The sequence below is a fragment of the Pinus tabuliformis genome, chromosome J (genome assembly GCF_031772625.1).
Source record: "Pinus tabuliformis cultivar Carrire ecotype Pingquan chromosome J, CPIR1, whole genome shotgun sequence".
Classification (NCBI taxonomy): Eukaryota; Viridiplantae; Streptophyta; class Pinopsida; order Pinales; family Pinaceae; genus Pinus; species Pinus tabuliformis.
In genome coordinates this window covers 1,317,986,447-1,318,058,535 of record NC_142295.1, presented here as the reverse complement: position 1 = coordinate 1,318,058,535, position 72,089 = coordinate 1,317,986,447, and positions in this window count along the sequence as shown.

Sequence of the window (72,089 nt, the reverse complement as noted above, 5' to 3'; positions counted from 1 at the left end):
TGAGGTATGTGCCTTACCTCAAGGAGGAGAAGGACAAGATTCAGAGATTCATTAGTGGGTTTCCAATGGAATTCAAAGACAAGATTGAGTTTGATGAGCCTAGATCATTGGAGGAGGCCATCTGGAAGCTAAAGCATTGCTATGAGAAATCAAAGAGTAGATTTGAGATTAAGCCGAACTGGAAAGGTAATGCAAACAACAAAGGAAAATGGGACAAGAAGCGAGTAAGACCTCAGGGTACATGTAATAAAGATAATGCAACACCATCTAAGAAGTTCAATCCATCTGACAGAAGATAGGGACTTCGATCTGAGGAGAAAAATAAGGATGAAGGTTGGAAGCCTTTTCATTGTTGCGCTTGTGGAGGAGAGCATTGCGAGAGAGATTGTCCACAACATCAGGGTGGTAGACCACAGATCTACAGTGCTCATGCGACACAAAAAGTGGGAGATGTTGGACAAACTATTTCTAGGATCTATATAGTGTTGGATAATAGGCAAGAAAATCACCAAGTGTTTATTATCGATATGGACGGTAAGCTTTGTGATCAAGTTGTTTATATTTTTATTGACCCCAGATCTAGTTATAGTTATGTTAATACTGACCTGGTGGATAGGTGTGGTTTGAATAAAGAAGTACATGAAGAGTCTTGAATAGTGCAGTTGGCTACTATTCTAGTTCCGGTTTTGACATGCACTATGATCATCATCGTTATAATCCTTACAGGACGAGTGACAAGGGATATTTTCCAGATGAGTGTAAGAAAGAAAAGCCGCCTACATTTGATGGAGAGATGAAAAAGTCACAGGATGCAGAAGCATGGTTTCTTGGAATGAATAAGTTCTTCAGATTGCACAATTACTCAGAGAACATGAAGGCCAGGATAGCTATATTTAGTCTTAAAGGTAAAGAAGATATCTGGTGGGAAGATGTAAAGAACGTTAGAGATATTTATGAGGAGGAGTTGACTAGTGAATTCAAGAGATTATTCAGGAATAATTATTTATCAGAGAGGTAATATGATGACAGGGCAAAAGAGTTTTATGATCTAAAGATGGGATCTATGACCAATGAAGAGTACACTAGCAGAGTTATGGAGTTATTGAGGTATGTGCCTCACCTCAAGGAGGAGAAGGCCAAGATTCAGAGATTCATCAGTGGGTTTCTAATAGCATTCAAAGACGGGATTGAGTTTGATGAGCCTATATCATTGGAGGAGGCTATCTCGAAGCTTAAGCATTGCTATGAGAAATCAAAGAGTAGATATGAGACTAAGCTGAACTGGAAACATAGTTCAAAGAACAAAGGAAAATGGGACAAGAAGCGAGAAAGACCTTAGGGTACATGTAATAAAGAGAATGCAACACCATATAAGAAGTTAAATCCATGTGACAGAGGATAGGGACTTAGATATGAGGAGAAGAATAAGAATGAAGGTTAGAAGCCTTTGCAGTGTTGTACTTGTGGAGGAGAGAATCACAGGGGAGCTTTTCCACAACATCAAGGTGATAGACCGCAGATTACAGTGATAATGAGGCACAAAAAATGGGATATGTTGGACAAAGTATTTCTAGGATCTATACATTGCTGGATAACAAGCATGAAGATCGCCAAGCATGTATTATCAATATGGATGGTAAGCTTTGTGATCATGTTGTTTATATTTTTATTGACCCTAGATCTAATTATAGTTATGTTAATCCTGACCTGGTGGATAAGTGTGGTTTGAATAAAGAAGTACATGTAGAGTCTTGAATAGTGTAGTTGGCTACAGGTACAAAGAAGAGAGTTCATCATTGGGTGAGATCTTGTGCATTTGACTTGAATGGTATGCCTACCTCAACAAATTTGAATGTATTTTTGTTGGGATCATACAATATGTTGTTGGGTATGGACTGGTTATATCTTCACAGGACCAATGTGGATTGTTATGACAAGGCTATTGAGTGTCTGGATGACAATGGGGAACAAAGATTCTTGCAAGGTAACAAGAAATAAACATTAGTGAGAATGATGACAGCTATGTAGGCCAAGTGTAGTCACAGGAAAGGGTGTGTGTTATTTGCAGTGCATATTTCTAGTGACAAAGGTAAGGAAATTGAGGATGCAGATGTTTTGAGCAGGCACCTAGTTCTACAACAGTTTCAAGATGTATTTCCCATAAAGATTTTAGAGTTTCCACCTCACAGGGAAGTAGACTTTTCTATTGAGTTGGTACTAGGGGCAACACCAACATCTAAGGCACCTTATAGGATGAGCACATCGGAGTTGGTAGAGTTGAACCTGCAGTTGAAGGAAATTTTGGACAAGGGATACATTAGGCCAAGTGTATTATCTTGGGGTGCACTGATATTGTTTGTAAAGAAGAAGGATGGTACTCTTAGGTTATGCATTGATTACAAGTATTTGAACAAAGTGACCATCAAGAACAAGTACCCTTTGCCGAGGATTGATGACTTGTTCGATCAGTTGAAGGGAGCAACAGTGTTCTCCAAGATTGATCTGAGATTTGGATATCATCATATACACATTAAAGAGGAGGACATTTACAAAACTGCTTTCCAAACCAGGTATGGGAATTATGAGTTTGTTGTAGTTCCATTTGGTTTGACTAATGCTACAACTACTTTTATGTGCTTGATGAATGGTGTGTTGCATCCTTATTTGGACAAGTTTGTTATGGTGTTCATTGATGATATATTAGTACATTCTAAAACTGAAGAAGAGCATGCTGAACTCTTAGCAGTGGTATTGAGATTGTTGAGAGAGCATCAATTGTATGTTAAGCTCAGAAAGTGCAGTTTCTTTCAGACAAAGGTACATTACTTGGGACATGCGGTTTCCAAGGAGGCATAGCAGTAGATCTAGAGAAGATAAGGGCTATCATGGAGTGGGAAGCTCCTAGAAATGTAGATGAGGTAAGTTCATTTATGGGGTTAACAGGTTATTATAGGAGGTTCATTAGGAACTTCTCACAAATTTCATATCACATCACAACATTGCAACGAAAAGGTAAGACGTTTGAATGGACAGAGGAATGTGCAATAAGTTTTGAGCAGTTAAAGCAGTTTTTGACACATGCTCCATGTTAAATATCACAAATCCAGAAAAAGAGTATGTGGTATGTACAAATACTTGCAAGAGAGGGCTTGGCAGAGTCCTTATGTAGGAAGGATAGGTAGTGTGTTATGAGTCACAAAATCTAAATGAGCATGATCAAAATTATCTGACACATGATATTGAGTTGCCAATGATCATTCATGCATTGAAGACGTGGAGGCACTATATTCTTGGCAGACGATTTGTATTGATGAGTGATCACAGTGGATTGTGGTATCTATTTGACCAACCGAATATGAATGCCATGCAATCTAGATGGTATCAATGAGTTCGACTTTGAGATCTGGTATATTAAAGGTAAAGAGAAGAGGGTTGTAGATGCTCTTAGCAGGCGGATATAGGTGAACCACATAACAACTATGAGTTCTTATGCGACAAATTTACAGGCTCAGATCTTACAGGAAGGTCAATAGGATAACAAGTACATGAAGCTTAGGCATAGGTTACAACAGAGTATAGGTATATGTATAGGTAAATGTGCAGGTACATGTACAGGTGTTGTGGACTATTGTATCACGGCAGATGAATTTGTTAGGTTTAGAGACAAGATATATGTTCTAGACAATAGTGAGCTTAAGAAGGGGATCTTGAGGGATTTTCATGTGAAACCGTATTCAGGTCACCCAGGATATCATAAGACACTGAAGACGTGAAGAATTTTTACTGTTGGTTGAATTTGAAGAGAGACGTGGCATAATTCGTGGCTAGGTACTTGGATTGTTAGCAGGTGAAGGAAGAGTGTAAGCATCCAGATGGATTACTACAACTGATTTCGATTCCAGAGTGAAAATGGGAGGTCATTTCCATGGATTTTATCACAAGTTTTCTGAGGACATATAGGCAACATGATTCCATCATGGTTGTGGTGGACAGGTTGACGATGGTAGCACACTTCATTCCGGTGAAGTATACATACTCAGCGAATAATGTAGCATTGGTATTCATTAGAGATGTGGTGATATTATATGGTGTTCCGTAGAAAATTATTTTAAACAAGGATGTGAAGTTCACTTCCAAGTTTTGGAAGGAGTTCACAAACAGATGGACATATAGAGAGGGTCGACATGATATTGGAGGACATGTTGAAGATGTATGTGATGCATCAACAATGGAAGTGGGAAGATTATATTCCACTGGTTGAGTTCACTTACAACAATGGGTATCAGAATCCTTTGAGGATGTCCATTTGAGGCATTCTATGGGTGAAGTTGTAATACTCATATTAGTTGGAGTGATCTAGTTAACAAGGTGTTGATTCCAGGACCAGACATGTTGAAACAAATGGAACAATAAATGTAGGTAATCAAGAAGAATCTGAAAGAAACACAAGATAGACAAAATATCTATGAAAATCAGAAAATGTTGTTTAAGGAGTTTTAGGTTGGGGAGCAAGTGTACTTGCACATCATGTCGAAGAAGAGCTCCTTGTGGATTGTATCGTGTGCCAAACTGGCACCCTAGTTCTGTGGACCTTTCATGATTCTTGAGAGGATTGGGCCAGTAGCCTATCAACTTGCACTGTCTCCGACAGTGAAAGTTCATGATGTTTTCCATTTGTCATTTATTAAGAAGTATGTTAAAGATGTTGATCATGTGATTGAATGGTATGTGTTGCAGGTGGAGATAAAAGGAGAATTCCAACCAGAACCTCAGTGAATTTTGCAGAGAAAGATGCTCATACTCCATAACCGAGCAATTAAGCAGGTTAAAGTGTAGTGGAAGCACTTTGGGCCCAAGGAAGCTACATGGGATATGGAAGATCAGATGTGGGCTATGTATCCTTCTCTATTCGCTGGTTGAGCGAATGTTTTGGTATATGTATTTGGTATATGTTTCAGTATATGTTTTGGTATATGTGTATGGATGTAAATACCACCATGCGCTATGTTATAAAACTCCAATAAGCGGTATGGGTGTCATGTCATTATGGTTGTCATGTTGGTTTTCTTCTCAACGGGTTGATCATTGTAAATACTACAACAAGCTAAGTTATAAAGCTCCATGGATAGTATGTTTTTCTTTTAGCAATCTTGTGGTTGTAGGTGTCTTTGAACACCAAGGATGGTGTTCCCCCAAGGGGGAGGGTTCTGTAACAGCCTTGGTAAAAAATCCATGTAAAAATTAATAAAGGTAAAATAAGACCTTGGTCATGGGACACGTATTCCAAGCTGAATATTGGGAAAAAAACATAGTGATGGGGATCAATTTTGATTAATTAATGGCTAAGGAAATTGGAAAAGGAAATGGAAAAGGATTTGGAAAGGCATGAGGCATTTATTGGAATTTTATTTATGAAAATAGTGGAAAATAGGAGAAAATGGAGGTGAAAAGTCACAAGTTTCATGTGAGGAGGAAAATGAAGGAAAATAATGGAAAATGAAGAAAATAGAGTCCTCATTGACAAAAATTCTTATGAGGATCAGTTGGTACCTTTTGTCAGTTTAGTTTTGGAGCTCTCTCTCTATTCTCTCTCTCTCTCTCTCATACTCTTGGACACTTAGAGTTTTCTTGGAGCACTCTTGGAGGAGTGTCAAATACTTGGAGTTTGGAGCAAGAAGGCAAAGGAAGAGCAAGAAAGCACAAGAGGACATCATAATCAACAACTACAATGAGTTTTGTTTGTAGGTACTAAGTTGCATGTATGTTTTCCTCTCTAGATTTGGCATGCATGACATATCCATGTGGTTTTTTGGTTATGATCTCTCATTGGCATGGAGGATTGCCTGGATTGACAATGGATTTGTCTAGCCTCGCCATTTCTTGGATAACCATGGTGTTGTGGGTTTTATTTTTTATTTTTGGTTGGTTCTGATGTTCCTTTGGCTATGGGTTGAGTTACTAGTTCCTGGAAGCCTTGGTTGGAAAAACTCTCTGGAATCCCTGTAAAAACTTGGCTTGAGTTACTAGTCCTGGAAGCCTTGGTTAGACAAACTCTCTGGAAGCCCCTGGTGGGTTGAGTTACTGGTCTTGGAATCCCTGGTTGGAAAAATTCTCTGGAATCCTGGTAGCATCTGTGGGTTGAGTTACTAGTCCTAGAAGCCCTGGTTGGAACAAACACTCAGCAGCCCTAGACAACTTGGGTAGAGACTAATCTGGTGATGGTTAGTGATGTCCGACCATGAGGTTGAATCACTGGTTAAGGGTTGTGGTGGTTTGGTCTCTGCAAGCCCTAGATGGTGTCGAATGATTTTTTTTTATGAGATCCCACATTCATGCTTGGAATATGGAAAGATGGTGACTGGCTGAAAGAAAGATTTGGTTCAGCCTAGTCTAAGGTCAGGTGGTTCATGGAAGTCCCATACTTGGTCGTCTTATGAAATAATCAATAAGAGATCTCTTTATCCTTATTATTTTATAGGTAAATATACTTGTTTATATGTGGCTTATATGGTTGTTATATCCTTGATATTTATGTTGGTTATATGCTAGTTATGAATGTGTTTTATGACAGTGAAAATGTATGGCTCTCATCATGTTTTCATTAATCATTGAATGCACAATGAATATATGGCTTAATAGATGGTAATTCAGTTATTGTGATGAGGCATCAATGCTTCTTAGCGATTCTTAGATAAGTATGAGACCCCTATGCTTAGATATGTTGTTTAAACTTATAGAATGCATATTTGTGACATGTTTGAAAAATTGCTTGTCATGGCTAATAGGGGTCCATTCAAGTCCTTGTTCAAGTAATTGCATTTGTATCATTGTTTCGATGTTATATTTTATTTATGGAAGTTTCATGGACTTCTGGGTAGTGACTTGAGCCCTAACCTTGAAAGTGGCACAAAATTCAAAGTCGCAGGTACAAAACTACCTGGGAAAGTCTCCAGTTGCATGCAAGCCCATGCTGTGGGAGTGACAATAGAGTTTTAGTCAAACTCATAACCATGTTGTGGGAGTGATGAGGGTTTAATGCACTAAAAGGTCAGTTTGTCTCAAGGGCTAGTCACTTGGAAGTTTTGGATGGCTCTTGGGGGTTCCTGCAATATGTCTAGAAGGTCTGTGTAGTGTGTTCTATCGGTTCCACTTCCTTAAATGACACATGGGGGATTGAATCATATCATAGTAAATCTTCGTCACATGTTTATCTCAGTTGGACGTTTACTTAAGTAGATGTGGGAGGAGGGTGTTGCGCACTCACTTCCTCTTACTATGCTTGCCATGAAAGAAAAGTGGGTGAAATCTAACTCCAATTGAGATGTTAGAGCATCTCCTCCCGCTCTTGTTGTAGGTTCCTTGCTAGATTTATTGTGCAGAAACTTTGTTGCATAGTTTCCATATTCATGCTAGTGAAAACATTTTATTTTGTTGAGGTCCTTCTTCTTGCCATCGTTCTGGCTATATTCTACCATGCCGTAGGCCTTCATGCCTTTAACCTTCTTTCCCTTTCCAACTAGAGCACAATATTCTTCCTCATTTGTAATGGATGTGACACCATCTCTAGTGTTTCTTCTGATCTCCTCCTACACCAAATCAAACCAAAGTCTTTCCCAATCTGGTTTCTTGTCTCTTCCATTAACTGAACCTAATAGTTGTGCCAGGATTTCAAAAGGCCGAGGAGTGCTAAGCTCACAAGTTCAGACAATGGCACATTTTATACTACTCCTCCAAGTTCATCTTGAACTTGAGTGAATATGGAAAGGTATTGAGGAGTGGTTTCATTTTTCTGAATTCGAAAGCTCTTGAGTTTATCTCTCAATTCCAATTTCCTAACATCATTGCTACTCTGTAATAGATCTGTGAGAGTTTTCCAGATTGCAAAAGGAGTCCCCTTTCCATACAAGTTTGAAACCACATGATCTCTAACACCATCCAGAATAATCCTCTTGAATATTGTTGTCTTTCTTCCAGTGAGCAAGTTCTTGTGCATATGATGCTACAGGTTTTGGAATATCAGTTTGTGTATATTCCCATACTCCATTTTCATCCAAGAAAAATTCCATCCTATCTTTCCAAGCACAAAATTTTGAAATACCCTCCAATGCATATTCCAACCTCAATTTGTTGAAAGAAATTTTTCTTGCATTGAAGAGAATTTGCACCAAAAACTCTGCAAATTGAAATTTCTCTAAGAGAATATATAAAACAAGGTTTCTATTAGTCTTTCAGAGCTCTGATACCATGTAGAAATTGCAAGAAATTTTCTACTACTAATGAAATCGAACTGAAATCAAGAGACAAAAATTTCTTCTACTATTGTGTGGAAAGGAAAACATGCGATAGAACATATGAAATGACATGCAACCATCAAAATACAAGGAACACAATGATTTTACAAGGGAACACAACTGGGAAAAACCCCTCTGTTTCTTTGCATTGATTTAGATGAGAAAAGAATTAATTACAATGTTTTGCTTCAACTCTGAAGCACACTCTGCACTGTAAAATTTTTCTCCTGCTTCCTGACCTGCTCTTGCTAATACTTAGCTAATCAAGCCTTAACAAACCTCATATTTCCTTGCACAATATTGGAGGAAATTAGCTCCTAAATAATATGGAAATTATATATTTCCTTGCACAAATCCAAGGGAAATTGATCACTTGCTCAGTGCAAAAGAACTATATACTCAACAATGTACAATTATAAATACAAATGTTCCATTTCCATCCACTCAACTAGGAAACTTGAATTCCATTTATGACTGGGTCAATTTTTATATGGTTGACTAGTTAACTAAGATATCAATGAGTTAAAAACTGTTGTAACTACTCAATTGAACACCTATTGACTCCACTAAAGACTAGAGCTCAGTTAACTAAGTTCAATTAACGATAACTTAACTAGATTGTTAAATTTTAGCAATCAACTCATGCACAACTCTGCTTCTAGCCTACAAAATTGAATTTATTGATTTAACTAGGAGACAAAGCCATGTCACTCCAACTAACTGCAATCTAGGTCATCCTAATGATGTGGAAAATCGAATTTTCTCCATTTGACTAAGGCACTAGTCAAATGAAGCCTTTTCTTACTACAATTTCAACAGTGGAGAATAATAAGAGACTTGTTTTCTCAAATTCAATGTCTAACCATTCTTTATAGAAAATTCAACTTACTTTATAACACTATAAGTAACAACAATCTAAGCTTTAATTATATGGAATCTCTTTTCTCCATTATAAGTCTTTCCAAAATCTTACAATGTTGCTGACTTCTTGCTCCGTGCTTTTCACCGGAAGCCATTTATTGCACGTGGGAAGAAAAATTGCTTAACAACTCTGTGACTATATTGTCCATGTGCTAAATGCCGAAAAGCATGAAGGGGGATCTCAGCACATGTTATGATGTTTGTGGTTGCGACAAGATATTTGTTACATGGTTTACATATGTGGGAAGTGGATAAGGAGGAAGTTGAACGTACTATAAAGGCAATGCCAAAAGACAAAAGCCCAGGGCCGGATGGCTGGACTATCGAGCTCTTCTCTCATTTCTTTGATCTGATTGGTGATGAGCTTACTGAGGTGGTGGAGGAATCCAGAAAGAAAGGTGAAATATTTAGTTCATTCAACTCTACCTTTATAGCACTCATTCCAAAAACTGAGAATCCGGCCTCCTTTGAAGATTTCAGGCCTATCTCCCTGTGCAATACTATCTATAAGATTATAGCAAAGATCATTGCGGTACGACTGAAGCCTATTCTATCTGAGTGTATCTCAAACGAGCAGTTTGGGTTTCTGGATGGTCGGCAAATCCATGAAGCTATAGGTGTAGCCCAGGAAACCATCCACATCATCAGACAAGCAAAGAAGAAAGGGGTTGTTTTAAAAATTGATCTATCCAAAGCCTATGATAGGATCAGTTGGTCGTATCTTAGATTATTATTGACTCATCTTGGATTTAAAGTGGAGTTTATAAACTGGATAATGGGGTGCATTACTAATGTTAGTTTTGCTGTGCTGATAAATGGGGCTGCCTCTCAATTCTTCAAAGGCCAGCGAGGCCTGAGACAAGGATGTCCCCTTTCTCCGCTGCTTTTTCTTCTGGCAGCTGAGGGGCTCAGTAGACTGATCTTAAAAGCTAAGCATTCAGGCTTGTTTACAGGTTTGGAGGTTGCTGTAAACCTGTTCATTTCTCATCTTCTTTTTGTTGATGACATTTTGTTATTTTTGAATGGGAACTTAAACGAAGTCAAAGTTCTTAAAGATATCATTGACCTGTTTCTGAAAGCTACAGGCCTTCAAATTAATCCCAGAAAGTCACATTTTATTATGGAGGGCTTCACCAGGCAAGAGGAGACTGCAATTACATCAATCTTGCCTTTTGAAACCTGTTAGATGGACCTGCCTTTCAAGTACTTGGGGTTTTGGTTAAAGCCATCCTCATACCGAAAACAAGATTGGCACTGGTTAGTGGCAAAAATTGAACAGAGGATATCGCACTGGAGTTTCAAGTGGTTATCAAGAGCTGGTAGATTGACTTTGGTCAATTCAGTCCTCCAAGCCATTCCTGTCTTTTGGGCAGCACTGACTTGGATTCCCAAAGGGATTATTCATAAAATTAAGCAGATCTGTAGCAGATTCTTGTGGTCAGGCTCAAAGGAAAATTCAGTGCTTCCATGGGTTGCTTGGGACAAGATTGCTAGACCAAAAGAATGGGGAGGCTGGGGAGTGAAACAACTCGTGGACTTTTGCCAATCCTTGGTGGCAAAATCTGGCTGGCGAATTGTAGTAGCAGAGAACCTTTGGACCAGAGTTGTCAAAAGGAAATATATTGATCCAATTCCCCTTGAAGAATGGATCAGAAGTCCAAACAAAAAAGGGAGAAATTGCTCGGTCATCTGGAAGGCTACCACTGAAGCTTTTAAAATTATAGAACAAGGACTAGCATGGCAAGTGGGGAATGGTGAAAGTTTGCGGATTGGAAAGGACCCTTGGGTAGGGTGTAATGAGCGGTATGCTTTATCTCCTGGTCTGATTGAGCATCTTGAAACAAAGGGAATTAATTATCTCTATCAGATAGCAAACATGGGCTTGTCGTCCATTTGGGGGCAGGGCTGGAAATCAACAGAAGATTTGGACTTGGATCTCCTTTGGAGAGATGAATGGCATGGCTTCATACTGGAACTTAGTCGCTCAAATGTCAGGATAAAGGATTCTCCAGACTCGTTGGTTTGGGCACATGCAAAAACAGGTCGTTATTCCCCAAAGGCTGGCTATGACTTTCTGATGAAAAGAAAGGGGTGGGAACCCCCGGTTTGGTGGGCGAAGCCACTCTTCAAGTTAAAATGCCCCAAAAAAGCCAGAATATTTCTTTGGTGCGCTTTAAAAAACAAAATTCCCACGTGGGATATTCTTCAAGCTCGCTTCCAGCTGGGGCCGAGCAGATGCCCTCTCTGCAAAACTGACTCTGAATCTGTCTCGCACCTTTTTGTGAGCTGTCCTTTCACTAAATCAGTTTGGGAGGAAACAAAAAGACTCCTGAATTTCTCCGGGAATTGGGAAGGGGTGAATTTATCAGCTGCATGGGAATATTGGTGGACTCACTATCCTGAGAAAAACATGAGAAATCTTCCTCCTATTGTCTGTTGGGGTATCTGGATAGCCCGCAATGGTTGCATCTTTAATGAAAAGGTCACACCAGTGAATGTCATTGCTTTACAAGCCTCAGCCATATTAGCCAGCTTACCTGAACCGGAGGGCCCTCAATCTACAATCCAGCGAGCGGATGTCGTTATCAGAGAGGGAATCCCCTGGGCATTCTTTGACGGGGCAGCCCAAAACAATATCACCGGAGCCGGAATTATAATCCACCTAAGTCCCTCGCATTCTTTAAAAGCCTCAGTAGGTCTTGGGTCGGGTACAAATAATTTCGCTGAATTATCAGCTTTAAAGCTGCTCCTCTGCTGGCTCATCCATAGGAATATCCTCACAGTTCAGATTTTCGGAGACTCGGCAAATGTGGTTAACTGGGTCAATGAGAAATTTATTTGCAGAAATTATATGCTGTTGCCTCTGTTAGAAGAAGTCCAAAGACTAAAGTCACATTTTAATATCTTCTCCATTGCTCATATTTACAGGGAAAAAAATGAAGAAGCCGACCGGTATTCTAAAACAGGTTTACAGCAGACTCTGGGATCTTGGAGGATAACGGAGCAAGTTCAGGATCAGATCCGTGTGTCGGATCACCCCCCATACTCTTAGTCTCTACCTTTCTTTTTTCTACATCTGTATGAACTTGTTTGAATTATTTTGATCTATGTATTGGGCTGTTTTCCTGTTATAAAGGAGGCCCAGATACTATGGTGACAGGTTTTGAAACTTTCAAATTTTGATAGGACTGTTTCAGGCCGTGAACAGGAGAACTCCCAAAGTCTCTTGTTTAAAAAGTTAAGTTAAGACGAAAACATTGAGGAGATCTAAACATCTCTATGGCACAAGAAACTCAGCTGAATGTTTACACATTCATTTTTGTAGCTTTTTTATTTTTCGATTAATAGAAAAGCGTGGTATTTTTTCCTCGGAAAAAATATATATATCTATATATATATATATATATATATATATATATATATATATATATATATATATATATATATATGCTATATGCCCAACAAAGCTTCTAGGATTTAGTTTTTTATTTTTACTTGCATTGAGTTATGTGTGTAGTCTAAAGTGTAAGACAGACCACACTTTTGCATTGACTTTAACGGTCAGGTCTACGTATGCGTAGAAACTGGCTAGGGAACCACGCATGCAATCAAAAATAGGTTTTTGGACCTTGTAATCCAGAAATTTCATTCTCTTTGGGATTGTTTAGCTTCTAGCCTTGCAGAGGAATCACTTGAGACACTCATTAGATGGCAAGAGATTCGAATCAAAAGTCATGGTGACAAAATTAAGTGTAACACTTTCATCCATCATTGCCCTTGCTAATTGTTGCACTGATATGTTCTGTCATCTATTCCATTTTCTTGTGGAGTGTAAATAATGGTAAACTATATCCTTATACCATGTTCTACATAGATTTTGTTAAACTTATTTGAACTGAACTCTCCACCTTGATATGACCTTACACAATTAATTTTGTAACTTGTTTGATTTTCAGCCAGGGATTTAAAGATTTTAAACTTCTAGAATGCTTTAGATTTCTCCTATAGAAAGAATTCCCATGCAAGTTTGATATAATCATCAATTATCAAATTGAAGTATATCTCATTGCTTGGAGTCTCAATCCTAGTAGGTCCACATATGTTTGTGTGAACAAGTTGAAGTGGTATGGTAGACGAATTTTCTTTTGTCTTGAAAGGCAATTGTACTTTCTTTCCGATTTGACATGATTTAGGGCCTCAAAACGGCTCCGGAAGTTTAGGACCCGAAAAACTGCTAAAAATAGTAAACTGCACTATAATTAAGGAAAGTGAAAAACTGAAAGAGACAGTTGTGGGGGTCCAAATGGGATAGGTGGGTGGCCACCAACGTCCACCTGGATCATCCTCAGATTGATGTGGAGCATCCATATGCAGAGGTTCCGGGAGTGGATACATCCACTCAAGAAGAGTCTTTTAGAGATGGGAGAAAGTGCACCAGAGAGATTGATAGGTTATTACATGATGCATAGGAGAATGTGGGAGCACCTACATCTCAGCACAGACAGAGGAGGTCACCTGAGATGGACACTGGATACATGGCTCTTATGAGTGGATGTGTTGAGACAAAGCCATCTTCCTTTGAGGAAGTTGGGTTGATGCCATGGTGGAGGAGTATGACTCCATAGTTTATAACAGTGCTTGGGATGTGGTCCTGAGACCGGAGGACAAGTTAGTGGTGTGCTCCCGATGGCTTTACAAAGTAAAGAAAGCTGTAGATGGTATTGTGTAGAAGCATAAGGCTAGGTTTGTGGCCCGTGGCTTTTCACAAGTAGAGGGGATTGACTATGATGAGGCCTTTTCTCCTGTTTCAAGTTACTCATCGATTAGATCTATATTGACACTATCAGTGTAGATCGGTTGGAAGATACATCAGATGGATGTAAAGACAACCTTCCTTAATGGCATGATTGAGGAAGAGGTGTACATAGAGCACCCTGAAGGTTTTGAGACCTTATACCGTGGGTCACATGTGTGTCGACTCAAGAGAATGTTGTATGGGTTGAAGCAAGCACCCCATGCTTGGTACACTAGGATCGATAGCTACTTCATCGGGTTGGGCTTCACCAAGAGTGAAGTGGATGCAAACCTGTACCACATAGTGGTGGAAGGTAAATTGTTGATCATTGTGTTATATGTCGACGATTTGATTTTGACAGGTGATGATCCACTGATCAAGTCTTGCAAGGAGGATTTTGCAAGAGAGTTTGATATGAAGGACATGGGGTTCATGCATTACTTTCGGGGTATGGAAGTATGGCAGGGTGATGGGGAACTGTTTGTGTGTCAGGGAAAGTATACCAACAAGATACTCAGGAGGTTCCGCATGGAGAGAAACAAACCCATGGAGACTCCTCTAGCAGGTAACTGGAGGAAGGAGGATGCTACTTCAGGGAAAGTAGCAGATGCTACTATTTACAAGCAGCTTGTGGGTTCACTCATGTATTTGGTGAACACACGACTGGATATGTGCTATGCAGTTAACCAACTTAGTCAAGTTATGGTTAGGCTTACCAAGATGTATTGGAAGGTGGAAAATCATGTGTTGAGATACCTCAAGGGCACTACTCAATATGGATTATGGTGTAGACGGAAGGAGGGAGTGAAGCTTCAAGGATTCACTGATGCAAATTGGGTAGGGAGTCCATCCGATAGGAATATCACATCAGGAGGGATCTTCAGCATTGGGTCAACGAAAGTTTCTTGGTACAACAAGAAACAAAGATTGGTTGCACTCAGTTCGATAGAGGCAGAGTACATGGCTGCAATTTAGGAAACATGTGAGGCCATCTAGATGAGGAAGATTATGGTTGGTTTGTTTGGTCAGCAGATGGCTCCAACTATGATTTACTGCGATAATTAGATTTGTATAAAACTCTTTGAAAATCCAGTTTTTCAGGATCGGTCCAAGAATATAGATATCTGATATGACCATCTTCGAGATTGTGTATTGAGGCATATTATGTTGTTGTAGTACATTCCCATGGAGGAGAAAGATGCTGAAAATTTGACAAAGACATTGTCAAGATGTAAATTCGAGTTTCACAGAGACAGGATCGGGGTAGTTGATAATCCCTTTCTTTTTGAGAGGGAGTGTTGAGAAATGGAAACAAGAAATTCCAGTTTAATTTGTCCTTGAATTAAATTGAGAATTAAAGTCGAATTCTATTCTCATAGCAAATTGTAAATAGCTAATTAAGTTTAATTAACTTAATTATCTTAGGAATTCCGATTTGGAAGTCTTTCTGTAGTCGTGTATATGTTCTCCCTAAATTTTAGGGGTCTAGGATGAGTTTCTTTGAGTTGTAATTAGATAACTCAGTTTCACTGAGTTATAGACAATTAAACTAGTTCTAATTGTTTTTGGAACTAGTAGAGGATTAGTAGTGAGTTGGTGCACTAGTGCATCCTTAGGTGCTACTCCAGCTAACAAAAGATTCCCTCATGGAAAACTCATGCATGTTAGTTCAGAGAAAGATCCAGTTGATACTAGAGTGCAGGGGCAATGTACTATCAGTTCTAGAATGATCCGAGTTGTACACATCACACACGAAATCAGAATAGGACCTAGATTTGGATTGCATAGTTATGGAAGAAGTAATTCCCAATTAAATATGGGTTATTCCTCTCAGGAATTGTGCAAGGAAATAGGGGCTCAATAGGTGACATAAATTGGCTAACTGTTGGTCAGTGCATGCTTGTGAGGTAGAGAGTTGATCATACTTGTGCAGGAATTGTTATTGTGAGAAAAAGCTTTGTACTATCACTCAGATTTTTGATTAATGTAATAGATAATCGGGTTTTGAGTAGTGGCTTTCCCCAGAGAAACAATTTTGTTATGTGTCTTTGATTATCTTCCTCTTGTCGATTAGTGTCTTCATCGATCATTGGTTTCTTCTGTTTAAAAGAGTAGAGTAGATTCTTGTCTTGTGTTTTAGTACATTACATGAGCTGTGAATCTACAGGAAAATCTACACATCGCAAATAGAATTGATTAGGATCATGTGATGGAGGTCTCCAAAATCAACACGTGGGTATCCATATCCGTGCTCCTTGAAATTCTTGCCATTTATGTTTTGGAAATTGTTCTTCGACTATTTCCCTAGGTTACCATGATTTATGACTGCAAATTCTCCTTGCTTGGATGTCTGCTTAAGAGTCTCACTTGGGCCTTCCTCTATCTTTCATCCACACTAGAATTTGGGGAGGAAGACCTTGTTGTTTTCTCTAGATCGACTTCTGCTTCCCTAGAGGGTGCTCACCTCTTCTTTATTCGACATTTCCTTCGGCCATCAACATTTGAATGCATCTTCTCTACTTGTATTTTCCTCCCTCTAGTTGCGATGACTTTCTAACAAGCATGATGTTGGTATGGCAGATTAGGGAAAGGTAATTTAGGATGCTCTAAGGCCTGTTTTAGGGTTGAGGCTTCAATGCAAAATTATGAGACTTATATGCCTCAAGAAAGTAGAGGAGGAGGTCCAACATGAAAGATAGAGAATCTTGGACTTGGAATTGATGAATGGTCTTACATAATGGATCTTTGACACAAGAAATAATAGAGGCTACGAAAATCATTATTTTTACATAGTTGATTTATATTTGCATGTCAAGCTCCTCATGGGTAACATTTTATTTGACAAGAAAGAGTCCAGGGATAACATTATTTAGAAGCTAGATGAGCTGAAGAAGCTATTGTTGAACATTAAAGGAAGTTTGGTGTGCCTAGAATTAGGCTCACCTCTAGACCCGACAAAGCTAACCTCATTCATGCAAGCTTGTATACTTCACTATCTTCATGATTTTCATGTTCCTCTTTGCTAGTTTTGTTATGATGCTTAGAATTTCTATTTTTACAGTCACAATTGCTAGTATCATTTTAGTTGGTATTTCCATTATATGAGACAACTATTCTACTTTGTTCATATGACTATCATACTCTACTCAAGTTTTTAGACTCACAACTAGCTTTCCTACTTATGGGACAACTTCCATCTATTTTCATTAAACATTGTTACCTTTAAGATTGTTATGGACATTGATAGAGAAACAATTATTTTGTACGTATTCAAGTCCATAATAAGCTCAACCCTACATTAATCCCTTTGTTAATGATATAACTCCATTTGATCTTGTGATGGATATCAATTTCAAGATATGTGTAAGAAGTCGCTTCCTCCAAGTTGTTGTTGTTGCCATATACATAAGTATCATATATGATCTTTTTGGATTTAATTATCATGAATTTCATTATGTTAGCATTAACAATGGTACCCAACTTGAAACAAAAATCTTGGAGGATTCTTAGTTGCTTGCCAAGATGGTAAGGACTCCTTGCCAAAAGAGCAATATTGATAACATAAAGAAGAAGAGTGATGACTATGCCAGTGAGATTTGTGCTAATGCAACATGCTGCCTATAAACACTCTTTTAACCCATCAATGTGTATGCCAAAAAGTGTAGGGAACAAGGGACATCTTGGCTTGACTCCAATATTGAAATTAATTTATGTCGACCATACCACAATGGTCCTAAACTTGGAAGTAACATTCTCATACAAACCTCAACTCAAAATGAACCTTTATCTCTTCCAACCTTTTCCAAAGGTTTTCCTTGGGAATGATGCCAGAAGCTTTTCTAAAGTCAATGAAACAACATGGGAGATCAATTTGTCTATTGTGGCACTCCTCCACAATTATCCTAAGAACAACAAGGTGGTCCATAGTTGAATGATATCTCCTAAACCAGGATTGGTTGTTAGCTCTTTTTTTACCTGAATTTCTAGTCATAGGATAACTCTCTTTCTAAAATAATTCTATACAAATTGGATAAAATAGGGTTAATCATAATGGTCCTATAATTAGAGGGAATGATTTTATCCCCACTTTAAAATCAATATAATGAGGCTTTCTATTCATGGTTTAGGGAAGCCTTGCTTCATTGTGAAATTGAAGAGCTTGTGCATGTGAAAGATGAGGATAAGCCCTCTTATTTTAAGAATTTCAACTTGGTAGTCTTCAATGTCATTAACGTTTCCAGTTGCAAGTCTCTTAATCCCAATCTATATGTCTTCCAAGAGAAAATATTTCATGCTTTATAGGAACCTTTGTAATGGTGTCCATAGTGTTTGAGATTCCTAAATATTTTTAAGGTAGGAATTCCAGTCCTTCAAGGGAATCATATTATCTTCTTTAGTTTTACAAATTATAATTTTCCTCCAAAACTTCCTAGGATCTAATTAGAAAGGTGCAATAACTCTTACTTCCTATTTACAGATTATGTAAATTTGTTTTTTATCATCTAACAATATATTTAAAAATTTAAAAATAAGTTAATACAATAAAATATTATTACAAAAAACAAACTTGCTTGTAAAATTACATACATAATAATTATAAATATTACAAAAAAAATATAAGTTATTATTTTAATTAATGTTTGATTCCCCTACATTCCATATAACTATTTAAAATTTTAATTTAAGTTAAGTAAAATTAAATATAAAAGTATATGATTGTAGCAGATATATAGGAATAATGGTTAGAAATGTGTTTTTACTTGTAGGTTATAGGTTCAAATTGGAAGGGGAGTAGAGTATGTACATCTCCATAAACTAAGCAATCAAATCATTACATGGAGGAAATCCAAGTACCAAAAGCAAAAAAAGACCCAACAAAGCTACATTACATGACTCTACTAAACAATCCAAGATTTAACTTAATACAAACAAACCCCGACATATGGATTTGCCATTATAAAACATACAAAAGGACTATGATTCAAAGAAAACCTATAGGAGATGACACCTAAACCAAAAGTTTGAGTCTGAATACATTCCATATGACTTTACCTAAAAGATTAAGATTAACATTAATGCAACCAAAATCATACATATGGATATGTCATTGTAACACATAGATAATGATCACAAGCCAAAGAAGCCCGATACGACATGATATTGAAACCATGAGTTTGATTCTTAATTCATTTTGTATCACTCTACCTAAAAATATAATATTGACCTTGATGCAACTAAAAGCTAATGTAGGGATATGATATTATAACACATAGATAACCATCAAAAGCCATGACACCAAAACCAAAAATTTTATTCTGAATGCATTCCATGCAACTCTTGCTTAGTAATACAACCAAAGCTCAACATAGCAATATGTCGTTGTAGCACATAGAGAACATCTAAAAACCAAAGATGGCCCTCAATGCATGACATTGAAACCACAAGTTTGATTGTTAGCACATTTCATGTGACTATACCTAAACTTTGAGAATGATCTTAATGCAACCAAAACTCAATATAAAGATACATCACTATAACACATAAATAAAAACAAGAAGCTAAAGAAGATCCACAATGCATGTGATTGAAACTACAAGTCTAATTTCTAGCGCATTCCATTTGACTCTAAAAACACCAACATGGATCTTGGTGCAACCAAAACCCTACCTGAGGATGTGTTATTAGATATAACAACCATAAGCCAAAGAAGACAAATAAGGAATGACTCTAGAACCACAAGTTTGATTCTTAGTGCATTCCATGTGATTGTCCTTAAAAATATGAGATTCTTTTTAAATGAGGGAAAATGTGATTGTCCTTAAAAATATGAGATTCTTTTTAATAAGGGAAAATCCAAGATAAGGATATGGCATTGCAACTAAATAGTGTTGAAAATTGCATACATGACAATAAAAAACCATACAAGATTAAAAGAGCTAACACTTAAAGTGCAGGTAACATCATATTGATGATAATTACAAGTTAAAAAATACCAACAAAACATAAAACCAAAACCATTAGCAATTTTAACATATAATAAGGAAGGATGTTATCACATCAACTCAAAAATTTCTACCTAAAAAATAATTGATCTCATCTACATGTAAGATAAAATAATAACAACTTTGGAAAAGTGTTTAACATGTAAACATTTTATCCAACAAAATGAGCACCATGTTGAGATCTGCATAAGAAATGTGTCGGTCCCTTTTAGTTTACCTAATAATTGTAACGTGGAATCCAAACTCATGTAATTTTCACATAGGATATGGCCAAAATTCTGGGAGTATTAGAAATCTTAATGATGAATTTTAATAATCAAAACCAAAACCGTTTTTTAGTGGGTGGAAAAAGATGCGTAATTTGTATTCTTCAGAGAGGAAGAAAAAATATATTTTGTATATGCGCAAAGTGCATTTCAGGAAGCATTGCCAGAAAACAGTCGAGAAAGAGAACATTATGTTCAAACTGAAACCCAAGGGGATGAAAACCTGTAAACACGGGCTTGCAGGCCCTCCAACGAAAACATCAAACGGAACATCTGTAAAGCTTGAGAAATGGGCACGCAATCCCACCCATGAAAATCCCAGAGGGTAACCAAATCAATCCCACATAATAAGCCATGAAGCATTACAATGAAGCCTAAATACGGATAGAAAAAAAAAAGACAGGGCCGAAGAAGCCCAAAGAAAAAAATTGGTGGTGCTCCTTGAATCAGCGCCAGCGAACGAAGAAGGAAACAAGAAGAAACACCGGGTGATAAAAGACGGCAGAAAGCCCATGGAGAAATTACAATGCACCAAAGTGAAAGATGGTGAAAAATGAAGCATCGAAGCATTGCAACGGAAGATGGAAAAATACTGGACGACGATAAGTGACCCCAATAAGAGATTGATGCTGAGACAAAGGAGGCAACCTGTAGAGGCAAACTTGTGCAAACATACAATAAAAATTGTAGGAATGAGCACCCACAAGGGGTAGCGACACCGCAACTATAAAAAAAGGTTGTCAACGATGCCAAAGAAGACCGATGGAGGCACAAACCAGGGCCAAGGCGGCTAGGGTTGCAGTGACCTTGCCCCGCTCTCTCAACTCCTTATCATAACTAACTTGTCAAACCAATAGTAAGAATAATTATCACGGGCTACTTTCCACAAATATAGACTAGTACATCACCATTATTTAAGGAAAACTACATTATGGGAATAACCCATTAGTGATATGTAAGGGGTAGCTTTCACTCATGCTACAAATATTTGGCTATTAACCTATTTTCTTATATTAAAAAAAAAGCAAAATTATAACCAAGTAAAAATACTTGTATATCATATTTTAAAACAAGATTAATAGTTGCAAGGTAGCATAATCCCTGCCTCTACCATTAATTAATTGATTAAGGCCATACTTTCTCTGCATAAATTCCTTCGCACAACCTCCTATGCATAGATTCCTCCACATATGCTTCCTCCTCACAACCACCTATGTAGAGCTTCTCTTGCACACGCTTCTTCTGTACACACATCCTCTGCACAACTTCCTCCACACATGTGTTCTTCGCACAACTTCCTCCACACAACCATCTCCACACACCCTTCCTCTGTACAAATATCTTTGCACAATGAATCTAGTTGCCATGAGGTATTTGGTTTGGGTTGGGATTTTGTTGTTTATCTTGACCAATGGGGCGTGGATAATGTGGCGATGGATGTAGAAATTGCAAGAAATTTGCTACTGCTAATGTAATCGAACTAAAATCAAAAGATACAAATTTCTTCTACTATTCTGGTGAAAGGAAAACACATGCAATGACATGCAACCATAAAAACACAAGGAACACAATGATTTTACAAAATCCCTCCGCTGCTTTGCATTAATTTAGATGAGAAAGAGAATCAATTATAATGTCTTGCTTCAACTTTGAAGCACACCCTGCACTGTAAAATTGTTCTCCTGCTCCCTGAATTTCTCTAGCCAATACTTATCCAATTCAAGACGCAACCTACCTCCTATTTCCTTGCGTAATCTGGGTGGAAATTAGCTCCTAAATAATAGTGAAATTCCCTATTTCCTTGCACAAATCCAATGGGATTTGATCACCTGCTCAGTGCAAAAGCATTGTACACTCAACAATATACAATTATAAATACAAATGTTCCTTTTTCATCCACTCAACTAGGCGATTCAAATTCCATGCATGATTGGGTCTGTTTTTAGTTAATTGACTAGTTACCTGAGAGATCAATGAGTTAAAAATTGTTATAACTACACAATTGGACGCCTACTAACTCCACTAATGATCTGAAATGATCATAATTTAAAACTGATGTAGGATTGATTAGCCATTAATGAATTGAATGTTAGCTGAAAGTGCGGAAATCGAGGAAAAATTCTTGAGAAGAAGACTTTACGATCGCTAATTAAACATAAGAAAGATGCATAACAGAAGTGAAAACAGTAAAAACACAACGATATCAGACAACAAAGTTGATTACGGAGTTCATCCCTGATGGACTACGTCTCCGGGTCCGCTTTCAAGATGGGTGACCACTTTATTAGGATTGAAACCAAAGAGTTCGATTACACAGAGAATAGACTAGACTGAATGTGCATGCAGGCAATTCTGATCACTGTCAAAAGGAAGCTCTCTGAACCAGTTTTCCAACGCCTATCATGGTTCCCGATTTCGACTCTGGATGCTCCTGTTACATTGAAAACAAAACTGCCTATGACCTCCAGAATTTGCATACAAAAAACCAAAACCACTCTCTCTTGATCAATGAAGAAAAACTGCCTTTTAAAGGTCTACAGGGAGGTGAATTTGGTTTCTTCTGGATGAGTTTTGGAGCTCGGTCTAGTTGGAATTCGACACATAGGATTAAGTTACATGGTGGAGGAATTAAATAACCAAAACTTTTAATACAAAAACCCAAAAATAACCATATGATATAACTGAACCCGTTGGCGGTCAGGTTAACCGGGCGAAGGTTGGACAGCTCATGTGAGTAGGCGTTATCACCGCAGTTAACTCACCGACGATTTCGCTGATGGTGCTCCGAGACCTAGAGGTTACCACCCGACGGTCAACACATGACCTTGTCACATGACCGGTTCCACGGTTAGCTTTGGTGGTCATCTGTTAACTGTGCGGTGAAGTTTCAAACCCCGTTCACATGCTACCCTGTCATGGTTTAGAATTGACAGCTTATGACTGCGGTTTTGAACCTATTACGGTTAATCTTGTCTCTAGTCACATACACCATGATTCCGCTGCAGTCTAAGCATGCGGTTAGGGACTGTGTATTTTAATTTGTAATGTTTTATATTTAAACATTGGCTGAGAGTTTATATTGGTTAGGTTTTTATGTATTAACACATGGTTTTGGTAATGCGATAGCTATGGATTAGGACTTAGGGAGTGTATTGATATAGGTTTAGGTTTAGATGTATTGTTAATACATTTTTTGGAATGTTGCATTTAATTCTAGGTTTAGGGTTTTACAATACATTTGTCACAATGTGACATAAAACCAAAAGCACATCGCCGACACAAGCGACATTTGCGACGACAACCCTGACGATGAACCATATCGCACCCCTGCAACGGATGACACACCCATGTCGATGATCAACCTGCGAGTGGACGACAAAACCCAAATCCTGAGAAGGCGAATGACAAAACACATGTCGACGACCAAATCCTGGCGGAACTAACGACAGAGTCATGTTGACAACCAAGGTACAAACCCATGTCAACTGAACACCATGAAAAACCATAAACATTACCTGAAAAACCTTATCCATAACCAACACTGTCAAAACTGTCGAAACTGCACTAAATGTTGACGACGACATTGAACACTGACGATGACCTATGCAACTGATCTGATGAGATCCTTCTGGATCAACTAAAGACTAGAGCTTAGTTAACTAAGTTCAACTAACAATAACTCAACTAGATTGCTAGATCTTAGCAATCAACTCATGCACAACTCTACTTCTAGCCTACAAACTCGAATTTACTGATTTAACTAGGAGACAAAGACATGTCACTCCATCTAACTGCAATTTAAGTCGTCCCGCTGATATGGAAAATCAATTTTTCTCCATTTGACTAAGGCACTAGTCAAATGAAACCTTTTCTTACTAAAATTTAAACACTCCCTCTTATCAAGAAAAGGATTTTTCACAATCCCAATCCTTCTCCAGTGGAATGTATTGTAGCAAAAATAACAATACCTCTAACTGTTGCTATTTCTATTGCAACAACTGCAACTGAGAAGCATCTAAAATATTGAATCAACTGTGTATCTAAGCTGCAATTTTCCCCTGAGTCTCTTACTTCTACTAGCCTCTACAACTGTCTACTAGGAAATTTACACTGCTGCTAACTCCACTGTCAACACCACTATGTGCTCCTCAGTATCTCACTGCTCCAACTGACATTGATGCTCCTGCGATTGAATATTGTGGGCCCTTGTAGCAAGGGTAATGATCCATGAGACGAGCATACTGCAACTGTTACTCCTCTCTAATGGACCCTGCCCAAATCTTTGCAACTCTAGGACTAAGGCTCTATATCGCCCCACCTCACTCCGGGAGGTTTAGCTACATGCATGGTGAAATATACCTCTAGCTTGTAGAGATTTTTCACTCTAACTCCAATATTTTTCACTTCACTAGTAGAAACATGCTTCAGAAAATATTTTCCCTTACTGAACACCACATCATAACCTATGTCCTCCAATACAGCCAGAAAAATCAAAATTTTCTTCAGCTAAGGCACATACATTACATTTTTTCAGATGAAGAAGGGGGAATGACTCCCTCTTAAAGGTGACAATACCAATTCCTTTGGTATTATACCTCTCATCATCTCCAAATTCTATGTGCAATTGAAGATCTTTCTCCTTTAGGATATTGAAGAATTCCTTGTTTCTTGTCATATGATATGAGACACTAGAATCTAGGTACCACTCTCTAACAACCTTGGTAAAATATCCATATAAAAATTAATAAAGGTAAAACAAGACCTTGGTCATGGGACACGTATTCCAAGTTGAATGTTGGGCAAAAACATAGTGATGGGAATCACTTGTGATTAATTAATGGCTAAGGAAATTGGCAAAGGCAATGGAAAAGGCTTTGGAAAGGCACAAGGCATTTATTGGCATTTTATTTAGGAAAATAATGGAAATTAGGAGAAAAGGGAGGTGAAAGGTCACAGGTTGCATGTGAGGACGAAAATGAAGGAAAATAATGGAAAATGAAGAAAATAGAGGCCTCATTGATAAAAAGGCTTCTGAGGGTCAATTGGTACCTTTTGTCAGTTCAGTTTTGGAGATCTCTCTCTATTCTCTCTCTCTCATACTCTTGGACACTTAGAGTTTTCTTGGAGCACTCTTGGAGGAGTGTGGCATACGTGGAGTTTGGAGCAAGAAGGAAAATCAAGAGTAGGAAAGTGCAAGAGGAAGTCGTGATCATCAATGACAACATGTTCTTCTTGTAGGTACCGAGTTGCATGTATGTTTTCCTCTCTAGTTTTGGCATGCATGGCATATTCATGTGGTTTATTTGTTATGATCTATCATTGGCATGGAGGATTGCCTGGATTGACAATGGATTTTCCTAGCCTTTCCATTTCTTGGATAGCCATGGTGTTGTGGGTTTTTTTTTTTTTTTTTTTTTCCTGGTTGGTTCTCATGTTTCTTTAGTTGTGGGTTGAGTTACTAGTCCTAGAAACCTTGGTTAGACAAACACTTTAGAAGCCCTTGGTGGGTTGACTTACTTGTTCTGGAATCCCTAGTTGAAAAAGAAATATGGAAGCTCGACAATGGTTGTGGGTTGAGTTAGTAGTCCTGGAAACCCTGGTTGGAATAAACACTCTGGAGCCGTGGACATCTTGTGTAGAGACCAATCTGGTGATTGTTAGTGATGTTGGAACATGAGGTGAAATCATTGGTTGAGGGTTGTGGTGGTTTGTCCTTTGAAAGCCTTGTATGGTGTTGATTTATTTGTTTTATGAGATCCCACATTCATGCTTGGAATATGTCACGGGGGTGACTAGCTGAAAGTCTACGGTCAGGTGTTTCATGGAATTCCCATACATGGTGTTATGAAACCAGCTCACAAAAAGATAGAAAAGAGAGATCCACGCCTTAGAATTCAGCCTCTTCGAGGGGGCAACCTCCTTTACATTACATAAATGAACAATTCTTGGATGATACAAATGAAAATACCTCCTTTCTATATATAGGAGTCTAAGTGGTCCCAATACAATCAAAGCCTACATAACAATAATATTGTAGGGCACAACAGTAACAATAGTGGGCTTCTATGTGGTACAATAGTAACAATATGGGCACTACATGGGTACATCAATATAATAAGTGGGTTGTACTAATAACAATAAGGGGTTACACTAGTAGTATAGGGGCCTAACATGCCCCTCTCCTTCAAAAAGCGTTGTCCTCAACGCTTGAGTAGTTCTTGATGCTTCTGTATAAGATTCTTGTCCTCCCATGTGGAATATTCAGCGGGTAAGTTCTTCCACTTGATGAGATACTCTGAAATTGATCGATTTCGTAGCTGTCGGGTTCTTGTTTCTGTGACTGCTCCAGGTTCCAATATGATTTTTCCTTCCTCTTCAATTTCTGGCAATATTGCTTGAATTGGGATCTTTTGCAACTTTTGAATAAGTGGCCATACTTCTTCGTTCTTCTTCCATTCATCCGTTGCTTCGTTTATCCAATTTGGTTGGATAATATAAATAGCACAAAACAATGCTTCCACATCCTCATCCTTGAAGCGTCTTCCCATTCGGTAAGGTCGCCATTTTTTAAGTGCATGTAGTATTGCCAACATTTCCTTCTCATAAATAGCTTGCTTGAGATGTAGCAGTAAAAATACCCAATCACTCACATCAAAACATTTTTCACTACGATGTTGATCTACCTGTTGTTTCATTTGATTTTGCACCGAAGTGGCGTTATCCTTTAAAAGTTGGAGAACTTGCTGTTGATGCTCGATATGATCTTTCTCTACTTGAACCTTTTTCTTCTTGATATGTCCTTCTATCTTTTGAGGAGTGGTAATTTCTTCCAGTCCTTTACAAGATATGGTCGGATTCATTTCTTGATGCTCGATGTGATCTTTCACTTCTTGAACATTTTTCTTCTTGATGTGTCGTTCTATCTTGATAGTTTGAGGAGTGGTAATTCTTGCCAATGCTTTACAAGATATGGTCTGATTCATTTCTTCTTTCTCTGGGGTGGTGTCCTGACGTATATCCTCTTCTTTTGATGTTTCATGATCCTTTTCTTCCTCCTCTTCATATTCTATGTAAAATAATTTCTTCTCAGCACACCTATGACCTTTAGTGCATTTGCTATCACAATTGTAACAAAGCCCTTTTTCTCTTTTTTCTTCCAATTGTTGTGGTGTAACCCTTGTAGGTTGTGGAAGGCTGGGAGAAACAACACTTCCATCTTTATAGTTGTGAGGGGTATGCTTCCTGGTTTCCATAATTTTGCTTTCCATTATGTCACAAAGCCCTTTTACTCTTTCCAATTGTTGTGGTGTTGCTCTAAAGAAGGTGTTGCTCTTTATATCCTCATAATGTGTTATCATTTCCTCCGTGAAAATTGACCACGTAACAAGTTTTTTACGAGAACAAAGCCCTTTGTACCATAAAAATTGATCTGGTTCTAAATATGAAGATGCAATACATACCTTTTGTAACAGTTGTACACCATGTATATCAAAATATTGCTCCATCTGAAGTATCCAATTTACCGGATCCTTGCCATCAAACTTCCTCATCTTGCTTTTTCTTGATTTTAGGAGCTCTACCTTGAAATGACTGTAACTCTGTACTTTCGGATCTTTATGTTCTGAACTTGTGATCTGTAGTAGCCCTCTGTGTCCTCTTTCCAATTCCACAAGTCTGATCCAAATTGGATTCTCCAAGCAAAAGTTATGCACAATCTCCCGCAGTGACCTGATTATAGACTAGTTCAGTAGAGCGAACTTGTATGAAGTGCCACGTGTCACTGTTTCAACCTTTGACTCTGAAAAATATATAAACAGAAACTACAGTCCGTCCTCTTTCTGTACCTTCTTACGAAATTTCAATCCGATGCTCAGAAAGAAAGTTATTACGATTTTCCCCAGGTCACCTGTTTTGAGTGTAATTCAGGAGTCTGCAAAAAGACCAACTTCCGCAGATCATATCTCCGAAAATATCGCGCGAAAAGATCTGAAATTCGGACTCAAGGTTCAGCGCGATTTCTTCTCAAATGGGTTTTTTTTGCGACGTCTGAAACATCACAAAAAAAGTTATAGCGAAAATTCCACGATGACCTGTTTGGAGCAGCGAAACCCTAGAATCCAAAGCTCTGATACCAAATGTTATGAAACCAGCTCACAAAAAGATAGAAAAGAGAGATCCACGCCTTAGAATTCAGCCTCTTCGAGGGGGCAACCTCCTTTACATTACATAAATGAACAATTCTTGGATGATACAAATGAAAATACCTCCTTTCTATATATAGGAGTCTAAGTGGTCCCAATACAATCAAAGCCTACATAACAATAATATTGTAGGGCACAACAGTAACAATAGTGGGCTTCTATGTGGTACAATAGTAACAATATGGGCACTACATGGGTACATCAATATAATAAGTGGGTTGTACTAATAACAATAAGGGGTTACACTAGTAGTATAGGGGCCTAACACATGGTCAACTTATAAAATCATCAATAAGAGATATCTTTCTCCTTGGTATTTTATGGGCAAATATACTTGTTTATATGTGGCTTATATGGATGTTATATCCTTGATATTTTAATTGGTTATATGTTGGTTATGAATGAGTTTTATGACAGTGAAAATGTATGGCTCCATCATGTTTTGGTTAATCACTGAATGTACAATGAATATATGGCTTAATAGATGGTAATCTAGTTATTGCGATGAGGCATCAATGCTTCCTAGTGATTCTTAGATAATTTTGAGGCCCCTGTGCTCAGATTTGTTGTTTAAACTTGTAGAATGCATATTTGTGACATGTTTGACAAAATTCCTGTCATGGTTAGTAGGGATCTAGTCAAGTCTTTTTTCAAGTAATTTCATTTGTATCATTGTTATGATTTTATATTTTATTTTTGGAAGTTTCATGGAGTTCTGGGCAATGAACTGAGCCCTGGCTCTGAAAAGTGGCACAAAATTTGGAGTTGCAAGCACATAACTACCTGGGAAATTCCCATGTCGCATGCAAGCCCATGTTGTGTGAGCGAATATAGGGTTTCAGTCCAACTCATGACCATTTTATGGGAGTGACTGAGGGTTTAATGCAGTAAAACGTCACTTTGTCTCAGGGGCTAGTCACGTGGAAGGTTTGGATGGCACTTGAGGGTTTTGTAGTATGTATGGAAGGTCTGTGTAGTGTGTTCCATTGGTTCCATTTCCTTAACTGACACATGAGGAGTTGAATAATTTCATAGTAACTCTTCGCCACATGTTTACCCTGGTTGGTTGGTTACTTGGGTAGATGTGGGAGGAGGGTGATACAGAGTGGTATCAGAGCATGGTTCACCCCTCAGATTGGATGGGCGGTGTGTTGGTCATGCATTCATGTCGGTTGCATGTGTGTTACTCATACATGTGGTTTATGTGATTTTTGTATATGCATGGTGTTGATCATTGTTTTAGTGATGTCGCCATGTGAAGGTTGATGGTGTTGTCATGGAATGTGTCATCATGAGGGTATGTCGGTTATGCATTGGTTATGCATGTCAGTGCTTATATATCGTTATGCATACATTGATATGGAGGTTTTTGTCATACATGAGGTCATGATGTGTAGTTGATATGGTTATGCATTGATGACTGGACTATGGTTAGAATGATGTCTATATGTTGTTATGATTATGCTTATACATGTATCATGCTAAATTGGTTGATCTTGCAGATGAGATATCTTCCCTGAATTATGATATGGTACGTTAGTTTGTTTATGATTTGGTTTAGCTCACATAAGATGCCTTGTGGGAAAGAGATCAAGATGACTAGCAAGATGGTAGACTACAATTCACGAGATTCTCCTTATGGATCAGATGTGCAATGTGGTGTTGGGAATTCTTCTAATTTAGAAGACACATTGTGAATCTTGAAGGCAGAAATAAGGAGTTGTAAAGAAGACAATGACAGAATCATGCAGGCACAGGAGAAACAAGTAGAAGTCAATACTTTAATCCTTCAAAGTTTTTTAGAAATACAGAGACAGGGAATACTTCAGATCATCCATGGGAAGCAGGAAAGAACTAATGGGTCATATGCCAATAGATCTCATGTTGGGTACAAGTTGGATAGAGAGGACATGATTAGAAATGGCAAGTCCTTGGACACTTCGGATTGGAGAGGTGATAGACATAGGTACTATTCTAGTTTTGGTTGTGACATGCAATATGATCATCATCATTATCATCCTTACAACAAGAGTGACAAGGGATATTTTACAGATGAGTTTAAGAAAGAAAAGCCACCTACATTTAATGAAGAGATAAAGAAGTCACAAGATGCAGAAGCATGGTTGCTTGGAATGAATAAGTTCTTTAGATTGCACGATTACTCAGAGAACATGAAGGCCATAATAGCTATATTCAGTCTTAAAGGTAAAGCAGATATCCGGTGGGAAGATGTAAAGAACGTCATAGATATTTATGAGGAGGAGTTGACGTGGAGTGAAATCAAGAGATTATTCAGGAATATGTATCTATCAGAGAGGTAATATGACGACAGGAGAAAATATTTTTATGAGCTAAAGATGGGATCTATGACTGATGAAGAGTACACTAGCAGATTTATGGAGTTGTTGAGGTATGTGCCTCACCTTAAGGAGGAGAAAGACAAGATTCAAATATTCATCAATGGCTTTCCAATGGAATTCAAAGACAAGATTGAGTTTGATGAGCCTAGATCATTGGAGGAGGCCATTTGGAAGTTAAAGCACTGTTGTGAGGAATCAAAGAGTAGATCTGAGATTAAACCGAATTGGAAAGGTAATGCAAAGAACAAAGGAAAATGGGACAAGAAGCAAGCAAGACCTCAGGGTACATGTAATAAAGATAATGCAACACCATCTAAGAAGTTCAATCCATATGACAGAGGATAGGGACTTCGATCTAAGGAGAAAAATAAGGATGAAGGTTGGAAGCCTTTGCAGTGTTGCGCTTGTGGAGGAGAGCATTGCGAGAGAGATTGTCCACAACATTAGGGTGGTAGACCACAGATCTACAGTGCTCATGCGACACAAAAAGTGGGAGATGTTGGAAAAACTATTTCTAGGATCTATGTAGTGTTGTATAACAGGAAGGAAAATCACCAAGTGTTTATTATCGATATGGACGGTAAGCTTTGTGATCAAGTTGTTTATATTTTTATTGACCCTAGATATAATTATAGTTATGTTAATACTGACCCGGTGGATAAGTGTGGTTTGAATAAAGAAGTACATGTAGAGTCTTGAATAGTGTAGTTGGCTACTATTCTAGTTCCTGTTTTGACATGCACTATGATCATCATCGTTATAATCCTTACAGGAGGAGTGACAAGGGATATTTTCCAGATGAGTGTAAGAAAGAAAAGCCACCTACATTTGATGGAGAGATGAAGAAGTCACAGGATGCAGAAGCATGGTTTCTTGGAACGAATAAGTTCTTCAGATTGCACAATTACTCAGAGAACATGAAGGCCAAGATATCTATATTTAGTCTTAAAGGTAAAGAAGATATCTGATGGGAAGATGTAAAGAACGTTAGAGATATTTATGAGGAGGAGTTGACTTGGAGTGAGTTCGAGAGATTATTCAGGAATAATTATTTATCAGAGAGGTAATATGATGACAGGGAAAAATAGTTTTATGATCTAAAGATGGGATCTATGACCAATGAAGAGTACACTAGCAGAGTTATGGAGTTATTGAGGTATGTGCCTCACCTCAAGGAGGAGAAGGCCAAGATTCAGAGATTCATCAGTGGGTTTCCAATAGCATTCAAAGACAGGATTGAGTTTGATGAGCCTATATCATTGGAGGAGGCTATCCGGAAGCTAAAGCATTGCTATGAGAAATAAAAGAGTAGATATGAGACTAAGCCGAACTGGAAAGGTAATGCAAAGAACAAAGGAAAACGGGACAAGAAGCAAGAAAGACCTCAGGGTACATGTAATAAAGAGAATGCAACACCATCTAAGAAGTTCAATCCATATGACAGAGGATAGGGACTTCGATATGAGGAGAAGAATAAGGATGAAGGTTAGAAGCCTTTGCAATGTTGTACTTGTGGAGGAGAGAATCACAGGAGAGTTTGTCCACAACATCAGGGTGGTAGACCGCAGATCTACAGTTATAATGACGCACAAAAAGTGGGATATGTTGGACAAAGTATTTCTAGGATCTATGCAGTGCTGGATAACAAGCAGGAAGATCACCAAGTATGTATTATCAATATGGACGGTAAGCTTTGTGATCAAGTTGTTTCTATTTTTATTGACCCTAGATCTAATTATAGTTATGTTAATCCTGACCTAGTCGATAAGTGTGGTTTGAATAAAGAAGTACATGTAGAGTCTTGCATAGTGCAGTTGGCTACAGGTATAAAGAAGAGAGTTCATCATTGGGTGAGAGCTTGTGCGTTTGACTTGAATGGTATGCCTACCTCAACAAATTTGAATGTATTTCCATTGGGATCATACAATATGTTGTTGGGTATGGATTGGTTATATCTTCATAGGACCAATGTGGATTGTTATGACAAGGCTATTGAGTTTCTGGATGACAATGGGGAACAAAGATTCTTGCAAGGTAAAAAGAAAGAAACATTAGTGAGAATGGTGACAGCTATGTAGGCCAAGTGTAGTCACAGGAAAGGGTGTGTGTTATTTGCAGTGCATATTTCTAGTGACAAAGGTAAGGAAATTGAGGATGCAGATGTTTTGAGCAGGCTCCTAGTTCTACAACAGTTTCAAGATGTATTTCCCACAAATATTTTAGAGTTTCCACCTCACAGTGAAGTAGACTTTTCTATTGAGTTGGTACTAGGGGCAACACCAACATCTAAGGCACCTTACAGGATGAGCACATCGGAGTTGGTAGAGTTGAACCTGCAGTTGAAGGAAATGTTGGACAAGGGATACATTAGGCCAAGTGTATTGTCTTGGGGTGCACCGATATTGTTTGTAAAGAAGAAGGATGGTACTCTCAGGTTATGCATTGATTACAAGTATTTGAACAAAGTGACCATCAAGAACAAGTACCCGTTGCCGAGGATTGATGACTTGTTCGATCAGTTGAAGGGAGAAACAATTTTCTCCAAGATTGATATGAGATTCGGATATCATCAGGTACACATTAAAGAGGAGGACATCTACAAGACTGCTTTCCAAACCAAGTATGGGAATTATGAGTTTGTTGTAGTTCCATTTGGTTTGACTAATGCTACAACTACTTTTATGTGCTTGATGAATGGTGTGTTGCATCCTTATTTGGACAAGTTTGTATTGTGTTCATTGATGATATATTAGTATATTCTAAAACTGAAGAAGAGCATGCTGAACTCTTAGCAGTGGTATTGAGATTGTTGAGAGAGCATCAATTGTATGTTAAGCTCAGCAAGTGCAGTTTATTTTAGACAAAGGTACATTACTTGGGACATGCGGTTTTCAAGGAGGCATAACAGTAGATCTAGAGAAAATAAGGGATATCATGGAGTGGGAAGCTCCTAAAAATGTAGATGAGGTAAGTTCATTTATGGGGTTAATAGGTTATTATAGGAGGTTCATCAGGAACTTCTCACAGATTGCATATCCCATCACAACATTGCAACGAAAAGGTAAGACGTTTGAATGGACAGAGAAATGTGCAATAAGTTTTGAGCAGTTAAAGCAGTTGTTGACACATGCTCCAGTGTTAAATATCGCAGATCCAGACAAAGAGTATGTGGTATGTACAAATACTTGCAAGAGAGGGCTTGGCGGAGTCCTTATGTAGGAAGGACAGGTAGTGTGCTATGAGTCACAAAATCTAAATGAGCATGATCAAAATTATCTGACACATGATATTGAGTTGCCAATGATCATTCATGCATTGAAGATGTGGAGGCACTATATTCTTGGCAGACGATTTGTATTGATGAGTGATCACAGTGGATTGTGGTATCTATTTGACCAACCGAATATGAATGCCATGCAATCTAGATGGTATCAGTGAGTTCAACTTTGAGATCTGGTATATTAAAGGTAAAGAGAAGAGGGTTGCAGAGGCTCTTAGCAGGGGGATATAGGTGAACCACATAACAACTATGAGTTCTTATGGAACAAATTTACAGGCTCAGATCTTACAAGAAGGTCAACAGGATAACAAGTACATGAAGCTCAGGCATAGGTTACAACAGAGTATAGGTACATGTATAGGTAAAGGTGCAGGTACATGTACAGGTGCACATGATGTGGACTATTGTCTCACAATAGATGAATTTGTTAGGTTTAGAGACAAGATATATGTGCTAGATAATAGTGAGCTTAAGAAGGGGATCTTGAGGGATTTTCATGCGAAACTGTATTAAGGTCACTCGGGATATCAAAAGACACTGACGATGGTGAAGAAGTTTTACTATTGGTTGAATTTGAAGAGAGACGTGGCATAGTTCATGGCTAGGTACTTGGATTGTCAGTAGGTGAAGGAAGAGTGTAAGCATCCAGATGGACTACTACAACCGATTCCGATTCCAGAGTGAAAATGGGAGGTCATTTCCATGGATTTTATCACAATTTTTCTGAGGACATATAGGCAACATGATTCCATCATGGTTGTGGTGGACAGGTTGACGATGGTAGCACACTTCATTCCAGTAAAGTATACATACTCAGTGAATGATGTAGCATTGGTCTTCATCAGAGATGTGGTGATATTATATGGTGTTCCGTAGAAAATTATTTTAAACAAGGATGTGAAGTTCCTAGCCTTTTCTCCTGTTGCAAGTTACTCATCGATTAGATCTATATTGACACTATCAGTGTAGATCTGTTGGAAGATACATCAGATGGATGTAAAGACAACCTTCCTTAATGGCATGATTGAGGAAGACGTGTACATAGAGCACCCTGAAGGTTTTAAGACCTTATACCGTGAGTCACATGTGTGTCGACTCAAGAGAATGTTGTATGGGTTGAAGCAAGCACCCCATGCTTGGTACACTAGGATCGATAGCTACTTCATCGGGTTGGGCTTCACCAAGAGTGAAGTGGATGCGAACCTGTACCACATAGTGGTGGAAGGTAAATTGTTGATCATTGTGTTATATGTCGACGATTTGATTTTGACAGGTGATGATCAACTGATCAAGTCTTGCAAGGAGGATTTTGCAAGAGAGTTTGATATGAAGGACATGGGGTTCATGCATTACTTTCTGGGTATGGAAGTATGGCTGGGTGATGGGGAACTGTTTGTGTGTCAGGGAAAGTATACCAACAAGATTCTCAGGAGGTTCCGCATGGAGAGAAACAAACCCATGGAGACTCCACTAGTAGGTAACTGGAAAAAGGAGGATGCTACTTCAGGGAAAGTAGTGGAAGCTACTATTTACAAGCAGCTTGTGGGTTCACTCATGTATTTTGTGAACACACGACTGGATATGTGCTATGCAGTTAACCAACTTAGTCAAGTGATGGTTAGGCTTACCAAGATGTATTGGAAGGTGGAAAATCATGTGTTGAGATACCTCAAGGGCACTAAGTATGGATTATGGTGTAGACGGAAGGAGGGAGTGAAGCTTCAAGGATTCACTGATGAAGATTGGGTAGGGAGTCCATCCGATAGGAAGATCACATCAGGAGGGATCTTCAGTATTGGGTCAACGAAAGTTTCTTGGTACAACAAGAAACAAAGATTGGTTGCACTCAGTTCGATAGAGGCAGAGTACATGGCTGCAATTCAGGAGACATGTGAGGCCATCTAGATGAGGAAGATTATGGTTGGTTTGTTTGGTCAGCAGATGGCTCCAACTATGATTTACTGCGATAATTAGATTTGTATCAAACTCTTTGAAAATCCAGTTTTTCATGATCGGTCCAAGAATATAGATATCTGATATGACCATCTTCGAGATTGTGTATTGAGGCAGATTATGTTGTTGGAGTACATTCCCATGGAGGAGAAAGATGTTGAAAATTTGACCAAGGCATTGTCAAGATGTAAATTCGAGTTCCACAGAGACAGGATCGGGTAGCTGATAATCCCTTTCTTTTTGAGAGGGAGTGTTGAGAAATGGAAACAAGAAATTCCAGTTTAATTTGTCCTTGAATTAAATTGAGAATTAAAGTTGAATTCTATTCTCATAGCAAATTGTAAATAGCTAATTAAGTTTAACTAACTTAATTATCTTAGGAATTCTGATTTGGAAGTCTTTTTGTAGTCGTGTATATGTTCTCCCTAAATTTTAGGGGTCTAGGATGAGTTTCTTTGAGTTGTAATTAGATAACTCAGTCTCACTAAGTTATAGACAATTAAACTAGTTCTAATTGTTTGTGGAACTAGTAGAGGATTAGTAGTGAGTTGGTGCACTGGTGCATCCTTAGGTGCTACTCCAGCTAACAGAAGATTCCCTCATGGAAAAATCATGCATGTTAGTTCAGAGAAAGACCCAGTTGATACTAGAGTGCAGGGGCAATGTACTATCAGTTATAGAATGATCCGAGTTGTACATGTCACACACGAAATCAGAATAGGACCTAAATTTGGATTGCATAGTTATGGAAGAAGGAATTCCCAATTAAATATGGGTTATTCCTCTCAGGAATTGTGCAAGGAAATAGGGGCTCAATAGGTGACATAAATTGGCTAATTGCTGGTCAGTGCAGGCTTGTGAGGCAGAGAGTTGATCATACTTGTGCAGGAATTGTTATTGTGAGAAAAAGCTTTGTACTATCACTCAGCTTTCTGATTGATGTAATAGATAATCGGGTTTTGAGTAGTGGCTTTCCCCAGAGAAACAATTTTGTTATGTGTCTTTGATTATCTTCCTCTTGTCGATTAGTGTCTTCATCGATCATTGGTTTCTTCTGTTTAAAAGAGTAGAGTAGATTCTTGTCTTATGTTTTAGTACATTACATGAGCCGTGAATCTATAGGAAAATCTACACATCGCAACTAGAATTTATTACGATCATGTGATGGAGGTCTCAAAAATCAACACGTGGGTATCAATATCCGTGCTCCTTGAAATTCTTTCCATTTATGTTTTTGAAATTGTTCTTCGACTATTTCCCTAGGTTACCATGATTTATGGCTGCAAATTCTCCTTGCTTGGATGTTTGCTTAAGAGTCTCACTTGGGCCTTCCTCTACCTTTCATCCACACTAGAATTTGGGGAGGAAGACCTTGTTGTTTTCTCTAGATCGACTTCTGCTTCCCTAGAGGGTGCTCACCTCTTCTTTATTCGACATTTCCTTCGGCCATCAACATTTGAATGCATCTTCTTTGCTTGTCTTTTCCTCCCTCTAGTTACGATGACTTTCTAGCAAGCATGATGTTGGTATGGCAGATTAGGGAAAGGTAATTTAGGATGTTCTAAGGCCTGTTTTAGGGTTGAGGCTTCAATGCACAATTATGAGACTTATATGCCTCAAGAAAGTAGAGGAGGAGGTCCAACATGAAAGATAGAGAATCTTGGACTTGGAATTGATGAATGGTCTTACATAATGGATCTTTGACACAAGAAATAATAGAGGCTACCAAAATCATTATTTTTACATAGTTGATTTATATTTGCATGTCAAGCTCCTCATGGGTAACATTTTATTTGACAAGAAAGAGTCCAGGGATAACATTCTTTAGAAGCTAGATGAGCTGAAGAAGCTATTTTTGAACATTAAAGGAAGTTTGGTGTGCCTCGAATTAGGCTCACCTCTAGACCCGACAAAGCTAACCTCATTCATGCAAGCTTGTATACTTCACTATCTTCATGATTTTCATGTTCCTCTTTGCTAGTTTTGTTATGATGCTTAGAATTTCTATTTTTACAGTCACAATTGCTACTATCATTTTAGTTGGTGTTTCCATTACATGAGACAACTATTCTACTTTGTTCGTAAGGCTATCATACTCTACTCAAGTTTTTAGACTCACAACTAGCTTTCCTACTTATGGGACAGCTTCCATCTATTTTCATTAAACATTGTTACCTTTAAGATTGTTATGGACATTGATAGAGAAACAATTATTCTGTACGTATTCAAGTCCATAATAAGCCTTCAACCCTCCATTAATCCCTTTGTTAATGATATAACTCCATTTGATCTTGTGATGGATATCAATTTCAAGATATGTGTAAGAAGTCACCTCCTCCAAGTTGTTGTTGTTGCCATATACATAAGTATCATATATGATCTTTTTGGATTTAATTATCATGAATTTCATTATGTTAGCATTAACAATGGTACCCAACTTGAAACAAAAATCTTGGAGGATTCTTAGTTGCTTGCCAAGATGGTAAGGACTCCTTTCCAAAAGAGCAATATTGATAACATAAAGAAGAAGAGTGATGACTATGCCAGTGAGATTTGTGCTAGTGCAACATGCTGCCTATAAACACTCTTTTAACTCATCAATGTGTATGCCAAAAAGTTTAGCGAACAAGGGACATCTTGGCTTGACTCCAATATTGAAATTAATTTATGTCGACCATACCACAATGGTCCTAAACTTGGAAGTAACATTCTCATACAAACCTCAACTCAAAATGAACCTTTATCTCTTCCAACCTTTTCCAAAGGTTTTCCTTGGGAATGATGCCGGAAGCTTTTCTAAAGTCAATGAAACAACATGGGAGATCAATTTGTCTATTGTGGCACTCCTCCACAATTATCCTAAGAACAACAAGGTGTTCCATAGTTGAATGATATCTCCTAAACCGGGATTGGTTGTTAGCTCTTTTTTTTTCCTGAATTTCTAGTCATAGGATAATTCTCTTTCTAAAATAATTCTATGCAAATTGGATAAAATAGGGTTAATCATAATGGTCCTATAATTAGAGGGAATCATTTTATCCCCACTTTAAAATCAATATAATGAGGCTTTGTATTCATGGTTTAGGGAAGCCTTGCTTCATTGTGAAATTGAAGAGCTTGTGCATGTGAAAGATGAGGATAAGCCCTCTTATTTTAAAAATTTCAACTTGGTAGTCTTCAATGTCATTAACGTTTCCAATTACAAGTCTCTTAACCCCAATCTATATGTCCTCCAGAGAAAATATTTCATGCTTTCTAGGAACCTTTGAAATGATGTCCTTAGTGTTTGAGATTCCTAAATATTTTTAAGGTAGGAATTCCAGTCCTTCAAGGGAATCATATTATCTTCTTTAGTTTTACAAATTATAATTTTCCTCCAAAACTTCCTAGGATTTAATTAGAAAGGTGCAATAACTCTTACTTCCTATTTACAAATTATATAAATTTGTTTTTTATCATCTAACAATATATTTAAAAATTTAAAAATAAGTTAATACAATAAAATATTATTACAAAAAATAAAATTGCTTGTAAAATTACGTACATAATAATTATAAATATTACAAAAAAATATAAGTTATTATTTTAATTAATGTTTGATTCCCCTACATTCCATATAACTATTTAAATTTTTAATTTAAATTAAGTAAAATTGAATATAAAAGTATATGATTGTAGCAGATATATAGGAATAATGGTTAGAAATGTGTTTTTACTTGTAGGTTATAGGTTCAAATTGGAAGGGGAGTAGATACATCTCCATAAACTAAGCAATCAAATCATTACATGGAGGAAATCCAAGTACCAAAAGCAAAAAAAGACCCAACAAAGCTACATTACATGATTCTACTAAAAAATCCAAAATTTAACTTAATACAACCAAACCCTGACATATGGATTTGCCATTATAAAACATATAAAAGGACTATGATTCAAAGAAAACCTATAGGAGATGACACCTAAACCAAAAGTTTGAGTCTGAATACATTCCATATGACTTTACCTAAAAGATTAAGATTAACATTAATGCAACCAAAATCATACATATGGATATGTCATTGTAACACATAGATAATGATCACAAGCCAAAGAAGCCCCATACAACATGATATTGAAACCATGAGTTTGATTCTTAATTCATTTTGTATCACTCTACCTAAAAATATAATATTGACCTTGATGCAACTAAAAGCTAATGTAGGGATATGATATTATAACACATAGATAACCATCAAAAGCCATGACACCAAAACCAAAAATTTTATTCTCAATGCATTCCATGCAACTCTTGCTTAGTAATACAACCAAAGCTCAACATAGCAATATGTCGTTGTAGCACATAGAGAACATCTAAAAACCAAAGATGGCCCTCAATGCATGACATTGAAACCACAAGTTTGATTGTTAGCACATTTCATGTGACTATACCTAAACTTTGAGAATGATCTTAATGCAACCAAAACTCAATATAAGGATACATCACTATAACACATAAATTAAAACAACAAGCTAAAGAAGTTCCACAATGCATGTCATTGAAACTACAAGTCTAATTTCTAGTGCATTCCATTTGACTCTAAAAACACCAACATGGATCTTGGTGCAACCAAAACCCTACCTGAGGATGTGTTATTAGATATAACAACCATACGCCAAAGAAGACAAATAAGGAATGACTCTAGAACCACAAGTTTGATTCTTAGTGCATTCCATGTGATTGTCCTTAAAAATATGAGATTCTTTTTAATAAGGGAAAATCCAAGATAAGGATATGGCATTGCAACTAAATAGCATTGAACATTGCATACATGACAATAAAAAACCATACAAGATTAAAAGGGTTAACACTTAAAATGCACGTAACATCATATTGATGATAATTACAAGTTAAAGAATACCAACAAGCCATAAAACCAAAACCATTAGCAATTTTAATATATAATAAGGAAGGATGTTATCACATCAACTCAAAAATTTCTACCTAAAAAATAATTAATCTCATCTACATGTAAGATAAAATAATAACAACTCTGGAAAAGTGTTTAACATGTAAACATTTTATCCAACAAAATGAGCACCATGTTTGAGATTTGCATAAGAAAAGTGTCGGTCACTTTTAGTTTACCTAATAATTGTAACGTGGAATCCAAACTCATTTAATTTTAACATAGCATATGGCCAAAATTCTGGGAGTATTAGAAATCTTAACGATGAATTTTAATAATCAAAACCAAAACCCTTTTTTAAGGTGGAGAAGCCTATCATAACTATTTTTCGTGGAAAAAGATGCGTAATTTGTACTCTTCAAAGAGTAAGAAAAAATATATTTTGTATATGCGCAAAGCGCATTTCAGGCAGCATTGCCAGAAAACAGTCGAGAAAGAAAACATTACGTTCAAACTGAAACCCAAGGGGATGAAAACCTGTAAACACGGGCTTGCAGGCCCTCCAACGAAAACATCAAAGGGAACCCAAGCCCACCAATGAAAATCCCAGAGGGTAACCGAATCAATCCCACATAATAAGCCATGAAGCATTACAATCAAGCCTAAATACGGATAGAAAAAAAAAAGACAGGGCCGAAGAAGCCCAAAGAAAAAAATTGGTGGTGCTCCTTGAATCAGCGCCAGCGAATGAAGACGGAAACAAGAAGAAACCCCGGGTGATAAAAGACAGGGCAGAAAGCCCATGGAGAAATTACAATGCACCAAAGTGAAAGATGGCGAAAAATGAAGCATCGAAGCATTGCAACGGAAGATGGAAAAATACTGGACGACGATAAGTGACCCCAATAAGAGATTGATGCTGAGACAAAGGAGGCAACCTGTAGAGGCAAACTCATGTAAACATACAATAAAAATGGTAGGAATGAGCACCCACAAGGAGTAGTGACACCGCAACTGTAAAAAAAGGTTGTCAGCAATGCCAAAGAAGACCGATGGAGGCACAAACCAGCGCCAAGGCGGCTAGCGTCACAGTCACCCTGCCCCGCTCCCTCAACTACTTATCATAACTAACTTGTCAAACCAATAGTAAGAATAATTATCACGGGCTACTTTCCACAAATATAGACTAGTACATCACCATTATTTAAGGAAAACTACATTATGAGAATAACCCATTAGTGATATGTAACGGGTATAGTACATCACCATTATTTAAGGAAAACTACATTATGAGAATAAACCATTAGTGATATGTAAGGGGTAGCTTTCACTCATACTACAAATATTTGGCTATTAACCTATTTTCTTATATTAAAAAAAAAGCAAAATTATAACCATGTAAAAATACTTATATTCATATTTTAAAACAAGATTAATAGTTGGAAGGTAGCATAGTCCCTGCCTCTACCGCTAATTAATTGATTAAGGCCATGCTTTCTCTGCATAAATTCCTTCGCACAACCTCCTATGCATAGATTCCTCCACACATGCTTCCTCCTCACAACCACCTATGTAGAGCTTCTCTCGCACACGCTTCTTCCGTACACACATCCTCTGCACAACTTCCTCCGCACATGCATTCTTCGCACAACTTCCTCCACACAACCATCTCCACACACCCTTCCTCCATACAAATATCTTTGCACAATGAATCTAGTTGCCATGAGGTATTTGGTTTGGGTTGGGATTTTGTTGTTTATCTTGACCAATGGGGCGTGGATAATGTGGCGATAGATGTAGAAATTGCAAGAAATTTGCTACTGCTAATGAAATCGAACTAAAATCAAAAGATACAAATTTCTTCTACTATTCTAGTGAAAGGAAAACACATGATAGAAACACATGCAATGACATGCAACCATAAAAACACAAGGAACACAATGATTTTACAAAATCCATCTGCTGATTTGCATTAATTTAGATGAGAAAGAGAATCAATTATAATGTCTTGCTTCAACTTTGAAGCACACTTTGCACTGTAAAATTGTTCTCCTGCTCCTTGAATTTCTCTGGCCAATACTTATCCAATTCAAGACGCAACCAACCTCCTATTTCCTTGCGTAATCCGGGAGGAAATTAGCTCCTAAATAATAGTGAAAGTCCCTATTTCCTTGCACAAATCCAATGGGATTTGATCACCTGCTCAGTGCAAAAGCACTGTACACTCAACAATATACAATTATAAATATAAATGCTCCTTTTTCATCCACTCAACTAGGCGATTCAAATTCCATGCATGATTGGGTCTATTTTTAGCTAATTGACTAGTTACCTGAGAGATCAATGAGTTAAAAATTGTTATAACTACACAACTGGACGCCTACTAACTCCTCTAATGATCTGAAATGATCATAAGTTAAAACTAATGTAGGATTGATTAGCCATCAATGAATTGAATGTTAGCTGAAAGTGCAGAAATCGAGGAAAAATTCTTGAGAAGAAAACTTTACGACAACTGATTAAACATAAGAAAGATGCATAACAGAAGTGAAAACAGTAAAAACACAGCGATACCAGACAACAAAGTTGATTATGGAGTTTGTCCCTGATGGACTATGTCTCCGGGTCTGCTTTCAAGATGGGTGACCACTTTATTAGGATTGAAACCAAGGGGTTCGATTACACAGAGAATAGACTAAACTGAATGTGCATGTAGGCACTTCTGATCACTGTCAAAAGGAAGCTCTCTGTTCTGAAAACAACTGAAGAAAATATAGAAAAGATAGATCAACGCCTTAGAATTCAGCCTCTTCGAGGGGGCAACCTCCTTTACATTACATAAATGAACGATTCTTGGATGATACAAATGAAAAGACCTCCTTTCTATATATAGGAGTCTAAGGGGTCATAACATAATCAGAGCCGACATAACAATAATAATGTAAGGGCACAATAATAACAATAGTGGGCTTCTATGGGGCACAATAGTAACAATATGGGCACTACATGGGTACATCAATATAATAAGTAGGTTGTACTAATAACAATAAGGGGTTACACTAGTAGTATAGGGGCCTAACATGCCCCTCTCCTTAAAAAAGCGTTGTCTTCAACGCTTGAGTAGTTCTTGATGCTTTTGTATAAAATTCTTGTCCTCCCATGTGGAATCTTCAGTGGGTAAGTTTTCCACTTGATGAGATACTCTGAAATTGATCGATTTCGTAGCTGTCTGGTTCTTGTTTCTGTGACTGCTCTAGTGATCCAGGTGGATATTGGTGGCCACCTGCCAAGTCCACCTGGACCCCCACCATTGTCTTTCTCAGCATTTTCAGTTTCCTTAATTGTAGCACAACTTACTATTTTTAGCATTTTTTTCGGGTCCTGAACTTCCGGAGCCGTTTTGAAGCCCTAAACGACGTTTGTTGGGGAATCCAGGGGCAACATGGGTCCATGGATCCATGTTGCCCATTCCAACAATGGTAGTGCTCAGATAGATCTTTCTAACGAGCTATTGTATGCGTCAAACGAAGATCATATGCCAAAGTTACGACCCCGGGAAGTTGATGTACCAATTTACCCCAAACGGGGCCCACAGTTTGGCGTTTCATCTCCTAGGGTTAGGTTTTGGAATGTTAAGGGTTTTCCATTGTTTCTCAACAATAAATAGGCCTTCGAGCCTCATTGTAACACAGTTCAGAGGCATGTAGCCACCACATCTCTTCTTAGAGATAAGCTACCATCGCCCTAGCTGGTTTATTTCCATTTCTGGTTGTAAGCATATTTCAGTATTTTCCATTAATGAAATGAAGTATTATTTCCATTGCATCTTTGTGTATATGGTTATCTCTGTAATTTGTTGCGTTCCTGTTTAAATCCGGATCAGTGGTATCAGAGCGGTCTGCTTTTTCTCTGTTTTTCTTTGCATGTCCCCAACAAGGTCGGGATATAAGGAGTTAGGGCTTGAACTGGTTGAACCTTTGCAAGACCAGCCTCGCAAATCCCGACGGCCTCCCATGGCGGATGAGAAGAAAGACGAGGGGGCAGGAAATCCCATCAAAATCTTGCTCGAAGAAGCTCTCGAGCGACAACGGAACGCGATGATGGACAGCTTTGCCTAGATCCTTCAGCGGCTACCCAGAAGCGACGCATCGGCTTCCAGCAGCTACTCTGGAAACGCCACACCCTTTAAGGTATAAGTTAATTTTGAAATCCCCATATTCGAGGGTCAGATAGATGCAGATGCCGTAGATAAATGGTTAAATCTGCTAGAGGGTTATTTTTCTGTTCATGAATTTTCGAGTCGGGAAAAGATTGTTTTTGATCTTCTCAAAGCAGCCCCCCACGTCAAGGACTGGTGGGAAACCTACCGCGAGCAGAAGGATGAAAGTACTGGCTCACTATTTTCAGCCGCACCCACCTGGAATTCGTTCCGGGATGCCATCAAGGAGCAGTACTACCCTGTTGGAAGCTATGAGGATGAATACATAAAGTGGACCACGCTGCGGCAGGGAAGGGACCAAGACGTGCCGGCCGGAGTTCACCAATCTTTTCCATACCCTTCGCACAAAGTTGGGCATCAAGGATTCGGAGCAACATTTGATACTCAAATACTATGGCTGCCTGCACAAGTACATTCAGGAAGAAATACAATTCCTAAACATGTCCTCGCTCGGCGCAGCATACCGATATGCCGTCAAGGTCGAGCAGAAGTTTAAACAAAAGAAGCGAGACTTTGGATCTGCGAATCCAAAGCAGGGGAAAGGTGCCCCTAAACCACAGAACAAAGGACAAAGCCAAGGCGGGACAGCCCAAGACAACCAGCTGAAGCTACAAGCAAAGAACAGTGCCGCGAAGCCGAGAAAGGACACTGGAAAATGGTGTGAGTTCCATAAGAGCTCCACTCACAACACAAGTGAGTGTCGGGCCAAGCAGTCACTAGTGGCTGAGCTAAAGGTTTCAGAATCAGATGCATGTTCCGACTCTGAGTCAGAACCCGATAAGGGGAATGAAAAAGGGAAGCAGATCATTGATGCGGATCTCAACGCCACTGTTGCTACCGCAAAGATCCAGAAAAATGAACCCGAAGATCCAGAGGAGGAGGAGCATCTCTTCCACTCCCAGATGTGGGTAAAGGGCTCCCCGATACAGTTCATTATTGATAGCGGGAGTCAAAAGAACCTCATCTCGGCAGAGGTCGTGAAGCGGTTGGGCTTACCGACCACAGCACATCCACAACCATACACCATTGGGTGGCTTCACCAAGGACGAGATCTTCGCGTGAGCCAGCAGTGTCGCCTTCTATACAACATCAAGCCATTCACGGATGAGGTATTGTGTGACATTGCTCCCCTTGAAGTTTGTGATGTATTACTAGGACAACCATACTTGTGGAAGTGACATACTGTGTATGAATCAAGGCCCCATGCTGTTATTATTACATTGGGAAATAAGTTGTACAGGATACCAGAGGTAGCACCACCTACCGCCATATCTTTGATTACTGCAAAACAATGCAGTAAGATCATCTCCAAAACCACGAAATTTGTTTTCCTGATGATACACCCTCAAGGAAAGAAGAAGACAGTGGCTGCGGCCTCCAGACGGGGTCCCTCTGCACGACAACTACAGATGGACAAGGTTGTGGAGGAGTACGAGGACATCTTCACCTCCCCGGCAGGGGTTCCTCTGCACTGTCAAGTCAAGCACTCCATCGATCTAACCCCAGGTGCGCCGCTACCCAATGGACCAATTTATCGGCGCTCCGTTCTGGAGAACGATGAAATCAAGAGGCAGATTCAAGAGCTCCTGCAGAAAGGTCACATCTGTCCGAGTTCATCGCCTTGTGGGAGCCTGATCGTGTTGGTACAGAAGAAGGATGGGACGTGGAGACTCTGTATTGACTATCGGGCGCTGAACAAGATCACTGTTCGTAATAGGTCCCCGATCCCGCGGATTGATGACCTCCTAGACCAACTAAAGGGGGTGAAATATTTCAGCAAGATCGATCTGAAGTCAGGATATCACCAGGTACCAATCGAACCCTCTGATGTGTGGAAGACTGCCTTCAAATCCAAGGAGGGCCTCTTCGAATGGTTGGTTATGCCTTTCGGATTGACGAATGCTCCTGCAACCTTCATGAGGCTAATGGATGACATCTTGCAGCCATTCACCAACTCCTTTGTAGTAGTATACTTGGATGACATTCTGATCTTCAGCCAGAGTTGGGAAGAGCACCTCCACCACATCCGACAGGTTCTCCAAACACTGCGGCAACACAAGCTATGTGCCAATTTGGAGAAATGCACTTTTGGCATGACACAGGTTCAGTATCTGGGATACATCATTGATGAACAGGGGGTGCATGTCGATCCAGCCAAGATCCAAGTCATTCGGGATTGGCCCTCTCCAACCACTCTAACAGAGCTCCGCAGCTTTCTAGGTCTTTCCAACTTCTACCGCAGGTTTGTGTTGGGGTTTTCTCATATTTCTTGGCCCTTGAGTCAAGTCACCAAGGGAGGGGCGAAAGCAAAATTCTTTTGGTCTGAATCTCAACAGAAGGCATTCATGGAGTTGAAGGATCGCCTCTGCACGGCATCAGTGCTCGCGTTACCAGATTTACAACAACTATTTGAGGTCGAGACAGATGCCTCTGACTATGCTATTGGGGCAGTCCTTACTCAACATGGACATTCAGTGGCATATCACAGTGAAACACTTTCAGACACAGTCCGGAAGTACCCCACTTATGATAAAGAGATGTATTCCATTGTACAGGCCTGCCGACAATGGAAGCATTACATTTTGGGGAAGGAAACGGTCATCCACACAGACCACCGACCCCTGCAGTTCATACAAACCCAAGGGAAATTGCAGAATGATCGCCATCAGAAGTGGTCTACATACCTGCAACAGTGCCACTTGAATATCAAGTATAAGAAGGGCAGCACCAATAATGTTGTAGATTGCCTCAGTCGACCACCGATCATGGCGTTAACCACCGTGCTCAACTCTTGTGGGCACGAAACTTCTGATTGGCCACTTCTTTACAAAAGCGACCAAGAATTCGGCCACACATACCAGACACTCTTGGAGGGTCGGCAGGTTCCAGATTTTCACCTCCAGGATGCCCTATTATGCCACCTCGGTCACCTTTGTGTTCCTTCAAGCGAGCGTGCCAAGATGATTTGGGAAGCACACTACAGTCGAGCTGCTGGGCATTTCGGGGTCGAGAAAATAGTGGCAGTACTGCAAAATTATTTCTATTGGCCGAATCTTTGACAGGATGTTGGGAAGTACATCAGATCATGTACTGCCTGTGCCATTGCCAAACCGACCATTAAGAAGCACGGCCTCTATACCCCGTTGCCTACCCCTAGTCGACCTTGGGAATCCATCTCCATGGATTACATGTCAGGCCTTCCTTCCACTAAGCATGGAAATGACTGTGTTTTTGTGGTCGTCGACAGGTTCTCGAAGATGGCCATTATGGTGGCCTGCAAGAAGAATATCACAGCAGAAGCCACTGCTAAACTCTTCTTTGAACGAGTGTGGGTGCACTTTGGGATCCCACAGTCTATCATCTCAGATCGGGATAGTCGGTTTCTCAGCACATTTTGGTCCAGTCTCTGGTCAATGCTGGACACCAAACTCACGAAGTCCACAACCTTCCATCCTCAAACCGATGGCCAGACAGAGGTTGTCAATAGGATGATTGTGCACATTCTGCACATGTATAACTCAAAGCATCCACGCACATGGGACGAGAGCCTCCCCTATGTTCAACACAGCTACAACCGAGCTCTTCACAGCTCCACTGGCCATAGCCCTTTTCAGGTGGGTTTGGGATTCCAGCCACTATGCCCCATTGATGTGGCCATGCCACTTGCAGCTACTCACATAAATTCAGCTCATGTCCAGTCCGAAACAGATAAGGCCACCAGCTTCATTGAGCGCATCCAACATATTCGCCAGCAGGTCCATGACATTCTTGAGAAATCAAATGCCAAGTACAAGCAGCGACATGATCAACATCGGGTGCCACACAAGTTTCAGGTGGGCGACAAAGTCTGGTTGCATTTGCAAAAGGAACACCTTACTGGAGCCTATCGGAAATTGAGACCACTCCGATATAGTCCGTACACCATTACTAAGGCTATGGGAGACAATGCATTTGAGCTCAGCATTCCCCCATTCCTTGGCCTGCACCCAGTGTTCAATGTGGACCGCCTTTGGCCATACTTTCCACCATTGCTAGACACATCCGACATTGCAGAACAGCTCAAACCCACAGAATTAAATCCAGATTGCATGGAACAAGCTGCAACTGATCGGATCATGGACACACAGATCAAGAACACTCGCCAACAGAATATCCAACTGTATCGAGTTGTCAAAGCAGGCCAACTCCTTCAGCAGGGCAAGTGGCTCACCAGGGAACAAGTTCAACAAAATTTTCCTCATCTCATGGAGGAGCTCAATGCAATGGGGACCATTGCTTCCTAAGGGGGGAGGAATGATCCAGGTGGATATTGGTGGCCACCTGCCAAGTCCACCTGGACCCCCACCATTGTCTTTCTCAGCATTTTCAGTTTCCTTAATTGTAGCACAACTTACTATTTTTAGCAATTTTTTGGGTCCTGAACTTCCGGAGCCGTTTTGAGGCCCTAAACGATGTTTTTTGGGGAATCCGGGGGCAACATGGGTCCATAGAATGGACCGATGTTGCTCGTTCCAACAATGGTAGTGCTCGGATAGATCTTTCTAACGAGCTATTGTATGCGTCAAACAGAGATCATATGCCAAAGTTACGACCCCGGGAAGTTGATGTACCAATTTACCCCAAACGGGGCCCACAGTTTTGTGTTTCATCTCCTAGGGTTAGGTTTTGGAATGTTAAGGGTTTTCCATTGTTTCTCAACAATAAATAGGCCTTCGAGCCTCATTGTAACACAGTTCAGAGGCATGTAGCCACCACATCTCTTCTCAGAGATAAGCTACCATCGCCCTAGCTGGTTTATTTCCATTTCTGGTTGTAAGCATATTTCAGTATTTTCCATTAATGAAATGAAGTATTATTTCCGCTGCATCTTTGTGTATATGGTTATCTCTGTAATTTGTTGCGTTCCTGTTTAAATCCGGATCATCTAGGTTCCAATATGATTTTTCCTCCCTCTTCAATTTTTGGCAATATTGTTTGAATTGGGATCTTTTGCAACTTTTGAATAAGTGGCCATACTTTTTCGTCGTTCTTCCATTCATCCCTTGCTTTGTTTATCCAATCTGGTTGGATAATAGAAATAGTACAAAACAATGCTTCCACATCCTCATCCTTGAAGAGTCTTCCCATTCGGTAAGGTCGCCATTTTTAAGTGCATGTAGTATTGCCAACATTTCCTTCTCATAAATAACTTGCTTGAGATGTAGCAATAAAAATACCCAATCACCTACATCAAAACATTTTTCACTACGAGGTTGATCTACCTGTTGTTTCGTTTGATTTTGCACCGAAGTGGAGTTATCCTTTAAAATTTGGAGAAATTGTTGTTGATGCTCGATGTGATCTTTCACTGCTTGAACCTTTTTCTTATTGATATGTCCTTCTATCTCTAGAGTTTGAGGAGTGGCAATTTCTTCCAATCCTTTACAAGATATGGTCAGATCCATTTCTTGATGCTCGATGTGATCTTTCACTTCTTGAACATTTTTATTCTTGATATGTCCTTCTATCTTGATAGTTTGAGGAGTGGTAATTTCGACCAATGAATTACAAGATATGGTTGGATTTATTTCTTCTTTCTCGATGTGATCTTTCACTTTTTGCACCTTTTTCTTCTTGATATGTCCTTCTATCTTGAGAGTTTGAGGAATGGTAATTCTTGCCAATGCTTTACAAGATATGGTCTGATTCATTTCTTCTTTCTCTGGGGTGGGGTCCTGGCGTATATCCTCTTCTTTTGATGTTTCTTGATCCTTTTCTTCCTCCTCCTCATATTATATGTAAAATAATTTCTTCTCAGCACACTTATGACCTTTAGTGCATTCGCTATCACAATTGTAACAAAGCCCTTTTTGTCTTTTTTCTTCCAATTGTTGTGGTGTAACCCTTGTAGGTTGTGGAATGCTAGGAGAAACAACACTTCCATCTTTATAGTTGTGAGAGGTATGCATCCTGGTTTCCATAATTTTTCTTTCCACTATGTCACAAATACCTTTTACCATTTCCAATTGTTGTGGTGCTGCTCTAAAGAAGGTGTTGCTCTTTGTATCCTCATAATGTGCTACCATTTCTTCTGTGAAAATTGACCATGTAACAAGTTTTTTACGAGAACAAAGCCCTTCATACCATAAAAATTGATCTGGTTCTAAATATAAAGATGCAATACATACCTTTTATAACAGTGGTACACCATGTAGATCAAAATATTTCTCCATCTGTAGTATCCAATTTACCGGATCCTTGCCATCAAACTTCCTCATCTCGCTTTTTCTTGATTTTAGGAGCTCAATCTTGAAACGACTGTAACTCTATAATTTTGGATCTTCCAGTTCTGAAATTGCGACTTGTAGTAGCCCTTTGTGTCCTCTTTCCAATGCCACCAGTCTGATCCAAATTGGATTCTCCAAGGAAGAGTTATGCACAATCTCCCAAGATGACTTGATTATAGACTAGTTTAGTATAGCGAACTTGTACGACTTGCCACAAGTCACTGTTTCGACCTTTGGATCTAAAAAAGATATACAGGAAACTACAGTCCGTCCTATTTCTGTACCTTCTTACGAAATTTCAATCTGATGCTCAGAGAGAAAGTTATGACGATTTTCCCCAGGTCACCTGTTTTGAAATGTAATTTAGGAGTCTGCAAAAAGACCAACTTCCTCAGATCATATCTCCGCAAATATAGCACAAAAAGTTCTGAAATTCGGACCCAAGATTCAACGCGATTTCTTCTCAAATGGGTTTTTTTAAGCTTCTAAAACGTCGCAGAAAAAAAAATTATAGCGAAAATGCCACGATGACCTGTTTGGAGCAGCAAAACCCTAGAATCCAAAGCTCTGATACCAAATGTTATGAAACCAGCTCAAGAAAAGATAGAAAAGATAAATCAACACCTTAGAATTCAGCCTCTTCGAGGGGGCAACCTCCTTTACATTACATAAATGAACAATTCTTGGATGATACAAATGAAAATACCTCCTTTCTATATATAGGAGTATAAGGGGTCATAACATAATCATAGAGGACATAACAATAATAATGTAAGGGCACAATAATAACAATAGTGGGCTTCTATGGGGCACAATAGTAACAATATGGGCACTACATGGGTACATCAATATAATAAGTGGGTTGTACTAATAACAATAAGGGGTTACACTAGTAGTATAGGGGCCTAACACTCTCTGAACCAACTTTCCAATGCCTGTCATGGTTCCCAATTCTGACTCTAGATGCTCTTGTTACACTGAAAACAAAACTGCTTATGACCTCCAAAATTTGCATACAAAAAACCAAAACCACTCTCTCTTGATCAATGAATAAAAATTGCTTTTTAAAGGTCTATAGGTACATCAAAACCTCTTTTGGCTAAGTTCGAGGTGAATTTGGTTTCTTCTGGATGAGTTTTGGAGCTCAGTCTAGTTGGAATTCGACACATAGGATTAAGTTACATGGTGAATGAATTAAATAACCAAAACTTTTAATACAAAAACCCAAAAATAACCATATGATATAACTGAACCGCTGGTGGTCAGGTTAACCGGGTGAAGGTTGGACAACTCATGTGAGTAGGCGTTATCACTGCAATTAACTCACCGACAGTTTCGTTGATGGTGCTCCGAGACCTGGAGGTTACCTCCCGATAGTCAGCACATGACCTTGTCACATGATTGGTTCCGCGGTTAGCTCCGGTGGTCATCTGTTAACTATGCGGTGAAGTTCCAAACCGCATTCACATGCTACCCTGCCATGGTTTAGAACTGACGGCTTACAACTGCTGTTCCAAACCTATTACGGTTAATCTTGTCTCTGGTCACATACACCATGATTCCGTTGCGGTCTAAGCATGTGGTTAGGGATTGTGTATTTTAATTTGTAATGTTTTATATTTAAACATAGGCTGAGAGTTTATATTGGTTAGGTTTTTATGTATTAACACATGGTTTTGGTAATGCGATAGGTATGGATTAGGACTTAGGGAATTTATTGATATAGGTTTAGGTTTAGATGTATTTTTAATACATTTTTTGGAATGTTGCATTGAATTCTAGGTTTAGGGTTTTACAATACATTTGTCACAATGTGACATAAAACCAAATGCACATTGTCGAAACAAGTGACATTTGCGACGACAACCCTGACGATGAACCATATCACACCCCTGCAACAGACGACACACCCATGTCAATGATCAACCTGTGAGTGGATGACAAAACCCAAATACTGAGAAGGCGAATGACAAAACACATGTCGACAACCAAATCCTGGCAGAATTGACGACAGACTCATGTCGACAACCAAGGTACAAACCCATGTCAACTAAACACCATGAAAAACCATAAACATTACCTGAACAACTTGATCCATAATCAACACTATCAAAACTGTCGAAACTGAACTAAATGTTGACGACGACACTAAACATTGATGATGACTTGTGCAATTGATCTGATGAGATCCTTCTGGATCAACTAAATACTAGAGCTCAGTTAACTAAGTTCAACTAACAATAACTCAACTAGATTGCTAGATCTTAGCAATCAACTCATGCACAACTCTACTTCTAGCCTACAAACTCGAATTTACTGATTTAACTAGGAGACAAAACCATGTTACTCCATCTAACTGCAATCTAGGTCGTCTTGCTGATATGGAAAATCAATTTTTCTCCATTTGACTAAGGCACTAGTCAAATGAAACCTTTTCTTACTAAAATTTAAACACTCCCTATTATCAAGAAAAGGATTTTTCACAATCCCAATCCTTCTCCAGTGGAATGTACTGTAGCAAAAATAACAATATCTCTAACTGTTGCTATTTCTATTGCAACAACTGCAACTGAGAAGCATCTAAAATATTGAATCAACTGTGTATCTAAGCTGCAATTTTCTCCTGAGTCTCTTACTTCTACTAGCCTCTACAACTGTCTACTAGGAAATTTACACTGCTCCTAACTTTACTGTCAACACCACTATGTGCTCCTCAGTATCTCACTGCTCCAACTGACATTGATGCTCCTGCGATTGAATACTGTGGGCCCTTGTAGCAAGGGTAATGATCCATGAGATGAGCATACTACAACGGTTACTCCTCTCTTATGGACCCTGCCCAAATCTTTGCAACTCTAGGACTAAGGCTCTATATCGCCCCACCTCACTCCGGGAGGTTTAGCTACATGCATGGCGAAATATACCTTTAGCTTGTAGAGATTTTTCACTCTAACTCCAATATTTTTCACTTCACCAGTAGTAACATGCTTTAGAAAATATTTTCCCTTACCGAAAACCACATCATAACCTATGTCCTCCAATACAGCCAGAGAAATCAAAATTTTCTTCAGCCGAGGCACATACATTACATTTTTTCAGATGAAGAAGGGAGCATGACTCCCTCTTAAAGGTGATAATACCAATTCCTTTGGTATTATACCTCTCATCATCTCCAAATTCTATGTGCAATTGAAGATATTTCTCCTTTAGGATATTGAAGAATTCCTTGTTTCTTGTCATATGATATGATACCCCAGAATCTAGGTACCACTCTCTAACAACCTTGGTAAAAAATCCATATAAAAATTAATAAAGGTAAAATAAGACCTTGGTCATGGGACACGTATTCCAAGTTGAATGTTGGGCAAAAACATAGTGATGGGAATCACTTGTGATTAATTAATGGCTAAGGAAATTGGCAAAGGCAATGGAAAAGACTTTGGAAAGGCACGAGGCATTTATTGGGCTTTTATTTAGGAAAATAATGGAAATTAGGAGAAAAGAGAGGTGAAAGGTCACATGTTGCATGTGAAGAGGAAAATGAAGGAAAATAATGGAAAATGAAGAAAATAGAGGCCTCATTGATAAAAAGGCTTCTGAGGATCAATTGGTACCTTTTGTCAGTTTGGTTTTGGAGATCTCTCTCTATTCTCTCTCTCTCATACTCTTGGATACTCAGAGTTTTCTTGGAGCACTCTTGGAAGAGTGTGGCACACGTGGAGTTTGGAGCAAGAAGGAAAATCAAGAGTAGGAAAGTGCAAGAGGAGGTCGTGATCATCAATGACATGATGTTTTTCTTGTAGGTACCAAGTTGCATGTATGTTTTCCTCTCTAGTATTGGCATGCATGGCATATTCATGTGGTTTCTTTGTTATGATCTATCATTGGCATGGAGGATTGCCTGGGATTTTCCTAGCCTTTCCATTTGCTAGATAGCCATGGTGTTGTGGGTTTTACTTTTGTTTTCTGGTTGGTTCTCATGTTTTTTTGGTTGTGGGTTGAGTTACTAGTCCTAGAAGCCTTGGTTAGAAAAACACTTTGGAAGCCCTTGGTGAGTTGACTTAGTAGTCCTGGAATCCCTAGTTGAACAAGAACTCTGGAAGCTCGACAATGGTTGTGGATTGAGTTAGTAGTCTTGGAAACCCTAGTTGGAATAAACGCTCTGGAGCCCTGGACATCTTGGGTAGAGACCAATCTGGTGATGGTTAGTGACGTTGGAACATGAGGTGGAATCATTGGTTGAGGGTTGTGGTGGTTTGTCCTCTGAAAGCCTTGTATGGTGTTGATTTATTTGTTTTATGAGATCCCACATTCATGCTTGGAATATGTCACGGGGGTGACTAACTGGAAGTCTACGGTCAGGTGTTTCATGGAATTCCCATACATGGTCAGCTTATGAAATAATCAATAAGAGATATCTTTCTCCCTGGTATTTTATGGGAAAATATACTTGTTTATATGTGGCTTATATGGATTTTATATCCTTGATATTTTAATTGGTTATATGTTGGTTATGAATGAGTTTTATGACAGTGAAAATATATGGCTCTCATCATGTTTTGGTTAATCACCGAATGTACAAGGAATATATGGATTAATAGATGGTAATCCAGTTATTGCGATGAGACATCAATGCTTCCTAGTGATTCTTAGATAATTTTGAGGCCCCTATGCTCAGATATGTTGTTTAAACCTGTAGAATTCATATTTGTGACATGTTTGACAAAATTCCTGTCATGGTTAGTAGGGATCCAATCAAGTCATTTTTCAAGTAATTTCATTTGTATCATTGTTATGATTTTATATTTTATTTCTGGAAGTTTCATGGAGTTCTGGGCAATGACCTAAGCCCTAGCCCTGAAAAGTGGCACAAAATTTGGAGTTTGCAAGCACAGAACTACCTGGGAAATTCCCAAGTCGCATGCAAGCCCATGTTGTGTGAGTGACTATAGGGTTTCAGTCTCACTCATGACCATTTTATGGGAGCGACTGAGGGTTTAATGCAGTAAAAGTTCATTTTGTCTTAGGGGCTAGTCACCTGGAAGGTTTGGATGGCACCTGAGGGTTCTGCAGTATGTATGGAAGGTTTGTGTAGTGCGTTCCATTGGTTCCATTTCCTTAACTGACACATGAGGAGTTGAATCATTTCATAGTAACTTTTCGCCACATGTTTACCTCGGTTGGCTGGTTACTTGGGTAGATGTGGGAGGAGGGTGATACAGAGTGGTATCAGATCATGGTTCACCCCTCAGATTGGATGGGCGATGTGTTGGTCATGCATTCATGTCGGTTGCATGTGTGTTACTCATACATATGGTTTATGTGGTTTTTGTATATGCATGGTGTTGATCATTGTTTTGGTGATGTCACCATGTGAAGGTTGATGGTGTTGCCATGGAATGTGTCATCATGAGGGTATGTTGATTATGCATTGGTTATGCATGTCAGTGCTTATATATCGTTATGCATTCATTGATATGGAGGTTGTTGTCATACATGAGGTCATGATGTGTAGTTGATATGGTCATGCATTGATGACTGGACTATGGTTAGAATGATGTCTATATGTTGTTATGATTATGCTTATACATGTATCACGCTAAATTGGTTGATCTTGCAGATGAGATATCCTCCTTGAATTATGATAAGGTATGTTGGTTTGTTTATGATTTGGTTTAGCTCACATAAGATGCCTTGTGGGAAAGAGATCAAGATGACTAGCAAGATGGTAGACTACAGTTCATGAGATTCTCCTTATGGATCAGATGTGCAATGTGGTGTTGGGAATTATTATGACTTAGAAGACATGTTGTGAATCTTGAAGGCAGAAATAAGGAGTTGTAAAGAAGACAATGATAGAATCATGCAGGCACAGGAGAAACACACAGAAGTCAATACTTTAATCCTTCAACGTTTTATAGAAATACAGAGACAAGGAATACTCCCCATGGGAAGCAGGAAAGAACTAATGGGTCATATGGTAGTAGATCTCATGGTGGGTACAAGTTGGATAGAGAGGACATGATTAGAGATGGCAAGTCCTTGGAAACTCCGGATTGGAGAGGTGATAGACATAGGTACTATTCTAGTTTTGGTTCTGACATGAAACATGATCATCATCGTTATCATCCTTACAATAGGAGTGACAAGGGATTTTTTACAGATGAGTTTAAGAAAGAAAAGCCACCTACATTTGATGAAGAGATGAAGAAGCCACAAGATGCAGAAGCATGGTTGCTTGGAATGAATAAGTTCTTCAGATTGCATGATTACTCAGAGAACATGAAGGCCATAATAGATATATTCAATCTTAAACGTAAAGCAGATATCTAGTGGGAAGATATAAAGAACGTCATAGATATTTATGAGGAGGAGTTGACTTGGAGTGAATTCGAGATATTATTCAGGAATAAGTATCTATCAGAGAGTTAATATGACGACAGGGCAAAATATTTTTATGAGTTAAAGATGGGATCTATGAGTAATGAAGAGTACACTAGCAGATTTATGGAGTTGTTGAGGTATGTGCTTCACCTCAAGGAGGAGAAGGACAAGATTCAAAGATTCATCAGTGGGTTTCCAATGGAATTCAAGGAAAAGATTGAGTTTTATGAGCCTAGATCATTGGAGGAGGCCATCTGAAAGCTAAAGCATTGCTATGAGAAATCAAAGAGTAGATCTAACATTAAGCCGAACTGGAAAGGTAATGCAAAGAATAAAGGAAAATGGACAAGAAGTGAGCAAGACCTCGGGGTAAATGTAATAAAGATAATGCAACACCATCTAAGAAGTTCAATTCATCTGATAGAGGATAGGGACTTCGATTTGAGGAGAAAAATTAAGGATGAAAGTTGGAAGCCTTTGCAGTGTTGCACTTGTGGAGGAGAGCATTGCGAGAGAGATTGTCCACAACATCAGGGTGGTAGACCACAGATCTACAGTGCTCATGCAACACAAAAAGTGGGAGATGTTGGACAAACTATTTCTAGGATCTATGTAGTGTTGGATAACAGGCAGGAAATTCACCAAGTGTTTATTAACGATATGGATGGTAAGCTTTGTGATCAATTTGTTTATATTTTTATTGACCCTAGATCTAATTATAGTTATATTAACACTGACCTGGTGGATAGGTGTGGTTTGAATAAAGAAGTACATGTAGAGTCTTGAATAGTGCAGTTGGCTACTATTCTAGTTCTGGTTTTGACATGCACTATGATCATCATCGTTATAATCCTTACAGGAGGAGTGGCAAGGGATATTTTCCAGATGAGTGTAAGAAAGAAAAGCTACCTACATTTGACGGAGAGATGAAGAAGTCACAGGATGTAGAAGCATGGTTTCTTGGAATGAATAAGTTCTTCAAATTGCACAATTACTCAGAGAATATGAAGGCTAGGATAGCTATATTTAGTCTTAAAGGTAAAAAAGATATCTGGTGGGAAGATGTAAAGAATGTTAGAGATATTTATGAGGAGGAGTTGACTTGGAGTGAATTCAAGAGATTATTCAGCAATAATTATTTATCAGAGAGGTAATATGATGACAGGGCAAAAGAGTTTTATGATCTAAAGATGGGATCTATGACCAATGAAGAGTACATTAGCAGAGTTATGGAGTTATTGAGGTATGTGCCTCACCTCAAGGAGGAGAAGGCCAAGATTCAAAGATTTATCAGTGGGTTTCCAATAACATTCAAAGACGGGATTAAGTTTGATGAGCCTATATCATTGGAGGAGGCTATTCGGAAGCTAAAGCATTGCTGTGAGAAATCAAAGAGTAGATATGAGACTAAGCCAAACTGGAAAGGTAATGCAAAGAAAAAAGGAAAGTGGGACAAGAAGCGAGAAAGACCTCAGGGTACATGTAATAAAGAGAATGCAACACCATATAAGAAGTTCAATCCATATGATAGAATACAGGGACTTCGATATGAGGAGAAGAATAAGGATGAAGGTTAGAAGCCTTTGCAGTGTTATACTTGTGGAGGAGAGAATCATAGGAGAGTTTGTCCACAACATCAGGGTGGTAGACCACAGATCTACAATGATAATGAGGCACAAAAAATGGGATATGTTGGACAAATTATTTCTAGGATCTATGCAATGTTGAATAACAAGCAGGAAGATCACCAATTATGTATTATCGATATGGATGGTAAGCTTTGTGATCAAGTTATTTCTATTTTTATTGACCCTAGATCTAATTATAGTTATGTTAATCTTGACTTGGTGGATAAGTGTGGTTTGAATAAAGAAGTACATGTAGAGTCTTGAATAGTGCAGTTGGTTACAGGTACAAAGAAGAGAGTTCATCATTGGGTGAGAGCTTGTGCATTTGACTTGAATGGTATGCCTACCTCAACAAATTTGAATGTATTTCCATTGGGATCATACAATATGTTGTTGGGTATGGACTGGTTATATCTTCATAGGACCAATGTGGATTGTTATGACAAGGCTATTGAGTGTTTGGATGACAATGGGGAACAAAGATTCTTGCAAGGTAAGAAGAAAGAAACACTATTGAGAATGGTGACAGCTATATAGGCCAAGTGTAGTCACGGGAAAGGGTGTGTGTTACTTGCAATGCATATTTCTAGTGACAAAGATAAGGAAATTGAGGATGCAGATGTTTTGAGTAGGCACCTAGTTCTACAATAGTTTCAGAATGTATTTCCCACAGAGATTCTAGAGTTTCCACCTCACAGGGAAGTAGACTTTTCTATTGAGTTGGTACTAGGGGCAACACCAACATCTAAGGCACCTTACAGGATGAGCACATCGGAGTTGGTAGAGTTGAACCTGCAGTTGAAGGAAATGTTGGACAAGGAATACATTAGGCCAAGTGTATTGTCTTGGGGTGCATCGATATTTTTTGTAAAGAATAAGGATGGTACTCTCAGGTTATGCATTGATTACAAGTATTTGAACAAAGTGAACATCAAGAACAAGTACCTGTTGCCGAGGATTGATGACTTGTTTGATCAGTTGAAGGGAGCAACAGTGTTCTCAAAGATTGATTTGAGATTTGGATATCATCAGGTACACATTAAAGAGGAGGACATCTACAAGACTGCTTTCCAAACCAGGTATGGGAATTATGAGTTTGTTGTAGTTCCATTTGGTTTGACTAATGCTACAACTACTTTTATGTGCTTGATGAATGGTGTGTTGCGTCCTTATTTGGACAAGTTTGTTATTGTGTTCATTGATGATATATTAGTATATTCCAAAATTGAAGAAAAGCATGCTGAACTCTTAGCAGTGTTATTAAGATTGTTGAGAGAGCATCAATTGTATGTTAAGCTTAGCAAGTGCAGTTTCTTTCAGACAATGGTACATTGCTTGGGACATGCGGTTTCCAAGGAGGCATAGCAGTAGATCTAGAGAAGATAAGGGCTATCATGGAGTGGGAAGCTCCTAGAAATGTAGATGAGGTAAGTTCATTTATGGGGTTAACAGGTTATTATAGGAGGTTCATCAGGAACTTCTCACAGATTGCATATCCCATCACAACATTGCAATGAAAAGGTAAGAAGTTTGAATGGACAGAGGAATGTGCAATAAGTTTTGAGCAGTTAAATTAGTTGTTGACACATGCTACAGTGTTAAATATCGCAGATCCAAACAAAGAGTATGTGGTATGTACAAATACTTGAAAGAGAGGGTTTGGCGGAGTCCTTATGTAGGGAAGACAGGTAGTGTGCTATGAGTCACAAAATCTAAATGAGCATGATCAAAATTATCTGACACATGATATTGAGTTGCCAATGATCATTCATGCATTGAAGATGTGGAGGCACTATATTCTTGGTAGACGATTTGTATTGATGAGTGATCATAGTGGATTGTGGTATCTATTTGACCAACTGAATATGAATGCCATGCAATCTAGATGGTATCAGTGAGTTCGAATTTGAGATATGGTATATTCAAGGTAAAGAGAAGAGGGTTGCAGATTCTCTTAGTAGGCGGATATAGGTGAACCACATAACAACTATGAATTCTTATGGGACAAATTTACAGGCTCAGATCTTACAGGAAGGTCAATAGGATAACAAGTACATGAAGCTCAGGCATAGGTTACAACAGAGTATAGGTACATGTATAGGTAAAGGTCCAGGTACATGTACAGGTGTAGGTACAGGTGCACATGATGTGGACTATTGTCTCACGGCAGATGAATTTGTTAGGTTTAGAGACAAGATATATGTGCTAGACAATAGTGAGCTTAAGAAGCGGATCTTGAGGGATTTTCATGGGAAATTTTATTAAGGTCACCCAGGATATCATAAGACACTAATGATGGTGAAGAAGTTTTATTATTGGCTAAATTTGAAGAGAGATGTGGCATAGTTCGTGGCTAGGTACTTAGATTGTCAGCAGGTGAAGGAAGAGTGTAAGCATCCAGATGGACTACTACAACCGATTCCGATTCCAGAGTGAAAATGGGAGGTCATTTCCATGGATTTTATCACAATTTTTCCGAGGACATATAGGCAACATGATTCCATCATGGTTGTGGTGGACAGGTTGACGATGGTAGCACACTTCATTCTAGTGAAGTATACATACTCAACGAATGATGTAGCATTGGTCTTCATCAGATATGTGGTGATATTATATGGTGTTCCATAGAAAATTATTTTAAACAAGGATGTGAAGTTCACCTCCAAGTTTTGGAAGGAGTTCACAAACAGATGGACATACAGAGAGGGTCGACATGATATTGGAGGACATGTTGAAGATGTATGTGATGCATCAACAATGGAAGTGGGAAGAATATATTCCACTGGTTGAGTTCGCTTACAACAATGGGTATCAGGATCCTTTGAGGATGTCCATTTGAGGCACTCTATGGGTGAAGTTGTAATACTCATATTAGTTGGAGTGATCTAGTTAACAAGGTATTGATTCCAGGACTAGACATGTTGAAAGAAATGGAACAAGAAATGCTTGTAATCAAGAAGAATCTGAAAGAAACACAAGTTAGACAAAATATCTATGAAAATTAGAACATGTTGTTTAAGGAGTTTTAGGTTGGGGAGCAGGTGTATTTGCGCATCAAGCCGAATAAGAGCTCCTTGTGGATTGTATCGTGTGCCAAATTGGCACCCTAGTTTTGTGGACATTTCATGATTCTTGAGAGGATTGGGACAGTAGCCTATCAACTTGCACTACCTCCGACAGTGAAAGTTTATGATGTTTTCCATGTGTCATTTCTTAAGAAGTATGTTAAAGATGTTGATCATGTGATTGAATAGTCTGTATTGCAGGTGGAGACAAAAGGGGAATTCCAACCAGAACCTCAGTGAATTTTGCAGAGAAAGATGTTGATACTCCAGAACCGAGAAATTAAGCAGGTTAAAGTGTAGTGGAAGCACTTTGGGCCCAAGGAAGCTACATGGGATATGGAAGATCAGATGTGGGCTATGTATCCTTCTCTATTCGCTGGTTGAGCGAATGTTTTGGTATATGTCTTTCGTATATGTTTTAGTGTATGTTTTGGTATGATGTTTTGGTATATGTGTATATGTATATGGATGTAAATACCACCATGAGCTGTGTTATAAAACTCCAATAAGCGGTATGGGTGTCATGTCATTATGGTTGTCATGTTGGTTTTCTTCTTAGCGGGTTGATCATTGTAAATACTGCAACAAGCTAAGTTATAAAGCTCCATGGATAGTATGTTTTTCTTTTAGAAATCTTGTGGTTGTAGGTGTTGTTGAACACCAAGGACAGTGCTCCCCCAAGGGGGAGGGTTCTGTAACAGCCTTGGTAAAAAATCCATGTAAAAATTAATAAAGGTAAAATAAAACCTTGGTAATGGGACACGTATTCCAAGCTAAATATTGGGAAAAAAACCATAGTGATGGGGATCAATTTTGATTAATGAATGGCTAAGGAAATTGGAAAAGGAAATGGAAAAGGATTTGGAAAGGCATGAAGCATTTATTGGAATTTTATTTATGAAAATAATGGAAAATAGGAGAAAATGGAGGTGAAAGGTCACAAGTTTCATGTGAGGAGGAAAGTGAAGGAAAATAATGGAAAATGAACAAAATAGAGTCCTCATTGACAAAAATACTTATGAGGATCAGTTGGTACCTTTTGTCAGTTTAGTTTTGGAGCTCTCTTTCTATTCTCTCTCTCTCATACTCTTGGACACTTAAAGTTTTCTTGGAGCACTCTTGGAGGAGTGTGGAATACTTGGATTTTGGAGCAAGAAGGCAAAGGAAGAGCAAGAAAGCATAAGAGGACATCATAATCAACAACTACAATGAGTTTTGTTTGTAGGTACCAAGTTGCATGTATGTTTTCCTCGCTAGATTTGGCATGCATGACATATGCATGTGGTTTCTTGGTTATGATCTCTCATTGGCATGGAGGATTACCTGGAATGACAATGGATTTGTCTAGCCTTTCCATTTCTTGGATAACCATGGTGTTGTGGGTTTTATTTTTGTTTTTTGGTTGGTTATGATGTTCCTTTGGCTATGGGTTGAGTTACTAGTTCCTGGAAGCCTTAGTTGGACAAACGCTATGGAATCCCTATAACAACTTGGCTTGAGTTACTAGTCCTGGAAGCCTTGGTTAGACAAACTCTCTGGAAGCCTTTGGTATGTTGAGTTACTAGTCTTGGAATCCCTAGTTGGAAAAATTCTCTGGAATCCTGGTAGCATCTGTGGGTTGAGTTACTAGTCCTAGAAGCCCTGGTTGGAAGAAACACTCAGTAGCCCTAGACAACTTGGGTATAGACCAATCTGGTGATGGTTAGTGATGTTCGACCATGAGGTGGAATCAATGGCTAAGGGTTGTGGTGGTTTGGCCTCTGGAAGCCCTGGATGGTGTCGACTGATTTTTTTTATGAGGTCCCACATTCATGCTTGGAATATGGAAAGATGGTGATTGGCTGAAAGAAAGATTTGGTTCAGCCTATTCTACGATTGGGTGGTTCATGGAAGTCCCATACTTGGTCGTCTTATGAAATAATCAATAAGATATCTCTTTATCCTTATTATTTTATAGGTAAATATACTTGTCTATATGTGGCTTATATGGCTGTTATATCCTTGATATTTATGTTGGTTATATGCTAGTTATGAATGAGTTTTATGACAGTGAAAATGTATGGATCTCATCATGTTTTGGTTAATCACTGATGCACAATGAATATATGGCTTAATAGATGGTAATGCAGTTACTGTGATGAGGCATGAATGCTTCTTAGTGATCCTCAGATAAGTATGAGACCCCTATGCTTAGACATGTTGTTTAAACTTGCATAATGCATATTTGTGACGTGTTTGAAAATTTTCCTGTCATGGCTATTTGGGGTCCATTCAAGTCCTTGTTCAAGTAATTGCATTTGTATCATTGTTTTGATGTTATATTTTATTTCTGGAAGTTTCATGGAGTTCTGGGTAGTGACTTGAGCCTTGGCCTTGAAAAGTGGCACAAAATTCAAAGTCACAGGTACAAAACTACCTGGGAAAGTCCCCAGTCGCATGCATACCCATGTTGTGGGAGTGACTATAGAGTTTTAGTCACACTCATGACCATGTTGTGGGAGTGATGAGGGTTTAATGCACTAGAAGGTCAGTTGTCTCAGGGGCTAGTCACCTGGAAGGTTTGGATAGATATTGGGGGTTCCTGCAATATGTCTAGAAGGTCTGTGTAGTGTGTTCTATCGGTTCCACTTCCTTAAATGACACATGGCGAATTGAATGATATCATAGTAAATCTTCGTCATGTGTTTATCTCAGTTGGACGTTTACTTAAGTAGATGTGGGAGGAGGGTGTTGCGCATTCACTTCCTCTTACTGTGCTTGCCATGAAAGAAAAGAGGGTGAAATCTAACTCGAATTGAGATGTTAGAGCATCTCCTCCTGCTCCTGTTGTAGGTTCCTTGCTAGATTTATTGTGTAGACACTTTGTTGCATAGTTTCCATATTCATGCTAGTGAAAACATTTTATTTTGCTGAGGTCCTTCTTCTTGCCATCGTTCTGGCTATATTATACGATGCCTTAGGCCTTCATGCCTTTAGCCTTCTTTCCTTTTCCAACTAGAGCACAATATTCTTCCTCATTTGCAATGGATGTGACACCATCTCTAGTGTTTCTTCTGATCTCCTCCTACACCAAATCAAACGAAAGTCTCTCCCAATCTGGTAGCTTGTCTCTTCCATTAACAAAACCTGATAGTTGTGCCAGGATTTCAAAAGGCCGAGGAGTGCTAAGCTCACAAGTTCAGATGATGGCACATTTTATACTACTCGTCCAAGTTCATCTTGAACTAGAGTGAATATGGATAGGTATTGAGGAATGGTTTCATTTTTCTGAATTTGAAAGCTCTTGAGTTTATCTCTCAATTCCAATTTCCTGACATCATTGCTAATCTGGAATAGATCTGTGAGAGTTTTCCAGATTGCAAAAGGAGTCCCCTTTCCATACAAGTTTGAAACCACATGATCTTTAACACCATCCAGAATAATCCTCTTGAATATTGTTGTGTCTTTCTTCCAGTGAGAAAGTTCTTGTGCATCTGATGCTACAGGTTTTGGAATAGCAGTTTGTGTATATTCCCATACTCCATTTTCATCCAAGAAAAATTCCATCTTGTCTTTCCAAGCACAAAAATTCGAAGTGCCCTCCAATGCATATTCCAACCTCAATCTGTTGAAAGAATTTTTTCCTGCACTGAAGAGAATTTGCACCAAAAACTCTGCAAATTGAAATTTCTCTAAGAGACTATATAAAACAAGGTTTCTATTAGTCTTTTGGAGCTCTGATACCATGTAGAAATTGCAAGAAATTTTCTATTGCTAATGAAATCGAACTGAAATCAAGAGACAAAAATTTCTTCTACTATTTTGTGGAAAGGAAAACATGCGATAGAACATATGACATGACATGCAACCATCAAAACACAAGGAACATAATGATTTTACAAGGGAACACAACTAGGAAAAACCCCTTTGTTTCTTTGCATGGATTTAGATGAGAAAAGAATCAATTACAATGTTTTGCTTCAACTCTAAAGCACACCCTGCATTCTAAAATTTTTCTCTTGCTTCCTGACCTGCTCTTGCTAATACTTAGCTAATTCATGCCTTAACAAACCTCATATTTCCTTGTACAATATTGGAGGAAATTAGCTCCTAGATAATAGAGAAATTATATATTTCCTTGCGCAAATCCAAGGGAAATTGATCACCTGCTCAGTGCAAAAGAACTATATACTCAACAATGTACAATTATAAATAGAAATGTTCCATTTCCATCCACTCAACTAGGAAACTTGAAGTTCATTTATGACTGGGTCTATTTTTATACGATTGACTAGTTAACTAAGATATCAATGAGTTAAAAACTGTTGTAACTACTCAATTGAACACCTATTGACTCCACTAAAGACTAGAGCTCAGTTAACTAAGTTCAATTAACGATAACTCAACTAGATTGCTAGATTTTAGCAATCAACTCATGCACAACTCTACTTCTAGCCTACAAAATTGAATTTACTAATTTAACTAGGAGACAAAGCCATGTCACTCCAACTAACTACAATCTAGGTCATCCTACTGATGTGGAAAATCGAATTTTCTCCATTTCAGTAAGGCACTAGTCAAATGAAGCCTTTTCTTTCTACAATTTCAATAGTGGAGAATAATAAGAGACTTGTTTTCTCAAATTCAATGTCTAACCATTCTTTATAGAAAATTCAACTTACTTTATAACACTCTAAGTAACAACAATCTAAGCTTTAATTATATGGACTCTCGTTTCTCCATTATAAGTCTTTACAAAATCTTACAATGTTGTTGACTTCTTGCTCTGTGCTTTTCACCGGAAGCCATTTATTGCACGTGGGAAGAAAACTTGCTTAACAACTCCATGACTATATTATCCATGTGCTAAATGTCGAAAAGCATGAAGGGGGATCACACCACATGTTATGATGTTTGTGATTGCGACAAGATATTTGTTACATGGTTTACATATGTGGCATGGTAACCGACATATATATATATATATATATATATATATATATATATATATATATATATATATGCTACGCCCAACAAAGCTTCTAGAATTTACTTTTTTATTTTTACTTGCATTGAGTTATGTGTGTAGTCTATAGTGTAAGAGAGACCACACTTTTGCGTTGACTTTAATGGTTAAGTGTACGTATGCATAGAAACTGGCTGGGGAACTGCACATGCAATCAAAAATAGGTTTTTGGACGATGTAATCCAGAAATTTCATTCTCTTTGGGATTGTTTAGCTTCTAGCCTTGCAGAGGAATCACTTGAGACACTCATTGGATGGCAAGAGATCCGAATCAAAAGTCATGGCGACAAAATTAAGTGTAACACTTTCATCCATCATTGCCCTTGCTAATTGTTGCACTGATATGTTTTGTCTTTCATCTATTTCATTTTCTTGTGGAGTGTAAATAATGGTAAACTATCTCCTTATACCATGTTCTACATAGATTTTGTCAAGCTTATTTGAACTAAACTCTCCACCTTGATATGACCTTACACACTTAATTTTGTAACTTGTTTGATTTTCAGCTAAGGATTTAAAAATTTTAAACTTCTAGAATGCTTTAGATTTCTCCTATAGAAAGAATTCCCATGCAAGTTTGATATAATCATCAATTATCAAATTGAAGTATATCTCATTGCTTGGAGTCTCAATCCTAGTAGGTCCACATATGTTTGTGTGAACAAGTTGAAGTGGTATGGTAGACGAATTCTCTTTTGTCTTGAAAGGCAGTTGTACTTTCTTTCCGATTTGACATGATTTACATATAATGTTGGATGGATTTGTAATTCTTGGTAAATTCCTCACAACTCCCTTTTTTCTTAGTTTTACTATATGATTAAAATTCAAGTTACCAAGTCTCCTGTGCCATAACCAACTATCATCAAGCTTTCCAGCATAACATTTTTTATTTTATCCCTGGATTATGTTCACATTGTTTGAGGTTCTCACACATTTTGCTATTATTTCTATCTGTTTTGACTTTATCTCACAACCGTTGGATCGAAAAGTAACATCATATCCTTGGTCACACATTTGAATCACACTTTAAAAATTATGCTTAAGTCCTTCTACAAGAAGAACATGTTGGGATTTACCTATTCCATTGTCCAAGCTTACTATTCCTTTGCCTTTAATGTTTCATGGTGAATCAATGCCAAAGATAACACTTCCTTTCTTGTTGTGAAAGATAACACTTCCTTTATTGTTTTCTTTTAATGACAAGAACTTGCTCCTATCTCCAATTATGTGCTTGGAGCATCCACCATCCACATACCAGTGGCTCCCTTGATTTTGAGCATATAGTACACTGCCACATTCTTCCTTCTTCTTATCATTTTTCTTCCTTCAAATTTTTTGATCTTCTTGAATTTTTATAATCTAAGAAGTTGTTGTCATATTGCTTGTCCTGCACTCGGTAGCTATGTGTCCATAATTGTGATAGTTGTAACATTCTATCATGGTGCAAAAGGATTTCTATCCTTGAAAATATTTCTTTTTGGATTTACAAACCTGCCACTTTAATGTGATTGATAATAGTCATTTAATAGTATTTTTTAACTAGCTACTTTTCAGAGCAAATCTATAATCTATAGTTTTGTGACCAAATTTTGTACAAGAAAAACAACAACCATGGAAAATAATTTGGTACCTAGAAGTAAATTGCCTTTCTAGATTTGGTCTGTTGATCCTTGAATAACTTTATCTACAATAGAACTGATGCATTTGTTGTTTCCTTAAGTGTTCTTTGTAACTGTTTGATTTGTTGTTATGAGATTTTACTTCTTGTTGCTGATATGAATTACTATCCTTCACTTCTCTTGGTTGTTGATTACTTTGAGGTGCATTGTCGATTAATTGTTTTACTATTCTAGCATAGCTAATTGTTCCTTTTTCTTCAACTTCCTTATTTCTCGAGTCTCATCCATATCCCATACCACTTTGTATGGGAGGTGATCTTTGGATACTTATAATTTCATTTAGCTTATTTGATCCTTTGATAAACTGTATATTTTAGTCTGAGTTGACTCTTGTTCTTTTCCAATTCTTTTTTGAGGGAGACAATTTCTTCCTCTCTTTTTTCACATTCCTTACTTTTCTCTTTTAGTTATTGTAATAGAGTATATTCAACTTTAATTTCTTCTTCCAACTTTACTTTTAGAAGAAGAAGTGATGAATCTTCTTATTCATCCTTTTCAACATTAATTCTTGCAGGCATCTCCTTATGTTTCTTATTTTTTTGTGAGTATTTGGATCTCTACTAGAGCACTGATTAGCTCACCTTCCAAGTTAAGTTCTACCTCTTCTTCATTGAATCCATTTTGTTTTTTTTTTTCTGAATTATCCAAGGCCATAAGCATAAAATCCTTTAATGGTTTCACCACTTCTTTTGTTTCTTCTTCTCCAGAGGATTTTTCATATTCTTCTTATGAGGAAGGGTTGGCTTCTTGAGTATAGAAACTCTTCTTCTTGTGTTTCTTTCTATTTTTTCTTTTTCTATGTTTTTTATTTTCTTTAAGATCATTTTCATGCTTTTCCCTGTTATACGGACATTTTGAAACATAATGACCTACTTCTCCATAGTTAAAAAACTTAAAGGGTAACTTACCTTTGTATTTTCCAGATCCTCTCTTTAGCCTTCTGATGAACTTAGCTTCTTCCTCATCGGATCCAGATCTATAGTCTTCTTATTCTTCCTATATTATTTGAATGTAGACTCCCTTGAAGTAGATTTTCCTTTGGAAGTTCATATTTCATATGCTATCAGTGTTCCATTCAATTGATCCAACATTAATGAGTCGATATCTTGCATCTCTTCTATAACTGATACCTCAGAATAAAATCTAGTTAGCAGTGATCTTAGTACTTTTTGGACTATGGAGGAATCCCCCATAGTTTATTCAAGTCCTTTGATTGTATTGACTATCTCATCTACTCTAAGGAAAAACTTTGATATATCCTCGTCCTCCTTTATTTTCAATTCTTCAAACTACATTTTGAAATGTTGAAGCTTTTCTTTCTTCACCTTACTTTCGCCTTAATAACTGCAAATCATCTTATTCCATATTTATTTAGTTGTCTTGCAATGTGTAACATTTACTAACTCAGATTTGGGCGTTCCAATTAGGATTTCATTCATGGTTTTAGCATTTTTAGTGAATTCTTGTTAATCATCTTTACTCAGTAATGCAAGTGGCTTTTCATACCAATTATGTACAATGTCCGAAACATCTACATCAAGGTACATCAAGTAGGTTTTCATTTGATACTTCCAAAATGAATAATTTATTCCAGTAAATAATGGGGCTTTGTTAGTGGAACTTCCTTCCTGGTTAGCCATTTTCTCATATCTACCTTCCAGTTGTTAGAGTGTTTGTGAAGGAACCTGCTCTAATACCAATTTTTAGTAACCAGGATAAGGGAGGGTGAATCGGCGTTATGTACTTTTTAGCAATATTTTAATTATTTAAATCACAATAAAGAATAACATCATAGCACTATAAGTCGAACAATAGATACACATGAGACATAGATATTTACTTCCAAATCCATAAAGGTAGAAAACCACAAATATATTTTTTTTCTTCTTAAAGCAAGCTTCAATAAGCTATATTTGGCCGTACAAATCGATCTTGCAGACAAGGCCGATCTCCCTAGTATCAGAATATAGTCTAGCAACAAACGGACAAACAAACCTATCTTTCTCTGGACATATGCGATTTATAAATAAATACTACAAAGGTGTTAAGATCCTAACTTAGGTCTAGTGCTTGTTCGTAGTAGTCATCCTCCAATCTTTCGAAAGAGTTACCTTTGAAGACTTGTAAACACAAACAAGCAAACATTAAATAGCACATGCATAGCAAATATTATAGATCGTGTCTATTATGGTGATCAAGGAATCCATAAAATAAACCATGAATTAACAGCTTATTGAGAAAAACAAATTTATTTGTATTAACTTTGAATAGTAGAAGAACCTTACAACCTTTTCAGCCTTGATGTTGAACAAGCTCTTCTTGGGGTCCAAAACAGGGATTTCTTTTACTTTGACAAGCCTTGTGTTAGAGTTGGTCTAGTAGCCCTTCACCAGAGGTCAAAGCTCTTTGCATTTCATGATTAGGTGTCCCATCAGTGTGATCATGTTGCATTCCGTTAGGCATGCCATAATCCTGGTGGAGGGAGTTTGTGTCTTTTATTCCCCTCTTGTTTGGCACTGCTGGTTCAGGTTTGTTTAAGTAAATAAAATCCTCAAAGGGTCATTCATCTTGCTTTAAGTTTTGAGGTCTTAGGTCTATGGTTGAGTCCATTTTTGTCTTGAGAGGTCATAAAGGACTAGCAGGCCAGAGGGATGTCCTTCATTAAACATTTCTCATCATTGTACAGCTAAATTTTTACCTTGTTCTAAAAAAACTCTGTTTTTGAAAACAAAGGTCATTATCTCATTTTTGTAAAAATTCTCAAAATTTCAAATTCTTCAAATGTCGAAGTGTAGCCTTGGTCTCCTTTGCCAAAGCACCTTAGAAGCTATCCTTGCAAAAATTTTCAGAAGAAATCATCATTTCAACCAATTTTTCAAAGAAAAGAA